Source organism: Coffea eugenioides, chromosome 11 (assembly GCF_003713205.1).
Source record: "Coffea eugenioides isolate CCC68of chromosome 11, Ceug_1.0, whole genome shotgun sequence".
Lineage (NCBI taxonomy): Eukaryota > Viridiplantae > Streptophyta > Magnoliopsida > Gentianales > Rubiaceae > Coffea > Coffea eugenioides.
In genome coordinates this window covers 25,587,968-25,653,054 of record NC_040045.1, presented here as the reverse complement: position 1 = coordinate 25,653,054, position 65,087 = coordinate 25,587,968, and the positions used below count along the sequence as shown (strand labels likewise).

The following is a 65,087-nucleotide window of genomic DNA, read 5'->3' as shown; positions in this document are numbered from 1 at the left end:
TTTATCCGTGATTGTGTAGCATTATGATGTAGTAGTAATACAAAAGAAATGCCATGTAAATAATGATATTTTTTTTCAAATAAACAAAGTGGTTTACGAATATTCCTATCTAGCGAGCAAAAGGGTAGTTAGGATATTTAAAAATCTTGCTATACAAACAACAAAAGTAAGGTAGGTTAGTGATATTTTAAGAACTTTAGGGGTGTCAGGCGAAATGAAGAGAAACCTCAGGAGAGGTTTACAATATTGACTTATTGAATACACTTATTTATGCCAATTATACTCTTCATACTAATTATACTTTTAAACTAAATTACTATCTACGCATATTTTAAAACTTCAAATTTAATTGCTATTAGCGAAATTATATTGATTTTTTTTTATACGAGTAGTATTTTTTATCTTGGATACTACTTTAATTAGAATTTAGTTTAAAGACATTTACTGGAATTTGGACGCATCCAGAGAGCATCGATCGATGTATCTTCATGCATAAATTGGAATAAATATGCAACTTAATTTTTTTAAAAATAACTTACTACTCTATATCCGAAATTTACTTTTTGGAGAGTAGGTTTAGTTCATACTATTTTTCATAGTATTTAAAAATATATAAGTACAAAAAATTTTAAATTATACCTATAATCTTGTATTATACGAGTATATTATGAGTACTTACTAACTAAGGTACTAAGTTTTAATTATTGATAAAACATCTTATCGTTATTTCAAATAAACTTCCTAATACTAGTTTGAAATAAGTTTTAAAGTAAAATAGTACATGTGTCCCATAAATCAGTAAATCTTGATTATTAATCAAATTTTCCATGTTATCAGTAATAATTACTATTTATGTATAAAAACTTACTATTACTTGAATTAACCTTGCTATTACTTGAAGTAAAATAGTACATGCATTTGCTTGCCTTTTGCTTTGGTTAATTACAAAATTAGACATAATTGTAGAAACCTCCTATAGGTTTTTGACATATTCACATAGCCTTCCCCAACATTTGCAAAACTATAAAAAACTTCAAAAACTCTAAGGTTTATATTACAAATTTAATTCCAACGAAGTTTACTAACATTAAAAAAATTACTTTACATGAGGGAGTGAAGTGAAAAAATGGGAGTATAATAATATCCCTTAATTGTTTATTCCATAAATATCCCTTATACATGTATGTGAGTTGAATTTGTTTAATAATAGAAATAATTTTTGGTGTAATGGGCCATTTTTTTGTGCAGTTGGAGTATATTTTGCCTGAATACCTAAATTATATGTGCGGTTGGCGGATTTACCTTTAATATAATAATAATAGTAATTCTATTACTATTATTATTTGCTAGCAAAGCACAACATTATTTCCCTTCCCTTCTACATTCTCTGTTCATGCAGCACTTCCCCTCGACATTTCTCTACTTTTCATTGATCTCTTATTCACCATGTTAAGCCAAATGGATATGTGATTTTATTAGTTTCAAATGGGTAGCTGAATAAAATCAATTAATTAGTGGCTATTAAATGGACAGATTTCGACTGCCTATTTATAATTAATTCAATTAGACGTAAATTCAAATTCATTAGTAACCAAATGAATTTGAATTCGTATACACAATAACTATATCAAAGTTTTTGCAAAGCCATATCTATCCAGTGTTTCCTATTCTTTAATTTTCATTTATTAAAAGTTTTGGAAACAAAATTGGTTTTCATTTATTAAAAGTTTTGGAAACAAAATTGGTTACAGTAAAACAAATTGTCAACTATTTATTAAGCACTAATGTGAAAGTATTTTCAAGTACCTTTGTTTGCTTGACATTTAAACTAATTTTTTATCATATTTTTTTATTATTACCACACCCATTCTGTGTGTCATAACCAATGCTCATAATAATTGAAGTTTTTGCACCAGAATACACTATGTCTAACGTTAATTGTTGGGGTTAAATGCAATAAAATCATGACTAACTATATACTTAATTGCAGTTCACCCCTTAAACTATAGTAATACACTTTTTCCTCCCTTGAATTATTGGCAAAAAAATTTTGGGGTTACAGAAAGGCATCCTCAATGTTCCGTAATTTTGGCCAATTAGGAACAATTGACGGGAAATGAAGAATTGATCGTTAGAACCAACGGTTTTACCTAACAAAAAATGGGTAAAACCGAATGGAGCCATTTTTAACGGAACAATTGCAATGGACGAAAAGCTCCATTCTTCTCCTTCTTCCCTCTGCCTTTCTGCAACCCCAAAATTTTTTTGCCAATCTCTGGAGTTTTAACGACCGTTATACAACATTCAAAACAAACAAATTTATTCTAAATTTTTATTTGGGATAATTTCATAAACCAAATCGCAGCCACTTTCTATAAAGTATCACTTTTTCATAAAAGACCAACTCTTTATGACTTTCCTCCATTATAAGAACAGAGTACCCATTTTTTCATAAATAAATTTATTTATAGGATAAAATAAAAATAAATTTATTTTTTAATAAAATACCAGTTCTTTATGGCTTTCCTCCATTATAAGAACAGAGTACCCATTTTCCCATAAACAAATTTATTTATCGGATAAAATAAAAATAAACCCGTTTTTCAATAAAACACCAGCTCTTTATGACTTTCCTCCAATATAAGAATAGAGTACCCATTTTTCCATAAATAAATTTATTTATCGGATAATATAAAAATAAATCCATTTTTTAATAAAAGACCAGCTCTTCATGGTTTTCCTCCATTTCTTATGACTTTCCTCCATTATAAGAACAGAGTACCCATTTTTCCATAAACAAATTTATTTATCGGATAAAATAAAAATAAACCCGTTTTTCAATAAAACACCAATTTTTTATGACTTTCTTCCATTATAAGAACAGAGTACCCATTTTTTCATAAACAAATTTATTTATCGGATAAAATAAAAATAAACCCGTTCTCCAATAAAACACCAGTTCTTTATGGCTTTCCTTCATTATAAGAACAGAGTACCATTTATGGGTAAAATCGTTTTCTAACGATCAATTCTTCATTTCCCGTCAATTGTCCTTAATTTGCCAAAATTACGGAACTTTGAGGATACAATGTGTTTGGGGTGAAACTTTGAGGATGAAATTGGACAACCACCCAAACTTTGAGGATGAAAAGTCCATTTTTTCCTATAAGATATTTAATCAAATGTTATTTCTTGTCTTAATTTTAGTTATGACTATGGTACATATTTATTAAATAGACATATCTTTATAATTAAAGTTAATATTTGATATTTTAGGATGCCATATATTTAAATAGATGAAAATTATTTTGAACATAACATATTAAAATAATTTTGTTTGTCAATCATTTTGGCCCCTCCCCCCCCAAGAAAAAGATCTTAGCTTGGTCACTGCCTAGGAGGAAATTAGGGCCTATTGCTAGCAAAAGATTGTAAAAATTTACCTTTATACCCCAATTATTTGGAAAAATCTAATGAACAAATTTTGCAAAAGAAACCTCGTTTCTTGCCAACAAATTAAGTAACTAATAAAATCACCTGTAATGTTACTTTAACATATTTAATTTATGTTAAATACAAATTCCACCCGTGTCCCTTTCGTAAAAATATAAGTGTAATACTTTTTCAATTTTAGTTACATACATTTGTGTATTTTACATAAATGTAATGATTCAGAGTAAAATGTCCATAAATAACTAGTATTTTATTGATGTAATGCAAAAAATCCATAAAGAGTTGGTATGCTATGGGCGCAATCTTTTTTACTTTCACATATTTAAAATTTGTTAAATACAAAATCTACCAGTTTGCCTTTCGTTAAAATATAAGTATAACACTTTTCAATTTTAGTTACAAACATTTATGTATTTTACATAAATATAATGATTCAGAGTAAAATGCCCATAAATAGCTAGTATTTTGTTGATGTAATGCAAAAAAACTCATAAAGAGCTGGTATGTTATGGGCAAAAACTTTTTTACTTTCACATATTTAAAATTTGTTAAATACAAAATTTACTAGTTTCCTTTTCGTAAAAATATTAGTGTAACACTTTTTCAATTTTAGTTACAAACATTTATGTATTTTACATAAATGTAATGATTCAGAGTAAAATACCCATAAATAGCTAGTATTTTGTTGATGTAATGTAAAAAAATCATAAAGAGCAGGTATGTTATGGGCAATATGTTTTTTACTTTCACAAAAATCAGTTTATATTAAATACAGGACACCCAGTTTCCCTTTCGTAAAAATATTAGTGTAACAGTTTTTCAATTTTAGTTACAAACATTTATGTAATGCCCATAAATGTAATGATTCAGAGTAAAATGCCCATAAATAGATAGTATTTTATTGATGTAATGCCCATAATCGGGAGAATCAATTGGAATCCACTGTTTCTCAGTTTTGGACGCTTTATTTAAAGTAGTGATATTTGTATTCAATTAAATGTGAAACAGGCAACAATCTGTCTTCCCATGAACCCAGTTTCCACATATGTTAATATTTTACTAATATAACAATTAAAATCAATTTCAATAATTCAAATTTAGTAGGTTAGATAAAAGTTGTTAGAAAAGTGAGAAACCAAAAGAAAAATAACTCAAATTTATTAAAAGTCCAAAAAGGATTCAGTACTTCAGCTCTAGAAGTCCTCCAAATGACTAGATATTATAATAGCTATAATCAAAATAGATTACATAATTAAAAAACTTAATATTTCAAACATTTATTTTCTTAAGTTTCACTTCTTAAAGGCCCTCAACTCGTTATTCAATAATGACCATATGTTGCTTCAAAGCCAAGCATGGCTGTGTTTAGTACCGCTTACGCTTCCTCTTCGGTATTTTATTCCTAAACCCATTATATTTATGTTAATTTCATGACCCCCCAATATATTTCCAGCTTTTACAGTACGCAACATTTCCAAACCGCCCGCGCCTGTTATAGGTCACCACTTGCTTTCGTAGAAATATTCCCTTCATCGTCCGTACATGTCAACTTGCAACGTGCCGACTTCTTTGTCATATTCTTTACCTCTCCACACGTGTCTTAGATTAGCTGAATACACTACAGAATTTACCTGGTTTTACTCTTACATGGCAAGGGGGGGGGGGGGAATTTATCTGACTCAGATATTGACAAACGTTAGTAGACTTTCACATCTTGGCTCTGGAAAGTCCGAAAACCTTGTAGGAATGCTATTAAACTGGATGTTTCTAGTGTGAAAGTGGGAATTTCTTCCCACCATGGGAACCACCACAATCACAACAACTCTGCCTGGGACCATTGTCAAAGGCTTATGGGTCCACATAGGTTCAGGCAACCGGTAGGCAACCGGTAGGCAACGGTAGGTGAATTACACAGGCGAGGAACGTGGGACTTTCTAAAGGACTTAACTGGACGTATGAATGAGAGAGGTAAATAGACAAATATTTAAATTTTAGGAAGTTAAAGTAATGCATTTTGCAGATGCAATTTAGTGAAGTATATGTATTTCATTGATATCTATAAGATTTAAACTTTAGTCAAATTTTGTAAGTTATGATCATGATGCCTTGTATTTATGGGAGTAAAGTCTCATAAATACAGTGTGCCACTTTGCAAATCCAATCCAGGACTCAAATTTAGGGTGTGACAATATTTAAGTTGGCGATTTGTTTGAGATCCTCAAGATTGTGATACACTGTTCCTCTAAAAGAACTGAGATTCATCAATTTGGATAAGTCTCTAGAATTGTAAGACCTGTTATCGAATGAGTCAAGTATCTCCAACTGCTTGCCCAACCCATCTACCAAAGCTTAGGGCTAGAGAAAGAGCTCAGGAGATGAAAGATATCTCAAATGTCCCAAGTTGGGTATTTTTCTGAAACATTGACTATTAGTTAAATCAAGTGGGAAGGCCGAAAGAGGAGGATGGTAGGGGATGTAGAAAGTGTTATTGATATGTAGAAGAGAGAGAGAGAGAGAGAGAGAGAGAGAAGCTTTAAACAAAATTTAAGCAAAATGAAAATGAGGAACGAAAGTCATTTGATACAAGAAAAAGGCACAAAAAAAAACTGATTTGATTTGATTTGTCTACATGCATGTAGCTGTTTATTGTCCTTTATTGAAAATTATTGATAGATTTCAAATTCAGTTCGAGTAAAAAGCTGTGAATTATAGAAGAAGGGATGGAATCAAGAAACCTGCATTGGGTAGTGGTAGAATTGCTCTTTTTTGGGAGAATGATGGATCTTAGTAGGAAAAGTAAATACTTTAGATTGGTTATGGTAATGTTTCTTAAAAAAGTAGAGAATAATGTGGTGGTGTCTAAATCATTGAAATTGGGAAAGTTTCCTTATTAATTTAACCTCTCTTCTTCAGAACACAAGAACATAGATGGCCTCCTCCAACTGCATTGGTGAATCTTGCACTGAATCTAGCTCTATGCCAACAGCTTGTGAGCGCAAGGAAAGTTTAAGCAGCTAAACAAAGTGAGACAAACCAAACCAACAGCTAAAAATAGTCACAGATTATCTCCTTGTTGGATCAAACACTAAAAGTGAAGGATCATATAACAAATTGGTATCTTTCCCTAATAGCTAAGTAAAGATGCTCGCAATACACACAAATACTAGCTACACAAGATGACCCAACAACTTGCAATCTTGTTGGCCCTTGTCATGCTGGTTTCAGATCATTTGGAGTCCCATAGCAGCTGCTATGTGCAAAGAAACTTATGAACTGAAACTGCAACATGCAAATGAAAGATGGTGCAAGACTTTAGTCAAGAGTTTTCAATACAGAAAATTGGTAATAGAGGCAAGTATTGTTTTCTTAAGAAACCTGAGGCTCAGAATTTCCTGCAACAAGCCTTAATAGTTTGACAAATGTTTCATGAGACAAAATTGCAATATACACCAAGCTTTAACAATATAGGAAACAAACTCAGTCATTCATCATAAGATTAGTTTGTATGTATAATAAGCTTTATTAAGAATACAATACTCTGCCTTTGTACCTTTTTTGGGACAATTAGCAAGAAAATTTTCATATAAATTTTAATTGTATAGACTAACATAGTGCCAGCTTTGCAGCCAAAAAAAAAAAAACCACAAAAATGAACAAACTTTAATTTCAAAACCTATAAGAGTGGACCAATATCACATATTTGTGAATTAAAAGACATCAAAGATTGAATTTTGAAACCAGAAATCTACAATTCCAGTTCAAATCACATTAAAGTTTTTTAAAAAAGTGTGAAAACACCACAATCATCCATGTTACAAATCAATTACTCCAAGTTTTTCAATTAATATCCTTCTATGGGTTAAAATTTCCATATAAATTAAAAATTGCAGGAAAAAAGAAAAGAGATTAAGTAAGTTTAATTACCTCACATTTGAATCAGATGAGATCAGGGAAAAAATCAGATATTCACTGTAGAATTTTCTTAAGACAAGACCCAGGTTTTGTTAAACAGCGTTGCTTGGACGAACAATTTCCACTTGATAAGTTGTACCAACAAATCTGCACAACGACACGAAAATGAAGAGAAATAACCACAAAATTGAGCTCAATCTAGTATTACAAATGTCCTTCAAAAAGCTGATACAAAAGTGAAAACTCTGAGAAAGACAAGAAAAAGATTAAGCTGAAGGACAATAGATAAATAGCCATAAAATTGAGCTAAATCTGCTATTAAGTCTTACAAAATTTCTTCATCTTTTGGAAGTAGATCTATTTTTTCATGAAACAGGGGAATGACAACAAAAGTGTGTTGTCATAGCCAAAAAATTCATGTTATGACAATATTTTAGTGATTTTTCTCATAACAAAAATATGTGTTCTATTAATGACAATAACACAAGCTGAACTTGATATGGATTCCTATTTGTAATTTAAAAAAAAAAAAGGACTATTGTTATTAAATTTAATTTATTTATGAAAAAATTAGATGTTGTCACGAGGTGTTGTAATTAAATTTGATATATATCAGATAATATTTAAGGCAAAAGAAGCTAGCTAAACAGCAAAACAAATCTGACTCCACGGCAGCTATACGGATTGCATGGTTTGTAATTTAAAAATAAAAAGGAAACAAGATGATAAACAAATATAAACAGGACAAGCAAATCAAACAAATGTATTTGAATTAAAGTAAATAGTATTTGATTGAATTAACACAAGCTCTGATTGTTGGTTTTGATATCAATAAAACTTGAAGGCAACACGATGATTCTTTATCACCAAATCCTAAACAGATTTTAAGTTTAATCCAAGATATTTGATTAAATAAAGACGGTAATCTAAAACAATTACATGGGAAGCACAAATAGTTTAAATAGTTATAAGGCATTTTTTTATGAGTACATGATATGACGGTAACACATACTGATCTATTAATTTTAATTTATGAGAGAGTATGCCAACCCACTTCCAAAGACGAGGAAATAAGGAAAATATTTTGATTTCACCTTACAATATGGAAGGTAATGCTTTCAAATATAAACTTACTTCCTCATCACCAAATTCCTTAATCCGCCACGAAACAGGAATTACATTAGATGATGTTTCAGATAAACAAAAATAAATATTTGGAAGATGAAACTAAAAAGAATCTCATAGAGCAAGTACTATGATCCCGTTTCTTCTGAAGAGGAAAAAAAGATTAAAAAAAACTCAATAGTCATTAAAAAGACAAAAGAAAATATTGAATGATGTTGGTGAAGCTTATCAAAATTGAGATTGGAACTAGATGCTAAAAAAAAGGGAATTCCAAGAACCGTAAATTGAATATTAACAAGAGAAAAATTGGAGGAGAAAAAAGTAAAAGGAGAAAAAGAGTACCTATGGATTTTAACTGAAGGCACGTGGCTTATTTTATCATAATCTTCTCCTTGTTGACAACCACTCTCTATCCTAACTCTATTGTTGAATAGTTCAGGCATTTCCACTAGAGATACCTCCTCTAGGGTGGTCAAACATCTCAACCCATCTGGAATCATTTCCAATACTTTACACTCCCGTATCCGTAAACTTGAGAGCTCAGGCATGGCCCCTTCTTCCACTTTCCACTGCTTTAAGTTACCCAAACCATGAAGCTCGAGACATTTTAGTTTGGGAAATCCCATTGAGTGGCAGATCATTTCTTGGCCCAGAAAAGAATTATGCCCAAGCTTCAGTATTCTTAAGTTAGGAAGCTCCTCGAGTGTTGCCATTGGGTCTTCCTCAATATCAGTACCAAACAGCTTTAATTGAGTAAGTCCTGCAAGGTCAGGAAACATGTGGGATTGGTAATCCGGTAACTTCTTGCATAAACTATTCCCGATCTCTAATTCATGAATATTTCTACTAAACAACACCCTTGAAAGAACATCCAAACCCCTGTTGCTGCCAAAATCAAAGTCAACGATTCTAAGTGAGCTAATGCGTATGCAGTCCAAGTTTGATATAGGATTGATGATGTGTTTCAGGTCCTCAAGATTTTTACGCACTATTGCTTTCAAAGCTCTGAGATTCGATAATTTGCATACATCTTTAGGATAGCAAATTTTGTTATCGAATGATTCAAGTATCTCCAGCTGCTTGCTTAACCGCAGCTTAGGGTGAGCGTCCCACCACCTCCAGTCTGGAAGATAAAGATATCTCAAATGTTCCAATTTCCATAGCACGTTTGGTATTCTACAAGAACGAGAACTACCAGATAAATCGAGAGTTTCCAAGTACTTTAAATTGCCCAAGGAATATGGCAAGTTTATATTCTGACCTCTCAATCTCAAACATCTCAAATGGATAAGGTTACCGACATACCCCAGAGGTGATTTGAGATAACAACTTTGGGAGGCCATATGGAAGGATAAAATTGCCAAAACTCTAAGCATCTTCAAATTCTTGACTTGGGACATTATTCTCACCCCTGGATTAGAATATTCCCATTTGGCTACCAACGAATCACACAAGAATGAGCGAAGATGCTTAGTTTGTTCTTTCGGTGGAAAGTTGTATTTAGAGATATCTCTTGGAAGCAAATGAAGGACTAAACTATACTGTGCTTCAATTGCAGGAGGAGAATCTCGTGAAGTACTTCGATCGACCAACTTATACAAATTCTCCTCTTTTGCCTTGGCTAAGCATAGATCTCTCATAAGATCATGAAACCGACATGACTTTAGCCTTGTCACCGCACACTTCCCCTCCTCATGTTTTTTAATTTCAACCATGCATCTGTTTGCTAACTCTTCCAAGTAACGCTCTGCAACATCCATTATTGTTTCTTTCTCCCTTCTATCATTCTCAAATATCATACCTTCTCCTATCCACATCTGATATAAACTCTCTGCTCCAATGTCGGAATCTTCCCTGAATTTACCCAAGTAAAGGAAGCATGGTTTTAGTTGCCAAGGGAGGTCATAGTAACTGTAAGCTAAAACCTTGGGCACCTCTCCTTCTTTTCCAATTTTTTCTCCCTTATCCAGATAAGATTTGATATTCTCATGCACTTCATTCCATTCCTTGAAAGTTCTAGTTCTACGAATTCCACCTAGAACTACCACGGCCAATGGAAGACCCCCACAGTTATTCAACATTTCCTTCCCCAACTCTTTCATCTTGTCCAAATCTTCACAACCTGTGTGGCATTAAACAAAACTAAGTTAATATCAACAACGACGCATCCATCATTCATTTCTCATACAATCCTTGGTTCAATCATAGTAGATCTTCCATAATGTGAAATAAGCATCATGGCTATCATTCAACAACTATACAAAAACCTTAACGGACTTTTAACTGAACAAGTCTTCCAACCCAAAAACTTTGACCTATCAATAGTCTTGGAAAAAGGCTATCCCAAGAGACATTTTTTTTTTCAAATCTATTAGATTGTATGAATTTTTTTTTAAAAAAAAGAAGATAAAGTTGTTCAATTAAATGGTAACAATGCAAAAGAAATTATGTTTCCATTGTAGTATTTCAATTATTATTATTATTATTATTATATCCACCGCCTTTTTAAATAAAATGAATTTAATGTGAATAAAGGGGAAAATTTGACCTTCACCACTGCTCTCCCTAATTTTCTTTCGTAGCAACTCCCAACTTTGGTCCTCGGTCAAAAAACGCAGTTCATGGCGATAACCATTTGGACCAACATGTTCTGCCACGTCTCTAATACGAGTTGTCAGCAAAATTTTGGTTCCATGCTCCGAAACTAGGATTGCATCTTTTAGGCTATCCCAAACATCTGTTGACCAGATGTCGTCGAGGACTATCAAACATCTCCTAGCTCCCAAGTGCTCTCGAAGCAGCTTTGCTAGTTCATCTTGTTCGCTCTTCATTATCTGTTTTCTGTTTTCAGGAGTAAGCTTGAGTAGAATGCCTTGCAAGAGATCTTTTGTTTGCCATTGTTGTGACACACAAATCCACGCAAAACCTTTAATACACTGCTTCAATTTTTCATGGTGATATACCTTTCTAGCAAGAGTGGTTTTGCCTATACCTCCCATGCCGACAATCGAAGCCACTCTTATTTTGCGCCCTGTACTTTCACCCTCTTTCAGCAAATGTTCAACCAGCTTCTCAACATCATTACGCAGTCCAACCACATCCTCCTCAGCCACAAAGGAGTAAGTGTGCCTTAATTGTTTCTGCCTGGATGGAGCACTCGACTCTCCTTCCTCCGTTCTGGCAATTAAATTTACAAACCGGCCAAAAATTTTGGTGCGATTAGAGATCCTAGTTCTGAGACTTTGAATCTCTAAGCCCAAAGCATGAATGGTATAACATTCTCTGGCAATACAAGCAGTCCTCTTTAGAGCACGTGTAAAGCCTCTGTTGCTTGAAATTGAAACCCTCAAAGCATAATCTTCAACCAAATCACTTGCTTCATAAGCGACCGCTCTAAATTCCGGAAGCCACTGTTGTATAGTGTCCCTTGCAGCCTGTTTCTTATCTGCATATCTTAAGAACATTTGTATCCATTTGAGATCGTCACGAAGGAGTGTAACTTGCTCGCGAACACCTCGTAGAAACTTTACTTCTTCAATAAGCAATTTACCTATATTTTCTATTGCAGAGGATAGGATTGAGGACAGGATGTCTTCGGGCATTTTGGACGAGATTGATGTATATTTTCTGTAATGGATGGAATTTACTAGCACAAAATGATGGTTTCACTCTTACTACCACAAGGGTGTTGTTAAGAGTGTTTTCTAATTCCCCCTCTACAAACGGAAACTGATTTATGTGAAGACAAGGACATGTTATCTATTTTTGCTTTATTTTATTCCTTCTCAGACAACTTTTGCTTTTTTAATTCCACCTCTACAAAAAAATTCCCCGTCTACGAGAAGGGAACAAACAAAAGAAAAATTCTTTGGCTTTGCATATAAACGGCTTCAAATCATCTGTCCCTAAAGTAGTCTGTCCCCTCTGTCCTTTATTTGTACAGTTGTCACGTGTTTCTAATCTTTTGTTAACCCAAATTCAAATAAAATTACAAGTTTATTCAAAATCATTTAAAACAGATAATTCAAAACTTTTTTTTTATTTTCTTTCTAACAAAAAAGAGTCTTGTAAAACAAATCAATAGATTATGTATGATCAACAAGACTCTTTTTTGTTAGAAAGAAAATAAAAAGTTTGAGTTATCTGTTTTAATTGATTTTGAGTAAACTTGTAATTTTATTTGAGTTTGGGTTAACAAAAGGTTAGAGACACGAGGCAGCTGTACAAATAAGGGACAGAGGGGACAGAGACTACTTTGGGGACAGAGGATTTGAAACCCATATAAACAACTTTTACTTTATTCTATTCCCCCTCCGCAATAAGCTAGGTAACAAACAAGAGAAAAATTCTTTGGCTTTGCGTATGAACAACTTTTGGTATATTCTATTCCACCTCCACAATAAGGGAACAAACAAAAGAAAAATTCTTTGGCTTTGCATATAAACATCATCTTGCATTATTGCTAGTCCAATGCAAAAATAAAAAAAGCCAAATTAAAACTAAAATTTACAATCAATTCTAGCTCTTTGTATATCTTCAAAATTGTAAAATATTTAACAATTAACAGCTAAAAAGTTTCACGATAATATATGAAAATTACAAGAACAATATTGCTAAATGATGCGAGAGAAAATTGAAAGATTATTTTGTGAGATATTATTGTTGAGAAATATATCAAATGAAGGGAAAGAAAAGAATTTAAAAAATAAAAAATGTGGTCTTTTTCTTATCCAGTTTATACTTTACTTTCATAATCGCTGTGTTTTGTAAAGTTAATTATAATACATAAAGACCCTAACTGTTTTTTTTCCGATTAGTCCACCTAAATTGGGTCTTAGATTTTAATCCATCGTCTGATCCGAATCCAGCTGTTGTTAGGCACATGCTCCCCAGCTCAAGCTCCTTGCCAAGTTCAAGTTTTTTAGAAAGGATAGTTCATGTCCAAGTAAAATTTAAAAGTTCGTTTGGATTGCAATTTTTCTTCAAAAAATTTTTACATTTTCTATGGCTATATTTTTCAACCACTTTTTTACTCTCATATATATCAAATCGTTATAATATAATTTTTTACAAAAACTTCAAAAAATAGTAATTCAAACATGCTCATTCGCTTGAAGGACACTACTTGGCCAATGGTTTCACAGCCGTCGAAGTTAATTTCTATATGGATTCTTGTGGCACTCATGAAAATAATTTGATCCCTAAGCAACTTTTTTTTTGGTTATTATTTATTGATTAATCATTAAGGTCCAATGCATTCTCTTTTTGGCAACATCAATTAAGGTCGCTTGACTTTCATATAGTCGTCATTGTATTTTGGTTATTCATTTTTTCCCATTTCAAATTGGTAATCAAACTACCATAACATCGCGCCTATTCCACCTAACTTAATCTATGGGTAAATGGTTTTGTCAATTGATGGTCTCACATTTAAATAAAAGGATATTTACTTCAGTTACTTTAACCTTAATAGTTTCATAAAATCATTAAAGTAATTATCTATTTAAGGCTTATTTTTCAGCTAAATAATTTTCATATTTGAAAGCTAAAATAATTAACTGAAAAATGATCCCTGGCACAAATAATTTTCCTTCCTCTGAACTTTTTTTTAGACAGCTTGTTGGAAAAAGTTGCACCTGATAAATGTGATTCCATGACATTGTAAGAACTTTTACAGAGCTTAGCGGTGAAGTTTTTCGGAGTTTACGAATGGAAGTATCTCTTCCTTCCTTGGTCTTTAGAAAAGAGGCTTGATAGTTTGTCCTATTGGCTCCTTTTTTTTTTTTTTTTGCTTTAACAAAAATTAAAGGAACATATAATGATCAGAGTAATACCCAACTAAATAATAATATAAACAAATTTACAAATAATGGAAGAAGAAATAAAAAATTCAAGTTGCTCAACTCAGGATCTCTTGCACTCACAGTTTTAAACTCTAATTGCTAAATCAAAGCCTCATGGCATAGTGGCCAAGATAATGACTAATTATGTAGCTTTGCAGTGAAGGACCAAAAGTATTAAAGTAATTTGTCTTGCTTTAAAATCAAATCCGAAGTAGGATGAAGTTTTATAACAATGATATCTATTCAAAAACGTTTTCAGACCAAAACACGAGAATATAGCAATAACAACTAACTAAGTTTTTTTTTTTTTTCAAAATAATACTCTTTTCCAAAACTATTCCCAAAGTGATTCAATTCCAAAATTTATCTTCAATGATACTTTTTGGAGTCTATTTTCCAAATAATCTTGTTTTGCAAAATATACCCAAACTGATCTAATTTCAAATTTTATTGCTTTTCTAATTTTTTATTTGCCATGGTGGAAAAAATAAAGCAGACTCTACTTTTTTTTTCTAATCTTTTATTTGCCAAGGTGAAGAAAATATACTATACCAATTTGATATATATGAGATTAAAAAAATGATGATAGAAATTTGTTCAGAAAAAAATATAAAAAAATTTCGTTAGAAAACTGCAATCCAAACAACGTCTTAATAACTTTGAACAAAAGGGAAGCCATGTTAAATAAAGAAAGAAGTGCTTGTTCCAAGTGTTAAAATCAAACAAGACAATGAGAGGTTGTGTGCAGTAGTAGTGTTTTGATTATATCAACTCACTTTTATGCACAGAATTTGGCAAAGATTTCCAGGTGCATTGCTGTACGTTTTGCACAGTTAGTTGAATTAATTTCTGAAATAATGTTATAATATGATGCGAACTCGATTCTCCAAGGATCGCTTGAGAAGAAACAAATTGCATAGGCAGCAGAAGGATTTACCTTAATCAGGTTATCGACAAATTAAATGGATTCTAAACAATCAAGAACCACTCGAGATTGATTAGAAAGGTATAATGGCGCTATAATTCAACGTGGTTTTGAATTAATAAGCCAAACTTGAACAAAGGAGGCATAACTCATTTTGTATCAATGGACGTTTCCTAAGGAACAAGAAAGAGAAAAACTCTCAATTTTTATTCATTTTATAATTGCCTTACAATGGAATAGAGAAGGTCTATTCATACCTAAAAGCAAAACCACTAAGACTAATCCAATTTGGATAAGAATTTAGTCCTTATTTCCTTAACTACTTTTGAATGGCTTAAATAGCTCACATAACTGATTTATGTGAAGATTTCTAATTCCCCCTCTACCAATGCAAACTGATTTATGTGAAGATAAGGACGTGTTATCTACTTTTGCTTTTTCTTTTTTCTTTTTTTTTTATTCCTCCTCTACCAACGGAAACTGCTTTATCTTAAGAGAAGGAGATGCTATCTAGGGGTGGGCAAAATTATCCGCTAACCTGAAAACCCGTCATATCCGATCCGATCTGATCCGAAAATTAGGGTATTCGATTTTTATTATTTGATCGGGTCAAAAGAGGGTCAGGTATCCGCTAAGATGTGGGGCGGGTTAGGGTCACATAATTAAAACCCCGCGGGTACCCGATCCGCCCCGTATATATATATATATATATTTTTTTTTTTTTTTATACACACACTATAAAATAATAAGTTAGAACTAAATAAGTAATTTTATTGAACAAATTGCATTACAAATATGAGAGACTATAGTTTTTTACAAGATTCATTTGTAAAGGCCATGATCTTATATTTTATAGAAAAAAGTTTAATTAATGTGGAACATATATATTAAAAATTGTGCTACTTATTTCAAACTTTTATTGATTTTGAATTCTTTTAATTTTTTTCTTTATCTTATATTCTCTTCATATGCTTGTTTCTTGGTGAGAAACTTTTTTTAGAAAAAAAATTATTAAATATTAGATGAATGTGTAAAATATAAAATTAAATTGGTATAAATTATTTTTTTTAAAAAAATTAAATGATAAACGAGGCGGGGCGGGTACCCGCTGATCCGACCCTATCTCAGCGGGTACCCTATAAAGGGTACCCGCTGATATGCGGGGCGGGTAAGGGTCAGAAAATGGCTGACCCGCAAGGTACGGGTCGGGTCAGCCAAATGGTGAATGGGGCGGGTACCCGACCCGTGCCCACCCCTAAATTGCTATCCGTATAGAGAGTTAACTTTTGCTTTTTTAAAAATCTTTAAGAGAAGGAGATGCTATCCGCGTAGAGAGACAACTTTTGCTTTTTTTGATTCCAACTCTACAAAAAAATTCTCCCTCTACAAAAGGGAACAAGCAAAAGAAAAATTCTTTGGCTTTGCATATGAACAACTTTTGCTTTATTCTATTTCCCCTCTGCAAGAAGGGAACAAACAAAAGAAAAATTCTTTAGCTTTGCGTATAAACATCATCTTGCATTATGGCTAGTCCAATGCAAAAATTTTTAAAAAAAGTCAAATTAAAACTAAAATCTACAATCAATTCTAGCTCTTTGTATATCTTAAAAATTGTAAAATATTTAACAATTAACAGCTAAAAAGTTTCACGATAACAGATGAAAATTATAAGAACGGTATTGTTTGCGAGAGAAAATTGAAAGATTATTTTGTGAGATATCTTTGTTGTGAAGTATATCGAATGAAGGGAAAGAAAAGAATTAAAATAAAAAACAGGCCCTTTGCCAAGTACAAGTTTCCTAGAAAGGATAGTTCATGTCTAAGTAAAATTTAAAGTTCATTTGTATTGCAATTTTTATCAAAAAAATTTGTACGTTTCCTATGAATCTATTTTTTAATCACCTTTTTACCCTCATATATTTCAAATCATTACAATATAATTTTTTACAAAAACTTCAAAAAAAATAGTAATTCAAACATGCTTATTCGCCTGAAAGACATTAGGCCAATGGTTCCACAAACATCAAAGTTAATTTCTATATGGATTCTTGAGGCACTCATGAAAGTAATTTGATCCGTGAGCAAATGTTTTTTTGGTTATTATTTATTGATTAATCATTAATGTCCAATGCGTTCTCTTTTTGGCAACGTGTCGCTTGACTTTCATATACTCGTCATTGTATTTTGGTTATTCATTTTTTTTCCCATTTCAAATTGGTAATCAAACAACCATAACATCGCGCCTATTCCATCTAATTTAATCCATGGGTAAATGGTTTTGTCAACCGATGGTCTCACATTTAAATAAAGGATATTTATTTTAGTTACTTTAACCTTAATAGTTTCATAAAATCATTAAAGTAAGGGTAAAAAAAAAACCCTTGTGGTAAATCTAATATACAGAAAAACCCTCTGTGATTTCAAAACGTACAAAATGATATCTCATGTTTTAAACTAAATTATAAAGGTGATAGAATCCATTAAAATTAACAGAAATGACTTATTGGAACCTAAAAATAAATTTTTTATACCTAATTTTTAACAAATATACCTATTCTACCCCTTAATCCACAATTCTCTTTGTCTAGATAATGAAAGAACTGATTTTATTGAGCTGCCTTTTACTTAGTTATATTAGGACATTTTTGTCATTTCGTCCGTCTCCGTTAATTTTAATGGATTCCGTCATCTTTATAATTTAGTTCAAAACATAAGATGTCGTGTTGTACGTTTTGAAATTACGAGGGACTTTTTTGTATACTAAATTTACCACAGGGGTCTTTTTTATTTTTTACCCTTAAAGTAATTATCTACTTAAGGCTTATTTTTTAGCTAAATAAATTTTTCATATTTGTAAGCTAAAATAATTAACTGAAAAAATGATACCCAGCACAAATAATTTTCCTTCCGCAACCTCTTTTTTTAGACAGCTTGTTGGAAAAAGTTGCAACTGATAAGTGTGATTTCATGACAGTTGTAGGAAGTTTTACAGAGTTTAGCGGTGAAGTTTGTCGGAGTGTACCAATAGAAGCATTTCTTCTTCCTTGCTTGGTCTTTAGAAAAGAAGCTTGATAGTTTGTGCTATTGGCTTTTTTCCTTTTTTTGCTTTAACAAAAATTAAAGGAACATATAATGATCAGAGTAATACACAACTAAATAATAATATGAATAAATTTACAAATAATGGAATAAGAAATCAAAAATTCAAATATAATGACACTTCAACCCAGGATGTCTTGCACTCACAGTTTTAAACGCTAATAGCTAAATCAAAGGCTCATGGCATAGTGGTTTATTTGACAAACTATAAACACCAAACTTAGCACATTATTGTTCCTCACAAACCAAGGCCGTCATTACCTTCTATCCCTTTACCTATGTTTCACAATTTTTTTTCATGTTCTCCTTTGGTTGGATTTAACTATTCAAAAAATTTGAGATTTTTCTCGTAAGAAAAAATTTATTAAGCAAATCTTCATAAGAAACAATTTAACTTTTACCACACCCAAACCAAGCTTTGTATTCAGCTAAATCCCCAAACCTAATATCCCTCAAATCTCACTTCTCCATTATTGCAATCATCTGGAGTATATCATAATTTACAATAAAAAAGTGTAATAATCACATTAGTAATTATGTGATAATAACTTATGCATTTTACCAAGTACTAGTACTTCAGCTAGAAGCATAACCAATTGAGAATGGAAAGGTGGAAGAGAATGTTTGTTTGAGTTACAATAACCCCAAAAAAAGGTGAGAGGTGTTCAAAAGTGAAGGACAAGAAATATTCAAGAGTAATGAGCAGATGAAAAAACTTGTAGTGGGATAAAGTTAGAAAGCACAGATGTTAGACAACAAGGTAATAAATTAGAAAAAGGTAGAGGAAATGTTGTGTCAACATGTCCTTGTAATTACAAACTTTTGAAATATAATTTATATTTTTGTTCACCTGCTGCAAGTCTGCAACTCACTAGTATTAAATTGAGGAATAGTTTTGAGAAAGTATTACATCGGGAAATAATTTTTGTAATTATATTATTTTGGAAATTAACTCTGAAGTATGAAACCCACTTATCAAACACCCCTAAATGCCACCTTAATGTGAATGTAGTAATTGTGCAGACATTTTGGCTAAATTCAATCAATTTTGAACTAAGTATCAAGATGCGGCAAGGAAATTTTAGTATTTAAATTATGATTAATCTTTCTTACATACAATATATACACTGTCAACGTTGAATGAATGATAATTATGTGAAATTTAAATTTAAAATTTGATTTTTACACATATATCATAGATTCAACGGTGATGATATATACACTATCAGCATGCATAAAAACTATACCATACGTATAAGAAGTGATTGCGAAAGAACAAGAGGCTTAGACACAAAATATCATAGCTCTGTCAATGTCATAGTTTGCAAAAGTTGTCTCAACCCCATTTTGTGGACTTGGGGCGGGCACTGTTCTGCTCTCTTACCATCGCATGTGATATTTGTTTTTTTTTTTTAATATACTATTTGATATACAAAATCGGAGGAGGGGCAGCCTGAAGATTTATGAACAAAATTTAACAAAAAAAAATATGGTTTAAATTATATTTTGTACATCATTTTTTACACCATGTGTGAATCTTATAAAATTTTATTCTATAGTTACACATTATTAAAAATGAATTACATCATATGTATACAAAGTTATATTTTATGCATTTTGCATAAAATTGGTCCAAACGGTTTTCTAACGAACTGTTTCGACCCTTGTCCTACAAAATCATATTAATTAAAAAATTAGTTTTATATAAATAGAATATTTCATGTACAATCTACTGCAATGGTCCTAAATACTATAACAAATACAAGTTATCCCGTCCACCAGCCTGTTTTACCATAAATTCATGCGATGCTTTTGGTGCAATTCCTACACTGTTTGCCATATCATTCTCTATTACATGAGCTTCATGTATTCTCCTATGTGCTCTGAACAAATGCGTTTTGTGAGGACTACAAAGATAATGATTATGTTCTGGTATAAACTCAATGACACGATATTTTTCACTTTTGCTGCAACTAATTTTCATTTTTGCCAAGCAACCGAATCTTTTTTCAGGACGATGGATTTTTACATTGACATCTCTTTTATCTGCCCCTCGTTTGCCTTCGGCACTACAACAAAATGTCCTATCAATTATTTTACCATTTTTGTCTTTATGCAATTTGCTTTTTCTAGTGCCGAACCCAACCTTCTTAGCATATGCTAAGTAAAATTGACCAGCTGCTTCTTCACTGTCAAATTCCATACCTACCTGAGGGATTTCTTCTTTAGGGATAGAGGGATGAATTGAATTGATATCAGTCTCTTTGTTTGAACTGATGCACCAATAAGCTCAATGTCTGTATCTTCATTGATTGTTTGAGAGCTGTGATGATGTTGAGTGTCATCTATAAATTCCAATTTACGACAAGGTGGGAACTTGCTCTCAAGGGAATCATCACCCTCCATGATCTACAATTTTAAAAGATTTTAATAGTTAACTTTACCATTTCGTATCAGTGCTTGTTTTTTTTTTTTTTGCAAAATTAATTTTTAACTCATTACAAGAATTTTTCACAAAAAAATAGTAAAAAGACAAAAGTAAACAATTGTTCAATATCTTCGACGTAATTAAATACAAATAGACCTGCTTAAATATCGAATGACATTTATCAAAAATAAAAGCTTTTAACTATAATGTTTATCACTGAAAAAGTTTACTTCAATCACTTTGACTACTAAAGGCTTTACGGCATTACTGAAAGGGGATTGTACTAGTTTATTACTGAAAGGGGCTTTACGGCATTACTAAAGGCTTTACTTCAATTAGATACTAGTTTATGAACTATATTGACTTCACAGTGTATACAGATACTTATATAAACAATGATGTTGAGAGGGGATTGTACAATATTGTTCCCATCGCATACAAGTTCCAATGAATACAGGTAATTTCAAATATGACAAGACAAATATATTGTAAAATTGGCATACATGATCTATTGATTTGTTTTACACTGGATAAAGATGATTGAATCTTGCTACTTGATCCTTTGAGCATTTTTGCTGCAAGATTAAAGATATAATGAGTGAATCAAAATACTTGTTAGGGTTTAAGAAAAAGATGATTTGGGGTAAAAAATAAAGAAGAGTTTTAGTTAATTTTTATGTTTATGATCAACAAGATTCTTTTTTGTTAAAAAGAAAATAAAAAATAATTTTGAGTTATCTGTTTTAATTGATTTTGAGTAAACCTGTCAATCAACTATTATTGGTTTGTTTGAATTTGGGTTAACAAAACTTGTAAATCGATTATTATCGGTTTTATTTGAGTTTGAGTTAACAAATGGCTAGAGACACATGGCAGCTGTACAAGAAAGGGACAGAGGGACAGGGAATATTTTGGGGACAGAGGATCTGATGGTTTCAAATCCACTGTCCCCAAAGTAGTCTCCAGCACAAACAAACTCCCGTTCTCTTCTCTCAAGGTCAGTTTTCTCTCGCTCTCATTTCAGAAAATCGTGTACTTTAATTCTTAATTTTACCTGGTTCGATGCATTTATACTTGTGTATGCATTCCAAGTTGGAAAAGTATTGACTGAGCATCCATTTTGCCATTGATGGGGTTGGATGGAGTTGGCGGTGGTTCATCTACGAATGGTTGGTGTATTCCGCAACCCTGCTGGGGGAAGGGAAGTTACGATGTGTGTAGTTTAGGGAGCTATTGGTAATTGAAATCAATGGTGGGGTGGCTTGTAGGGATCATGGGAGGAGGGATGGTCAGGGGCCTGAGTGATTATTAGAGAAATTGCAGGTGGGCAGCTCGTGGCGGAGGAGATTTTTCCCTTTAAATTGATGTCGTCAAGATTACTTGCTGGACTATTGACTATATTTGTTGTTTCAGTTTCTATATTGTTTCGTGTAATTGAACACGGAGCAATTGTTGAGGCCCCGGTCCAGGAAAGGGCGGGGTGTGACGGGAATTTTTAGCACCACGAATGCTGTGAGGTGCACCTTTATTCCTTTTTAGCACTTCTTATTTAATAGGCCTCACTGTACAGAAATGTTCGCGTTTCTTGTGTGGATTTTATGTTTTCAATCTAAGTGCAGCAAGGTTTGCTTATTAAGTGTTTGATGTTTTTGTTTGCAGAATGGAGTTTCTACGATCTATTAAGTGTTCGTGTAGTTGAAAATTTGATGGATATGATTTTGGAAGATGGATTGTTGCATTTCTGTAATTATTTGTGGGGACTGCATGCATAGTTTTTTTTTTATTGTCTTGTTAGTTCATTGAATCTTGATCCCACCTTAGGTGAAGATCTGCTATTTCCTATTGATGTTATGGATGTCAAATTAATTCATTTGCAGAAAATTGGATTATAGTTTTAGTTTGTCATGTTTTGTGATCTTTATCCCTTAGCTGAGAACATTTTAAGGTATGATGTTTGTGTAGGGCAATTGTATAATAAAGAGCAGCTAATCTATTCTACATTACTCCATAAAATAACTTAGGCATACTGGAAACCACAGTCTGGCATCATATGGAGTATGCTACTGTGTCAAATTTGTGCAAAAGAATTGATTCAAAATGTCTTTATTTCAGTTCTAAATACTACTAACTTCTGTTATGGGGCTCCATATGGCAAACAATAGGCACTAGGGTGTGGGACTTCAGCTGGCCACACGTGCCGCTAGATTTCATATGGTTAACCAACGAAAATCAGCGGGAACAGGTGCCGCTATATTTCAAACTGACAACTTCACTTCATGATCACGGTTACCAGCAAAGCTTCAACCTCGATTCATGTAGTATAGACTCTCAATGGCAATCTTGAAAGCAAACCGAGGAGCATAATATATGGGCTCAAATCCTGTCTACAAAAGAAGTGTGTTGCCTTGTGTTCCATCACTGACAAACCAAAATAGAGGTCCAATGGTCATATTCCAAATGATAGTCATAGTAAAACAACATAAAAAACATAATTCAGAGGAAGAATAGGTGGAGAGAAAAGTCCATTGTGTAGTTCAGGTGATGTCATGGTGGGAAAGTAGAATGGCGGCTGAGGTAGTTGTTAATGTAGATGGGATTTTGTTTGGGATGCCCTTACCGACTATGAGCAGCTTGCTGATTTCATTCCCAATCTTGTGGGTATGTAAACTCATACACACTTTTTTTCCCCTTCCAATTGATGGCAAACTTTGAGTAATTTTAAGCTTTTGGTAATGCTGCTACTGGACTTGCATTTCTATGGTTCTTTTTTTATTTCTTGGTTAAGGATGCTACAATCTCTTCACTAGCATAATTTGCTATCCTTAGAGGAGAAGTGAAAAAGAATGTACTCTGCAGCAGCAGTTCACAATTACAAAGAGCTCGGTTGGCTTGTAATTGAAGAATAACTGGAAATTAGGCTTGTTTCTATTGTTCTAGAAAAGGTGTGATTCACAAAAACTTAAATGCTTTAGAATGCAGAAATACACAATATAAAGTTAATGATAGTACTTCACTTTTTCGTCTCAGAATATTGGGATATGAATAAGGGACTATTTGTATGCACAGCATTTCGTTTTGAAATCTTTTGCCTCTAGAGGATTAAGATGATTCTGACTTAGTAGTACAAGTCACCAGCAATGGACCATTTAATGTAGTAATGGAACGTCATGCTATATCAGGAAAAAAAATGGTAGACAGCTACCTTGTTCATTATATTCCCTGAAAATCTTTCCAGAATTTATTTGGAATTTTGTGGAAGCATAAGTTTAAAGGGCCCCAATCAATCCTAGCATGTGTTTGTCTCATATGTCCGGATGATTTATGGCATTGCTCATATTACAAATGTCCTTTTAAGCTCTAATGGTTTCGTTGGACTGTGGTTGTTCAAGAGTCTATCAATGGAGATATAGTGTAATTAGAGTTTACTTCCTTCGACAATATTGCACTAAAAAACTTCACTGGATGAAATTGCTTTGCAGGAATTAGATATGCATTATGATAATGCTTTAGAATTGTCTCTTGTTGCCCTTAAATGTTCCATTGCCTTGAGCATTAGAAGCTTCCTCTGGTTCTTGTCATATAATAAAAAATTGCAATCCTTTTGCTCTTTCAACCTCTGTTAATATGTACCTTTATACTCCATCAACATTTTCTATGGGTCATATTCAATTTGATTATTATTTTCTGTAATATCACCTTCAGCCTCTTGGGAAATGATGGATATTTTAATGTTCAATCACTTTATGGTATGCTTCATGTGCTACTAGTTTCCTGTAAATGTGATTGTATTAATTAATTGATTCTTTTTATTCATAACCATTTGTCAGCAGGAGAATTCCTTGTCCACATCCTGGATGTATTTGGTTGGAGCAGAAAGGCTTGCAACGAGCTGTTTATTGGCACGTAGAAGCTTGGGTTGTGTTGGATCTCCAAGAGTTTCAAAATTCAGTAAGCATGTTGAACTACGCGATGGCATCCATTTTAGATGTCCAGTTAAAGATACCAAAATTTGTATTAAGCAACAGATGGGAACTAACTTTGAAAACCATCTCCAATCATAGATTTGCCTTATGTTACTCAATATGCCATAACTGTATTTTTTCAGTCTACTATATGAGCTGCAATTTGCTTTTGCATCTGTTACATTGAAACTTTCTCCAAGTGAAGAATGTTTAAGTATTGAACTTTGATAAAGATATGAGTAGGGTAAAGGTGACTATACAAGGTTTGACCGTGGGACCCTGAGGGATCTTGAAAAATATTTTGACCATTCAAGGAGCTCCATGATATTAGTTATGATGCATAAGATTTTAGAGCTGTCCTATCCTTCTATATTCCATCATTTTATTACTGATATTATGCAGGAGAAATTCTAATAACAAAAGAGCTCCTATCATATCCATCTTCCTTTCCTATTATTTTCATTTCCTGACGAGCAATGCTTCTAAGAAACTCAATTCGTTTGCACCTTCCCTTAGTTGAGAAGTTAACAGGAAGGCAAGGCAGAACTGGTATTTCCACTACTTTTAAGGACAAACAAGACTTTTCCAAGAATTTATCTGCTTGTCCTTTCTGGTAGAGTAGGTAACTGTAATTAGGCATACTTGTGTGATAACTTTATCTCAGTTTTTAACTATATGCAACTGACTTTTATTTAGGCAAATGATTGTGAACTCCAGTTTTTCATGGTTGATGGTGATTTCAAGAAGTTTGAAGGAAAATGATCTGTCAAATCTGGTAAAAGGTAAATTTTGTGGTAACATATTTTGCACCTCCTTCCTGGTGATTGTGTTTCTAAGGATGATTACAGACTCAAAGTATCATTTGGTTCTTAACATTTTTGGCAATCCATGCTGTATTTGCATCTAATTGGCAAACATGTACCTCAAACTGTGCTAAATAATTGATTAATGAACCCTAGCTGAGGGACGCCAATGACTATTCTCATATTCACTCCAACAAAATGGTGCAAAAGATTGAAACTGAATGAAGGAGCATAAAGTCATACGAACTTCATGAAGGCAAGGATTATCTGGCCCCCCAACAACAAAAAAAAAAAACTTTGTAATATATTTAACATCAAGGTGGTCATTGCAAAAATTATTAAAATAATATCATAATGATGAATGAATCCCATGGTACTCTTGCATAAAAGTGCAGCATCTTCTTTTGGAGTCTTTATTCAATGAAAATGATATTGTTTACCTTTACATAGCATTGATAAGCTTCTTTAAATGCCACCTTGACATGGACAAACATGCCCTGAAATTTTGGTCATCCTCTACATCTTGCTTGCGATGTAATCATATTTACTTCCTTTCTTGCTTCCTTTTTACAGTTGCAAGATGATGGTGGCTTGATCCAGAATAAGTGCTCTTTGATGCAAATCTTCTACTTTTACCATGAATGTTGCGTAACAAACCATTGACATCACATAATACTGTTTGCAGCATTAACAATTTGAACTTCATGACTGATCTGGATGATCACATCTAATAATTGTTTTAACTTTACGCACTTCTGTTGTTGTTGTCATGTATCTTGAACTTGCATCTTAATCTTCTTATGCAGAGACAAATATATCATATTTACGAGTCATTTATTTTATTTTATCTTATTTTTTCATTACAACTCCATCTTTTACCATTATAAGAAACTGATAAATAAAATAATTACCACAAGCACTGGCCTTTATTTCAATATGAGAGATGATTCCTTTATCACAAGATATCCAGATTGTCTGCTAATCATAGAAAGAAGAGCAAATTATCTGGATGGCCACCAAACTTTTTAGAATCGTTGAGTTTTGACTATTGAACTATTAAAAGTCTGGTTTTGGCCATTGAACTATCTAAAGTTTAGATTTGGGGCATTCCGTTAGATTTCATCGTTAAACATGACAGATCTGAGTGCTTGCATGATTCACAAGACAAGAAAAGGGCATAGTTAACGATTAAATCTAACGAAATGACCCGAAATCTAAACTTTAGATAGTTCAGTGGCCAAAACTCAACGATTCCAAAAGTTCAGTGGCCATCCGGATAATTTGCTCTAGAAAGAATGGCAAAATTCTTTCTTTGCTCTTCAATTATGCTACAGTTGGGTCACACAGTTGTATGAGGTCCTGTTTTGGATGGCTTGGTTTATGTATGATACTGCAATGGTAAATCATCAAGGGCTTTTTCACTTAGTATAGGCAAAATGTAACTAATAAAATCACTTCGTCACTAGTCAGAATAGGCAAACAACTGATACAATTACAACTAAATAGTTTATTTAGATAAGCTTTAAGCAAATGATGTCTAAAGGTGATCAGCTTCTCTTTCAGTCACACAAATGATGCAGACAATATTTTTTTTCCTTTGGTTTATAATATCCTCTTTGTGGACTTGGCAGGTCCTCAATGACTACTTTGAGTTATGACCTAAATGTCACACATCAACATTCAATTTTCCTGCAATTTTCTTGGAGAGAATCATCAGTTTAGATCTTCCAGTGAATCTTCAAGCCTTGGGTAGCAAAGCTGAAAGTAGTTTCAAGAACAGCCAGAATTCATTGACCGATGAAGCTCCTCCAGTTACAACATTAGCAGACTCCCTTACTTCCACAAGTTCAGATGTCAGTGGTGTTACGCCTGACAAGAGTGATTTTTCCACTGGAGAATTAAAAGAAATTAGTCAAGGCTACCTTGAGCCCCTTATCTCCAGCAACAAGTGAGTTAACAGTAACTGGGCAGTATTTGTTAAAAGTATGCAAGCTTTATAAGCCATGTATGGTAGATGAAGTTCATCTCCGTAGATTTGATGGACTTTTGGTAACTGATGACTCTTCAGGAAACCTTGCATTTACCTGTGAAAGCCATGTCTGAGAAAGCTGTCTAACCCATCATTTGGTCTTCTTGTGAAAGAAAATGGAGGTGTTCACCGTTGTGTTATTGCTAGCATCACTGTAAAAGCTCCAGTGTGTGAAGTTTGGAATATTTTGGCCGAGTATGGGAGATTCCCTGAGTAGGTAACATAAGCTTTCAGTGGTGACCTCTGAATCCTGGAGAATAATAGGTAAACTAATATGTTTTGTGCATGTCCTTTTCAGTAACCTGAAATCATTGTCCATGTTTTAATTGATCTTGAACCATACAATAACTGGATCATCATGTGATAAGTGACATTTTCTCTGTAAATAGAGTGCTATTCATTCCCGGACAAATTGAATTTATTGAAAGCTTCAGTTTTGCAATACAAAAAAGAATACTAAGCAATAAGAAGAAAATATGCTAAACCTCACAGGAGTAGAAATTTAGGCACTAGAAACTGCCGTCTTGAAAGAAATTAAACTATCTTCATTGCACGGTCTCTAGATTCAAAATCTCTTGGTCCTCTCTTTCCACCCCATATTAGAACAAAAGTCAACACAGGATCATTGTTGGGAAGAGTATGATAGTTTATAGTTTTAAGCACAGACTACAGAATTTGGCAACCTTGAGAAAATTGTTAGCTTAAAAAGTTCTAATTAGCAAGAGAAAACGAGATCTTCTGAATACTCTGCATGGTCTAGGTATTTTTACATATATGAGTCTAGAAGGATATGGTTTCACTTGGTATGTTATTTAGCTTAATGATATCTAAAAGGGAGAATAAAACTGATTGCAGTATCTCTTTCTTATTCTCATCCTTGATTTTATTCTTTTGAGATTAAGGAATCATGAAAGCTTTGCTATCTATTATAATCACTAAAACAAACTGAAACAGTTCACATCTACAAGGAGTCTAAGGTTGTAGGCTTTCAAATAAAGAGGTTGGATCCATTGAGTATGATAAGGTCTGCAAAGAGGTTGGATCATTCTGAGTTAGAGCCCCAATGCTTTTTTAGCTGGAACCATGGTGCTTAGCCCATGCAAATGATTATTCTGTGTTTAATTATAAAACAACGGCCCCTGTTGCTTTTGAACCCCCTGTTGTTTTTGAACACTTACCTCATTTAACTATCAAACTAGAGTGGAAAAATAAAGAAATTCATGCAACTGTGCATGTGGGGAGAAAGAGAGACAGGGAGAGAGAGTGACAATAGTAGTAGTAATGGAATGAAGATTGGCATATTACAGGATAATAAAAAGAGAGGAAATTTTTATATGTTTCCTCTGAAAGACATCTTCTATGTACACACTGTACATAAGAAAGGTTTTATATTTTGGATCCAACATCAACAAAACTTTCTCTTTATTTCCTTTTAACTGGTGCAGGATGGTTCCGAACTTAGCTATCAGCAAGATTCTGTCACGCGAGTACAATAAAGTTCGCAATCTTCAGGTAAAAACTTCTGTTTTCGCACTAACAATTAATGGTGAGATATCAAAAAGTAAAGTAATTGTGTCCATGTTTGTCTCATATGTACAAATCTTATTGCTGGATGCAAGGGTTTACTATATATGGTACTTCATGCGCATGTTGTACTTTACTCGTGTGAAGTACTTGAACAAGATAGTAGCTTTGATCAGGTTGAAGGCGATTTTGATTCATTCAGAGGGAAATACAATTTAGTGTGTAAGGATTACAGAATCGAAATTAAAGGGTTAGAATTCTAGACCTTAACATACTTGCAACAGTGTGCTTGACTTCTCTATTGGAATCTGTGTGCTGGATTAATGTCTAATTCTACAGATAAGTTGATTGCAAAAGAGTTGGGGAATGGACCCATCATTCGTGCCCAGCAGAAAAGCTTTTGAGCAAGCAGGTGCAAAAAATACATTTCATCTTGATTTCTTGTCATTTCAGTGATAAAATTTTATGCTTTACTTATAACCAGGAAAAGACTCAACTTTTGCACTAGCTGGTCTAGCTTGTTCTTATGCATAAAAAAGTTTGACAAACTCTTATTTGTAATCCTTTTATACACACGAAATGAAGTGTAGATATGCTAGAGTGATCCTGATGTGGAACACCATCAGAGCATGTAAATGTCTAAATAGTTCTTCATGAAGTTTCACGTCTTCTTTCACTTAAGGTAAGGCATCCTAGCAGACAGGCAAGCTTAGCAAGCTTAGCCTTATATTTCGCAAAACACTCAGAAGTGGCTGACAAAAGTGAAGGAATTTGACATAAATTGGGTGGAATGATGTCTGTATCTGCGGTTCTTGATAAATATGTATTCGCTATAAATTAATCAAAAATTTCAGTGGTAAGGAAGAGTAAGATTAGTTACAGACCATGTTTCAATATAATCAGAACATTGTTTTGCATTTTGTGGCCATTAAAAAGAAGTATTTGACTTTTTTTTAAAAAAAATTCTCAACGATCATAAGGTCATTCCTTAGAAACCTGTCCAATGCTTTCAACCAAATCTTCTATGCCAACTGGTGTTCCAAGTGATGGTGTTTTCAAGAAATCAATTTCCGTCATCTATAATGAATAATGGTGTCTGAGAATTCATTATGGATAAAAAATAAATGATACAAAATTTTTGGTGTCTACACAACCTATGTAGCATTAAACAAAACTAATTTAATATCAATGCATCTATCATTCATTTCTCATATAATCCTTGATTCAATCATAGTAGATCTTCCATAATGAGAAATAAGCATTGTGGTTATCATTCAACAACAATACAAAATCCTTGACCGACTATTAACCGAGCAAGTATCCCAACCCAAACGCTTGAGACCTATCAATGGTCTAGGAAAAAGACTATCCTAAGAGATATGTTGCTTTTTTCTTTTTAATCCACTGGATGGTATAAATCTTAAAAAAAAAAAAAGGATCAAGTTGTTTAAGTAAACGGTAACAATGCAAAAGGAATTATGTTTCCATTATGGTATTTCAGTAGTTACATATATATATATATATATATATTGCTTTAATGAATGACGGAACTACGGTCCAACACGGCGGCCCAATTATGGAGCGGGCCTTTTACATGAAATGAATTTAATGTGAATAAAGGGGAAAAAATAAAAATGTTACTTTGACCACTGCTCTCCCACAATGATTTCTTTCGTAGTAACTCTAACTTCCCACTTTCTTTCTCGATCTGACAACTCAGTAGAAAGTGATAACCATTTGGACCAACATATGCTGCCACGTCACTATTACGAGTTTGTTAGCAAAATTTTGGTACCATGCTCCGAAACTGAGATTGCATCTTTTAGGTTATCCCAAGCATCTGTTAACCAAATGTCGTCGAGGACTATCAAACATCTCCTAGCTTGCAAGTGCAGTTGAAGAAGCCTTTCTAGTCCATCTTGTTTGCTCGTCATAATCAGATTTCTTTGTTCAGGAATAAGCTTGAGTAGAATGTCTTGCAAGAGATCGTTTGGTTGCCATTGTTGTGACACACAAACCCAAGTTAAACCTTCAAAATAATGCTTCTTTCTTTATTTAATATGGCTTCCCTTTTGTTTAAAGTCATTAGATGTTGTTTGGAATGTAATTTTCTAACGAAAAATTTTTATGTGTTTATTGAACACATTTTTAAATCACTTTTTTACGTTATATATATCAAATCGGTATAGTATATTTTTTTATAAAAACTCTTAAAAATAATAATCCAAACGGAGCAACTTTTGATTGGTTGGGGATCAAACTATGCACTTTTGAGGTCCTTAAACCCAAAAGCACACATGATTTAATGGATGTTCATGATATAAGTATATAACATGGCTCTAACACACCATACTATATAAGAGTTGATCTTTCAAGGCCTTTAAGCCCAAACGTTTCATATGATTTGTATAGTCCTTGTCTATTAATCTAATATTTTTCCGCAACATAAATGTAAGGTTAAATCACATTTTACCCTACCGTGGTCTAATGCTTTTTGACAAAACTCTCCTATGATTTTAAAAGTTACGTATAACTCTCTCATAGTTTAAGCTAAATTGTCAAAATAACGGAATTTACAATCCATAACGAAGTTAACTAAAATATAAAAAGTACCCTACATAAAACTGAAAATTACTAACAATAGGGGGGTTATATATATATTTTTTGAAAACTATAGTTGGGTTATGTGAAAAAGTATTAAATTATAGGGGGTAAAGTGTATTTTATCCTAAATGTTACTGGAGCTGTAGGCCATGGTAAAACCTGGTTCATGTGTTGAATAATGCGTTTTTAAGTACAAAATTAGGGCATTCCTATGAAAGAAAATGATTATATTAAACAGGGCTGGAAATTTTGTTTTATACAATCCAGTTATGTTTCTCTTTCTTTTTATTTCCATCATCCTTGATGCCCAGGTATTCGGCCAAGAAATTCAGCAGAATATTTGTCTTGGCCAGTCGTTTGATGAATGGGAAGGGGAAGAAAAGCACAATATGGCAATCTATTATGCTACCACAACAATTGCAGCAACTACAGCAAAGTGACACAAATTTTGTTAAAAATTATACCACACAAGATGCAGCAAAAGGAATTCCATTGTCAATGTCACCTTAGTTTAGTGATTAAAGTTGAGATTCCAGGAATTAAATGTTCCAAATTCAAATCTTCTGCCCTTGCCCCTCCAACGTCCCGCTTCTTAAGTCCAATCTCTCCCTTATTGTGAAAAAATTTCCATTGAAACCCAACAATCCTACAAATTATAATAATCGTTATAACATTAGCTTTAATTAAGTAACAGGAGGGTGGATTGTCCTGAATGTGAGCGTTAATCAACTACTTCAGGATCCCAATCCATCACAACATCTCTATGTATTGCTGGTGGATCCTCTTTCAATAGCTTTCCCTTTGTGCAAGACAAGTATGAACATTAAGTTTATGGCAACAGGAGGGTGGATTGTCCTGAATGTGAGCGTTCATCAACTACTTCAGGATCCCAATCCATCACAACATCTCTCTGTGTTGCAGGTGGATCCTCTTCAATAGCTTTCTATTTGTGCAAAACAAGTATGAATATTAAGTTTATATTAAGAGTCATGACTAAAAAGCCCAAAGGAAAAAAAAGAAAAGAAAAAGACCAAAAAAAAGAAGAACAAAGTAAGATTTAAAAAGGAACGTAATACGCATACAAATATGTTTCTTTTGCCCAAATTAGGTAGTCTCACAATATTCAAGAATAGATTTGGAAGAATAGATAGCCAGGAACAAGGGACAATGTAAGCGAGAATGGAATCAAAGTGCATATGCACTTGGCAAATATGTCACGTATATGTTGTACTAAGAATTAAACTGAACAGCCTTGATGGAATTAACATGTGCTCTGAGCGTTGGCTTTACTATGAGTGAGTAAATATTGGAGCTTAGACCAACATATTGGAATCAATTCCTGATTCATAGGGATGGCAATGTAAAATAATTATAATTGCATGGGAAACACTAATAGTTTAAACAATTGATATGTATTGTTTACTCCCAATAACATTGGTCATTAGTACAATCAACGTTAACACATAAATTTTTTTTTCCATCGATTTAGTCCCTAACTTTTATTTATGACCAATTTAATACATGAATTTAATTTTCGAGTCCAATTAAGGCCTTCTACAGCGGCGTCATTATCTAAAAGCAATTAGGCTCCTAATTTAACATCAAACAAGGGCATTTTGGAAACTTTGACTTATCTCCTCTCCACTACCAAGTACCAACCTCCGCCACCAACCACTCACCTCCTCCTCTTTCTCTTATTCTTCTCTTTCCCTCCACCTTTGAGTTTACATTGTAATTGAGAAAGTAGAAGAGGAAATCTGCAACAAAGCTCTTAACTTTTTTATTTTGAAAACAAATGGAATTTTCTTATATATTCGGGTCAAATGCATCAAAGAGAACAAATTCAGCTCTGAGAGAGAGAGAGAGTCACTCACGTACAAATCATCTTCGCATGAAATTTCAAAGAGTTTATAGTTATTCACTTGCCGGCACCTTCTTGTTGTCTTGCTTCTGCTGAAACCTCTATAGCAGGCAAGCAATGAAAGACTAAGATGGAACAACCCCACAATCACAGGCCAGTCAGCTAGGAAAGATGGCCAACAAAAGCAGCAGCAGCAGCAGCTTGTAGTCAAGATGTCGGGTTGGGCCCAATACAAACTGCTATGCAAGGCGATCGCCACTCACTTGAACCGTGCGCCCACTTGATGTTAGATGAAAGTACTTGATCTCCTCAGACATCACATCTTTGGTCGGTAGATGGGAAAGGAGGTGATTGAGGAAATTAGTTGACAGAGAAAGGAAAGGAAGGAAGGGGAGGCGGTGGCAGCGGCGGCAAGGAGGAGTGAGGTAGAGGAAAGATTAAGAAGTTAATTAAAAATTTTTAAAAATTCCTTCAAAAAGTTTTAAATTTAAAAATACTCCAAATACTAATAATTTTTTTAAATTTACTCAGTTTGATTACAATTCATACCTGAAGTTTCCAAAATGTTCTTATTTGATGTTAAATTAAGAGTCAAATTGCTTTTAGATGATGGCGCCATCATAGAAGGCCTTAATTATACTCGAAAATTAAGTTCATGTATTAAATTGGCCAGAAATAAAAGTTAGTGACTAAATCGACGGAAAAAAAAATTTAGGAACGAAAATGGCCATTTTCCCCAACTTTTGTAGTTGTTTAGTGGCGAGATATTCTGGTAACTTTTGCATCTGAAGACAAAATTGCAAGGGAAGCTTGACGAGCTTTATTTCTACTATTGGAATAAATATTTCTTCAACGTTAACTCTTAAGGTGTCCGCTGCAACTTTTGTAGTTGCTTAGTGGTGAGGTATTCTCGTAATTTTTGCATTTGAAGACAAGATTGCAAGAGGAGTTTGAGGAGCTTTATTTCTACCATTGGAATAAACATTTTTTTTTTCAAACTGAACTCATACTTTTACTTGTTTTTATCATGATTTGTTTCAAGAAGAACATGTGCTTTCATCCTAATCCACTATAAGTACCTAAGTTTGTTTTGTTCTAGGATTGAGATGAACTTGTTTGATTTTTGACCGTGGATTGATTGTGATTGTTTGTTGCTATATCATGTACTTGTTAGTTCATGTATTCCATGTTTTTTATGTTTGTAGTTATTTGATAACCAATTACAAACTATCTATCCTATTGTTTGTTTAGTTAGAGTTGGCTAACAATAATAGATCAAAATTCTTTGAGCTCTGAATCTTAGATTCATGAAAGTAGAAATGCATTTAGGTGGATTTAACTTGTGTAATTTCGTTATCTTCATAAACTTATGCTTAACTGTTCAACCACGAAAGCAAGTGAAGACTAGATATATATATACTTGTCATTAGCGAAAGCAATATTCAAATGTCTTAGGAAATTATATCCTTGGCAAGACAAGAGTAATAATTTCAATCAACCAAATCACATCCTATTTATGAGCATTTAAGTGAGTAAAAAACCTGGAACTATCTTCTTATTGTTTCTTACTTGTCACATCATTAGTTGTAGCTTTTACTAGTTCATTGTTGTAGTTGCACTTTACTTTAATTTGAGATTGTTTAGACAATAGACTAAGTGATAAGCCTTAGTAATTGTTATTGTTACTTGTGGATCGCCCATAATTTACACTATACTGATTTAATGACCTATATACTTGCAATTGGGGATAATTGAAAGCTTTAATTTGAACATATAGTCCAACGTCATATTTTTAGTTGGCGATTTGTTTGAGATCCTCAAGATTGTGATATACCGTTCCTCTGAAAGACCTGAGAATCATCAATTTGGATAAGTCTCTACTCTCTAGGATTGTAAGACCTATTATTGAATGAGTCGAGTATCTCCAACAGCTTGCCAATCCATCGAACCGCATCTTAGGGTATTTTTCCAAAACATTGTCAGTTAAACCAAGAGAGGAGGGCGAAAGGGGAGGATGGTGGCGGATGTAGAAAGTGTTATTGATATGTAGCCGAGAGAGAGAGAGAGAGAGAGATAGGCTTTAAATAAAAAAAAGGTGCTAGAAAGATTTAAATAAAAAAAAGAGGAAAAAGATTTAAGTTCAAAGAAAAATCCTAACTGCATAGGAAGTTCGAAGAAATAAGCAAAATTTAATCAAAATGAAAAACAAGGAACGAAAGTCATTTGTTGATACAAGAAAGAAGCACAAAAAAAAACTGATTTGATTTGATTTGTCTACATGCATGTAGTTGTTTATTATCCTTTATTGAAAGGTATTGATAGATTTCAAATTCAATACGAGTAAAAGCTGTGAATTGCATAAAAAGGGATGGAATCAAGAAACTTGCATAGGGTTGTGGTTGCTCTTTTTTGGGAGAATGATGGATATTATTAGGAAAAGTTTAGATTGGTTATGGTAATGTTTCTTAAAATACTAGAGAACAATGTAGCAGTGTCTAAATCATGGAAATTCAATTTTCGAACACAATTAGTTTTCCGTTTGGCCAACCCAACGATGTTTCTTAGTTTGGTATTGTACTTATTTAGATGATCATCTGATTTTTAATTAAGGTTCATTGGTGAATCTTGCACTGAATCTAGCTCTATGCCAACAGCTTGTACGCACAAGAAAAGTTTGAGCAGCTAAACAAAGTGAGACTAACCAAACCAAAAGCTAAAAATAATGACACATTATCTCCTTGTTGGGTCAAACACTAAAAGTGAAGGATCATATAACAGATTGGTATCTTTCCCTAATAGCTAAGTAAAGATGCTCGCAATACATACAAATGCTAGCTACACAAGAAGACCTAACCAACTTGCAATCTTGTTGGCCCATAACGGTCATGCTGGTTTCAGATCATTTGGAGTCCCATAGCAGCTGCTATGTGCAAAGAAACTTGCGACACAGAAACTGCAACATGCAAATGAAAGATGGTGCAAGACTTTAGGCAAGAGTTTTCAATACAGAAAATTGGTAATAGAGGCAAGTATTGTTTTCTTAAGAAACCTGAGGCTCAGAATTTCCTGCAACAAACCTTAATAGTTTAAAAAATGTTTCAGAGTTTTAGTTAACTTTCTTTCGTGTCTAACCATGTAGAATGAAACTAGAAGAAGGACTTAATCAGTCATCATAAGATAAAATTGCAATATACCAAGCTTTAACAATATAGGAAACAAACTCAGTCATTCATCATAAGATTAATTTGTATGTATAATAAGCTTTATTAAGAATACAAAACTCTGCCTTTGTACCTTTTCTGGGACAATTAGCAGAGAAAATTTTCATATAAATGTTAATTGTACAGACTAAGATAGTGGCAGCTTTAACACCAAAAAAAAAAAATCACAAAAATGAACGAACTTTAATTTTAGAACCTAGAAGAGTGGACGAAAATCACAAATTTGCGAATCAAAAGACCAGAATTCTATAATTCCACTTCAAATCACATTAAATTTAGGGAAAAAATGTGAAAACACTGTAAGCATCCATGTTACAAATCAATTACTCCAAGTTTTTCAAATAATATCCCTCTATCCGTTAAAAATTGCAGGAAAAAAGAAAAGAGATTAAGTAAGTTTAATTACCTCACATTTGAATCGGATGAGATCAGGGAAAGCCAGGAGATTCGGTGTAGAATTTTTTCCTTAAGACCCAGGGCTTCGTTAAACAGGATTGCTTGGACAAACAGTTTCTACTTCAAAAACTATTCTTCCGCCAATCCATCTGCATAACGACACGAAAATGAAGAGAAATAACCACAAAATTGAGCTCAATCTACTACTACAAATTTCCTTCAAAAAGCTGATACAAAAGTGAAAACTCTGAGAAAGACAAGAAAAAGATTAAGCAGAAGGACAATAGATAAATAGCCATAAAATTGAGCTAAATCTACTATTAAATCTTACAAAATTTCTTCACCTTTTGGAAGTGGATCTATTTTTTCATGAAACAGGGGAATGGCAACAAAAGTGTGTTGTCATAGCCAAAAAATTCATGTTATGACAATATTTTAGTGATTTTTCTCATAACAAAAATATGTGTTCTATTAATGACAATAACACAAGTCCTCACCAAAAAATTAATAAGCACTATTGTCATTAAATTTAATTTATTTATGACAAAATTAGATGTTGTCACAAGGTGTTGTCATTTAAATTTGATATATATCAGATAATATTTAAGACAAAAGCAGCTAAACAGCGAAACAAATCTGACTCCACAACAAATATATGGATTGCATGGTTTGTAATTTAAAAATAAAAAAGGAAACAAGATGATAAACAAATATAACAGGACAAGCAAATCAAACAAATGTGAAGTCTGCCAACTAAACTTATAAATTTATAACCAATTAAAAATTGTCTTGCATCTCAAAAAAAAAAAATTTTTCCGCCAACATTTTGTCCTTCCAATCCTCGGCAGGCACCACTTGCACGGGAAACAATTCTGCGTAACTGAGAATGGAGCCATGTCATTTTGTACGACGAATTAAAGTAAATGGTCTTGATTGACTTAACACAAGCTCTGATTGTTGATTTTGATATCAATAAGACTTGAAGGCAACATGATGCTTCTTTGTCACCAAATGCTAAACAAAATTTAATTTTAATCCAAGATATTAGATTAAATAGGGATGGTAATCTAAAACAATTACAAGGGAAGCACAAATAATTTAAAGAGTTATTAGGCATTTTTTACGCCATGTAACATTTTTTGTTGATGAGTACATTATATGACGGTAACACATTCTAATCCATTAAATTTAATTTATGAGAGATTATGTCAATCCATTTTCAAACACGAGAAAATAAGCAAAATATTTTGATTTCACTTTACAATATGGAAGGCAATGCTTTGAAATATAAACTTACTTCCTCATCACCAAATTCCTTAATCAGTCATGGCATAGGAATTACATTAGATGATGTCTTAGATAAACAAAAATAAATATTTGGAAGATAAAACTAAAAAGAATCTCACAGAGCAAGTACTATGATCCCGTTTCTTCCGGGGTGAGATTCTCAAAATTGAGATTGGAACTCGATGCCAAGGAAAAGGGAATTCCAAGAACCGTAAATTGAAAATTAAAAGAGAAAAATTGGAGGAAAAAGTAAAAGGAGAAAAAGAGTACCTGCGGAGCTTAACTGAAGGTACATTGCTTATTTTATCATAATCAACTCCTTGCTGACCATTCTCCATCCTAATTCTATTGTTGAATTTTTCAGGCATTCTCGCAAGAGATACATCTTTTAGAGTGGTTAAACATCTCAGCCCATCTGGAATCATTTCCAATTGTTCACACTCGTCAATCCCTAAAGTTAAAAGCTTAGGCATGGCCCCATCATCCACTTTCCACAGCTTCAAGTTACCCAAACCATTAAGCTCGAGATGTTTTAGTTGGGGAAATCCCATTGAGCGGCAAATCATTTCTTGGCCCAGAAAAGAATTTCTCCCAAGCACCAGTCTTCTTAGGCCAGGAAGCTTCTCGAGAGTTCCCATTGGGTCTTCCTCAATTTTAGTACCAGACAGCCTTAATCGAGTAAGTCCTGCAGGATCAGGAAACATATGGGATTGGTAATCCGGTAACTTCTTGCATAAACTACCGTAGATCACTATTTCATGAATATTCCTACTAAACAACACCCTTGAAAGAACATCCAAACCCCTGCTGTTGTCATTCGAATTGTTGGAGTTGATTCGTCCAAATTACAACCATTGATCATAAGTGAACTAGTGCGTATGCAGTCCATGTTTGATATATGATTGATGATGTGTGCCCAGTCCTTCAAATTGCTATGCACTACTGCTGTGAAAGCTCTGAGATTCGACAATTTGCATACATCTTTAGGATAGCAAATTTTGCTATCGAATGATTCAAGTATCTCCAACTGCTTGCTCAACTGCAGCTTGGGCTGACAGCCCCACGTCCTTAGAAGATAAAGATATCTCAAACGTTCCAACTTCCGTAGGATGTTTGGTATTCTACAATGAAAACTATCAGATAAATCGAGAGTTTCCAAGTACTTTAAATTGCCCAAGGAATGTGGTAAATTTATATGATGACACCGCCTCAATCTCAAACATCGCAAATGGATAAGATTACCGACATATCGTAGAGGTGATTTGAAATAACACCTTTGGGAGGCCATATTGGAGGACAAAATTGCCAAAACTCTAAGCATCTTCAAATTCTTGACTTGGGACATTATTCTCACCCCTGAAAAACATTCCCATTGGCCTACCGACGGATCACACAAGAATGTGCGAAGATGCTTAGTTTGATCTTTTGGCAGAAAGTTGTATTTAGAAATATCCTCTGGAAGCAAATGAAGGACTAAACCATACTGTGCTTCAAATGCGGGAGGAGAATCTCGTGAAGTACTTTGATCGACCAACTTATACAAATTCTCCTCTTTTGCCTTGGCTAAACATAGATCTCTCATAAGATCATGAAGCCGACATGACTCCAACCTTGTTACCGCATGCTTCCCGTCCTCATGTACTTTAATCTCAACCATGCATCTTTTTGCTAGTTCTTCCAAGTAACGCTCTGCAACATCCACCATTGTTTCTTGCTCCCTTCTATCATTCTCAAATATCATACCTTCTCCTATCCACATCTGATATAAACTCGCTACTTCAATGTCAGAATCTTCCTTGAATTTACCCAAGTAAAGAAAGCATGGTTTTAGTTGCCAAGGGAGGTCATAGTAACTGTAAGCTAAAACCTTTGGAACCTCTCCTTCTTTTCCAATTTTTTCTCCCCTATCCAGATAGGATTTGATATTCACATGCACTTCATTCCATTCCTTGAGGGTTCTTTTAGTTCTAAGAATTCCACCTAGAACCACCACGGCCAATGGAAGACCTCCACAGTATTTCAACATTTTCTTCCCTAACTCTTCCATCTTGTCCAAATCTTCATAACTTGTGTAGCATTTAAACAAAACTAAGTTAATATCAACTATGACGCATCTATCATTCATAAGCATCATGTTATCATTAAACTACTATACGAAAATTTTGACAGTCTGTTAACCGATAAGTCTTCCAATCCAAAGACTTGAGACCTATCAATAGTCTTGGAAAAAGGCTATCCTAAGAATGGTTCAAAGACTCGTCCGAGTCCAAGACTAATTATCATCGGAATGGGCTTTCTGTTCTGAGATAGGTCTGCTATCCAGCTATTCATAGGAGACGCATGAACCGCCAGTGACTCATTCAGACTCTGTCGATTCAGACTCATGGTTCAAAGTCGTGGACGCGGTCACGGTCGCGGCCTGGAACGTTCCACATCGGTTTCGGCATATCGGTCGCGGTCTCGGTGAGACGCAAATTATAAAGTATTTAATATTCTAAAAATTATTAATAATATAAAAAAAGTATGCTAAACAAAAATAATAAAAAATAGCAAAAGAAATGGCCGAGTCAATCCGTCACGGTGTAACTCGGCCAATTTCTCGTCTTGACTCGGGATAACTCGGAGTGACTCGGTGTGACTCGGCCGAGTCAATCCGTCGCGGTGACGTCTCGGCCGATTTCTCGGCGAGTCAAGTATCTCGGTATCGTTTCATCACGATATCGTATCGATAGGGGCCAAGACGGTGACGACTCGGCCGAGTCGTCTCGGTCTCGGCCGAGACTTCGAACCATGTTCAGACTAAGTTGACTTGGAGACTCAAAAAATTGCCACAACCATCCGAGTCACTCTGCTTCAACTCGGATCCAAGGACACAACAAGCTTTCTGGTATTCTAAAATCCATGAAGAGGCTACAATAATCAGAAAATAACACGTCAAGAACATTGAAAATCCAAAGACACTAATTAAGAAAATGCAATAACAGAGATATAAAGAAAAAATAAAATGCATGAGATAGGTAAATAAAGAAACCGGGGAGAAGAAAGTTGAGAAGAAAAAGAAACCAAGAAAGTTTGGACTTGGGAAGAAGGAATAGGATTATGGCTGTGGTGGAGCATGAAACCAAGAAGAATGGGAGGAGAGCTCTCAGAAGTCGGGGAGCAAGACCCATTGAAACTTTGACTTTGACATATCTATCCTTTATTGCCAGTGAGTGGTCATAGTTATTGTGATTATCAAACGTACCCCCGTTCTTTTTGGTAAGAATTTTTTTTTCTATTATTTCCAACTTAAAATTTTATTTCCCTAAAATACTTAAAAGTTCTCAAGCTTCTTTGGTTCTTACTAAAAACTCATAGGTAATTCCATGTTTCTTATTTATTTAGCCATTTCACTTTGAAATCCAAAACTTCTTAAATATTGTGTTCTATCTTTAAATGTTTAAAATTCCTTATGAGCTCTTCTAACAGTTTTGGATAGACATACATATCAATATGTAGCATGCTAAAAATATATTTACCCAATATTTATTTTGATTTGAAACACATAATGGTCAGTGAAACATCAATTTAAAATCTTATAGTTAGCAATAAGGGTGGAAAATAGAAAAATACAAACACATAATCTTTACTTCTTATTTTTTTATACATGTATTTTATCGCAAATTTAAAACATTCTTTTGTTTAGAAAGAATAGAGAATGAATTGTAAGAAGAATTACACATTTATTAAATATTAAATATGCATTACACGATTCTACTGTGCTCAATGTGAAACGGTGACGGCTGCAACCATTCCTTTGAACCATGATACTAAGAGACATGTTTGTTATTTTTTTTAACTACTGGATTGTATGAATCTGAAGTTTTTTTTTAAAAAAAAAAGATCAAGTTTTTTAAGTAAATGTTAGTTATGTTTGCATTGTAGTATTTCAATTGTATATCCGCGGCATTTTACATAAAATGAATTTATTGTGAATAAAGGAGAAAAATTTTGCCTTTACCACTTCTCTCCCTCAATGATAGCAACTCCGATTTCATGCGCAGCAACTCCCAACTTTCTTCATCGGTCAAACAACGCAGTTTATGTTGATAACCATTTGGAGCAACATATGCTGCCACGTGTTCATTACGAGTTGTAAGCAAAATTTTGGATCCATGCTCCGAAACTGGGATTGCGTCTTTTAGGCAATCCCAAGCTTCCAAATGTCATCGAGGACAATCAAACATCTCCTAGCTCGCAAGTGCTGTTGAAGCAGCCTTGCTAGCTCATCTTGTTTGCTCTTCATTATCTGTTTTCTGTTTTCAGGAGTAAGCTTGAGTAGAATGCCTTGCAAGAGATCGTTTGGTTGCCATTGTTGTGACACACAAACCCACCCAAGCACAACCTTTAAAATAATGCTTCAATCTTTCATGGTGATATACCTTTCTAGCAAGAGTGGTTTTGCCTATGCCTCCCATGCCGAAAATCGAAGCCACACTTATTTTGTTCTCTGTTTCACCCTGATTCAGCAAATATTTGACTAGCACCTGAATATCATTAGGCAGTTCAACCACATCCTCCTCAGCCACAAAGGAGTAAGTGTGCCTTAATTGTTGCTGGCTGGATTGAGCACTCGACTCTCCTTCCTCCGTTCTGGTCATTAAATTTGCATACCAGCCAAAATTTTTGACGAGATTAGAGATCCTAGTTCTGAGACTTTGAATCTTTAAACCCAAATCATGAATGGTATAACCTTCTCTGGCGATGCAAGCAGTCCTCTTTAGAGTATGTGTAAAGCCTCTGTTGCTTGAAATTGAAGCCCTCAAAGCATAATCTTCAACCAAATCACTTGCTTCATAAGCGACCGCTCTAAATTCCGGGAGGCACTGTTGTATAGTGTCCCTTGCAGTCTGTTTCGTATCTGCATATCTTAAGAACATTTGTATCCATCTGAGATCATCATGAAGGAGTCTGACTTGCTCGCCAACGCCTTGTAGAAACTTTCCTTCTTCAATAACCAATTTACTTATATTCTGCACTGCAGAGGATAGGATTGAGGATAGGCTTTCTGCCATTTTGGATGCGATTATGGTTTGACTCTGCAATGGATGGAATCCACTAGCAAAAGATGATGGTTTTACTCTTACATAGATAGCAAAGGGAGCAATTTATCTTCACTCAGATATTGACAAATATTAGAAGACCTTCACATATCTTGACGCTGAAGTGTGGAAACTTTTACTTTGTATGCTATTGAATTTCTCCGGGAACAAAGCCTTTTGAAATTGGGATAATTTCACAAACCTCCCCTGAGATTTTTGATAATTATAGATAGCTCTCCTCAAATTGTAAAAATTATATATACTTCCCCTACTTTTACTGTTTAGTAACAATATAAGTCTAGTAAGATAGATTTTCTTACAAAAATTCTAAAATATCCTTTTGTACAGAACTAGGAAAGCAAAATATAGTATTCTCAATCATTTTCTTCTACACTTTGCACAAATCAACAAGTTTAATCTAAGACAATCATCCAAGGATAAGTTCTAAAATTAAATAGCCATGCCAAAAAAAAAAAACACACACACACACACAAAAACCCCATTGACAACCAATTTTTATATCCAAAATTAAATATCAATGCTTAAATATATTTTGAATACAAGCTAATCTGATCTAGAATCACCATTACAACTATTCTATGGCCTTAAAAATACTATTATCTCAAAAGTAAATAATAAATTCTATCTCCACAATAAAATTATAATAAAAAATTTCTAATCCAATGAAAAAAATTCTTATGTAATTATTGACATTTTATGAAATCTTTTCTTGATGACAAACAAAATATGATAAATTCCATATTTTTAGTTTTTTCTATTTCAATTATCAATTTTATTATTTATTTCTCTATCACTACGAGTCTCTTGATTTTCTTTTAGTTTGACACATAATCTGTTCCCTCTATTTATTTTGTAATTTCAATTTGCTAATATCCACAAAACTAAAAAAATAATAAAAAGACATTATATTAACTAAAAAAGAAAAGAGCGAAAATAGACATGAGATAGAAAAATAGATTTTTTTTTTGGGTTTTGTAAATTATTGTCTTAAATTTAAAATTGTTTACCAAGTGGAGTGCATGATAGGCATTTTACTATGTAAAGGGCGGTAAGTGTAAAATTTTAAATTTGAGGGGAGTCGAGTGAAATTTTCGGATACCTCGAGGGAGGTTTTTAAAATTATCCCTTTGAAATTTCCACGGGTGCATTATTATTCTTGGGCCCCACACACGGTGCTGACCAACTCGTTCCGTCCCCGTCCCCACGCAATGCATTATTAGATTATTACCGTGCATTTTCACGGTGCACCAGACCAGACCACAACAAAATAAATCGAAGTGGTACGGCGCTGGCCTGCCAGAGCAGAATAAATTTGGTTCGGTTAACGAGCATTATTGCTAGAAAAAATAAAAAAAAATCAGATTAAAACTAAAATGTATAATCAAATATGTGTTCGTATACTTTTTATGATTTGATGTATATAACATAAAAAAATTTATTAAAATTATGATTGTGATATAAATAAATAATTTGATCCATATATCCAAACACACTAGCAAGAGAGAAAATTGAAAGATTATTTTGTGAAATACTAGTACGGTGAAATATATCAAATAAATGGGAAGAAAAGAATTAGAAAATAAAAACTGAGGTCATTTTTGTCATCCTATTAAAAAATTGAGTTTTGTAAAGTTGCCACCCTTAGTTATTATTTAGGGTTAATCACATTTTATTCCCTTAAAGAATACTTCATTTTTCAGTTTACCCCCTAACTTTTAATTTTGTCCACTTAACCCCTTTTAGGACAAAATTGCCCTTGCATTATTTTAACTTTTCATTTACCTTGTTTTCCTTTCTTTTATTTCTTTTTCTCTTTCTTCTTTATTCAATTCTTCCTCTTTCCCACAAAAATTTTCACCTTAATGATTAAAATTAAAAAAGAGGAATTGCAGAAATCTATCTTCTTCTTAAATGATTAAAAAAAAAATATTCAAATCACTTTCCTAAAATACAATTTTTTTAGCCTTTCAATTCTTTTAATTTTGGGTTTTCCTCTTTCCTTTCTAGTTTCTCATTTTATTCTCAAGAAAATATCATAAGATGAGATTGTTTTCCTTTCTTTTATTTCTTTTTCTCTTTCTTCTCTCTTTCATCCTTCCCAATAGAAATTCCATTTCAACGAAAATTTTTGTTTTGAGTTTGTAATTGCATATTTCTGGGTGAATATTTACAAGGTATCAAAAACTAATTTTGATTTTTTGCATGATGCCACGTGTCACAAATTTCAATTGATGATTATTAATCAGGTTACAATTTCATCTTAAGATATTTTCTTGGTGATTAACCCTATTATTTATTGCTTAATCATTAATGTCCAACGCGTTATCTTTTTGGCCATGTAAATTAAGGACGCTCGACTTTCATATAGTGGTCATCATATAGTGGTCATTATATATTGGTCATCGAAGGACCAAAGGATTAAAATAATTTATCTTGCTTCAAAATCAAATCCAAAGTTGGATGATGTTTTATGACAACATGATATCGACTCAAAAATGTTTTCAGACAAAGCCACGATCAACAATGACTATCAGCTCTATAGTGGGAGGGGATACGAATCACACGATACTGTTCACACCATACAATTACCATCAGCTCCACAATAGAAGAAAGGGACACAATACCTACTGCGTGGTGATGACAGGACACAATACCTACTCAAAAATTGAAAGATTATTTTGTGAAATACTATTGTCATGAAATGTATCATATGAAGGGAAAGAAAAGAATTAGAAAATAAAAAATGAAATCATTTTCTCATCCTATTTATACTTTACTTGCGTGGTCGTTGTGTTTTGTAAAGTTAATCATGTACATGAAGACCCTAATCATGGCTGGGATTTTACTCCATCATTTGATCCCCAAGCCTGCTGTTGTTAGATGCATATTCCCTGGCTCGAAGAGTCCTTGCCAAGCCCAAGTTTCTCCAGAAAGGATACTTCGAGTCCAAGTAAAATTAATGTTCGTTTGGGAGTTCAATACCAATATTCGTTAGAATTACTATTTTTCTGGAGTTTTTTAAGAAAAATATATTATAGCAATTTAATGTATATGAGGTAAAAAAGTATTTAAAAAAAATATGTTTATAAAAAATGTATAAAGTTTGATTATCCTTCAACTTCGTCAATCACTTCAAGAAAAAGTTTATTTGCCTGAAAGACACTCTAGCGATGACTCCATAGCTGTCAGAGTTAATTTCTGTATGTATTCTAGGGGCACTCACAAAACTAATTTGAACCTTGAGCAATATTTTTTTTTTGTTATTATTCATTGTTTAATCATGAATGTCCAATGTGTTCTCTTTTTGCCAACGTGAATTAAGGTTGCTTGACATTCATATACTCGCCATTATACTTTGGTCATTGATTTTTTTTTTTTTTAATTTCAAATTGGTAATCAGACTACCGTAACATCCCACCCATTCCATCTAATTTAATCCATTCGTAAATGGTTTTGTCAATCGATGATCTCATGTTTAAAAAAAGTTTAGTTACTTTTACCTTAATAGTTTAGTAACATCATTAAATTAATTATCTAATTAAGGCTTATTTTTCAGCAAAATAAAATTTTCATATTTGTAAGCTAAAATAATTAACTTAAAAAATGATCCCCACCAGGAATAATTTTCCTTTCCCACAACATTTTTTTTTTGCAACTTTTGTTTTAGACAGCCTGTTGGAAAAAGCTACAACTGATAAGTGTGACTCCATGACATTTGTAAAAAGTTTTTCGGAGTTCAGCCTTGCTTTGCAGTTTGCCGGCGAATCAGGCTAACGCTTAAGCTATTAATTAATTTCTATCCCTTTATCTACCAAAAAATAAAAAAGTGAATGAGGGAGTAGGAGAGCGCACAGGGAACAATAGGAGCATTTCTTCTTTCCTTGGTCCGATCCTTTAAAAGGGCCCAAGCCCAATGAACAGTGCCGCGTCGTCCCCCAGGTGTTCTGCTGGCAAGATTGTGATCCCCTGCCAAGTCTAGAGGCAATTTGGTCTTGTTGTGTTGTTTGTATTTTTGTTTCTTTAGTTAGTGGTTCGGGTCCTATATCTCTCCCAACAACAGTTTATTCCCGTTTTGTCATGTCATGTGTTTTGAAAAATTCAAAAAATATGATGATGGCTAAGGATGAGTGTGCATATTTTTGTGGCAGGCAAAGAAAGTGAGGGTCCAATTTATTTTTTGTTATTTGTTTCTCTACAGTAGTTTATAAATTAATAATATAAATATGGTCTGAGACAATTTTGTATTAATATAAACATGGTCAAATAAAAGATTCTAGAATAAATATAGACATGGTCTGGTGAAAAATTCTAAACTAAAATTTGCTCCAAATTTGTTTCCATCTTTGTTTTCCCTCTTTTTCTTCTTTACTCAAATTTAGTTTAATGTTTGAATGGCTATGATGTGATGAAAAAAAATGGCAACATGAATCCTGCTTCAAAATTCCTATTACATTCCTCGCTTTTCTCCTTCCCTTCTTTATTTAAATTTAATTTATTGTTTGACCAACCACAATGTCACCATAAAATCCCAGCACGAATTTTGTTCCAAATTTATAAATTTTATTCCACATATTGCAATTGATATTAAAAGAAAAATAAAGGATCTCTTGATTAGACACTTATTTAATGCTTTCTAGACAAATCTAATATTATTGTTTGTGTACATTATTTATTTATTACTTAATTTTAATATAATAATAATAATAATATATTTTGTATTGGATATGGTAAGCTCCAATTGAATGGCTAATTACTCAGAATATTGGCAAAAAAAAAAAAAAAAAAACGAAAGAATGGGGATCTGACAACCCCATGTACAAATCTATTGCTGCCGAGCTGGAAAACCAAATAATAATAAAAAAATTGGAAAGACACAGCCCGGCAGCTGTTGAAATTTTTTTTTTTTAAAAAAATAATGTCCAGAATATGAAAAACATACATCTTAGCTGACAATTGAATAATTTTTTTTTTTAAAAAATACTGGTTTTACATGGCAAAATCAAGTTGGAGAAAAAATGATGAATAGATACATCTTAGCGTCCAAAGATCAACTTAATAATACATGACAACTTTATTCCAGAATATGAAAAACATACAAGATAATTACAATACTGAAAAATACTTAAGTTTAGGAAGATAAATAAAATTAAAACAACTTGGCTTCGAGTTTAAATCTGGCGAATTGTCCTTCTTTTAACATGTGGTACGTCTTAGTTTTGGAGATGAACTCTAAATGTTCTTTCTTTGGTTAGTTTTTGGTTGGCGAACCATATGTCATGCAGTGATTATACACAAAATTGCAGATTGGAGATTCGCGTTTTGTGCCCATTGACTGCTAGTCTAAGAGTAATTTTATCTTGGTCCAGATTAATTACTTGCCATGTTTAGATCTTTGGCCAATTAAAAAGCTCTATAAATAAAATTATGGAGTTCTAAACTCACTAATTTTATATTAAATACAACTTGAATAAGAATGTGGAGCCTTTATTTGTTCAATTAGTGACATTGATTAGTCAAACGCCAACTACTGACTCAAAAAAAAAAAAAAAAAGGAAAAAAGGCCTACTACTGACTTGCTTTGTAGTTGCTGATATTTCTTGCCAATTAACTGTTCGATTTCGTATACCCGTAACCTTGTCAACTTAGACTGGCCGTAAAAATTACTTTTTTTGTTTAACCACCTACTATCACATTTACTTCTACCTCTATTCTTATACTTAATCACTACTGTTGAATAATATATTGGTATATTTTATTTGGATAAATATCAATTTTCTATGCATTTTAAAAAAAAAATAAAATCTTATACATAATAATTTTAACGATTAACTTTCAAAAATTTGAGAAATGCATCTTATTGTAAATTGCATGACATTTTTTGTTTCAAAATGGATTTTTTTTAATGGTTTAACATAACATAACAATAATTTATTTAACAAATCTGTCTTCATCGATTTTTTGAAAAATTTTTTAACTAAAAAAATCGTCGGACTTAGTATTGTCATGTTTGGTATTAACACATGGAACAGCTACTTTTTTCTTTATTTAGCATGCTTCCCTTTTGTTCAAAATTATTAGACATTATTTGGATTGTTGTTTTCTAACGAAAAATTTTTATGTTTTTTCTGAATATATTTTCCAATTACTTTTCTACTTCATATACATCAAACCGCAATAGTGTATATATATATATATATATATATATATATATATATATATATATTTCATAAAAACTTCTAAAAATAACAATCCAAATGCGACAACTTTGATTGGTTGAGATCAAACTACAAAGTACTTTTGAGGCCCTTAAACACAAAAGTGGCACATGATTTAATAGGTCTTTCAGGCATGCTAAACTGAGTTTTAAAATATGAGAGCATTTTGGAGTGATCATAATGATTAATGGACGTCATAAGCTATTCATAAGAAAAGAATTTGCAATACAACTCTGACAAGACTCTTTTATCTTGGTATTAAAAATTTGATTGGCAACTATAGGTGTAAGATGAATGTTCACATAATTAACCCAAGAAATGACATCGGTATTGGATTCACCTTGGTGAATATTGGCATAAAATTGATGGACCATTCTAGAGTAAATGATGCAAGGAAAGTGTAGTAGATGAGCCCATTTTTTAAAAGCAAATTAATCAATGATTCAATAAAGCTTGTATTGCCTAAAATCAGAAATACTAATGGTGTTTTGGTGGATGAAGCCCTTTTGGATAACAAGAGAATACGTCTCCTCAGCCGATTTGTCAATGAATTTGGACAATTGTTATGGCTGTGGATTGGTTGGGGTCGTTCGTGCAGCACTCCTTTGATCCTTGATGACATTTTGCCACGTTGGAGTTTGAGTGGAAGAAGCTCTTCATCCTGTCCCTTGTTCGGTGGCTGAAGAACTCCTAGGTCTAACCATGATACTTAATGCAGATGTAACTAGATGCAAATGGCCTGTAACTACCTCTGTTGAGTTGGGAGAGAGGAATTAATAGAGCTAAGACTCACGAAATTGAATCTAGGAGGAGTTTTGAGAATTTGGTAATTTAGGGCAATCCTCCAATTTTCAACAGGGTGTTGTTTCGAAATGAAATTTTCTTGAAAATTGAGGTTTTGATAGGCAGACTTGATTTGTGAGAGAAATTTGAAGCGATTTTGAGCTTTGATGGATGAATTGGAGAGAAGATAGGAGTTAAGTGTTTTGCTTTGTCCATCCGAAACTTGGAGTATAAATAAAGAAATAAGTGTCCAAAAAGTTTATAACCAACATTTATTGAGTGTTGGATGTCCGACTGAAGTAAATTCGCCCGACACCTCCATCCGATCATATGGCAGACGTCCGTTCTTAAGTACCGAACGTCCTATACATGTCGATGCAGAGAATTTCAAGAAGTTCTTTCCAAAACACCCAATTTTGATCTTAAAAACACAAATTCTTTCCAAGGGCCATGTTTTTGTTAAAATATCTGCTATTTGATCTTTTAGACAAATATAATTTATACAAACTTCTCCTTTTTGAACCACATCATGAGTGAAATGATACCTAATATCTATATGCTTAGTTCTAGAATGTTGAATGGGATTTCTAGTTAAATTACTAGCACTAGTATTATCACAAAACATAAGAACACACTCAAATTTTAAACAAAAATCAAGTAAAGTACGTTTCATCCACAATAATTGAGCATAACATGCACCGACCATAATATATTCAAGCTCCACCACAGACAAAGAAATACTACCTTTTTTTTTTACTAAACCAAAAAACCAAACAATCACCAAGAAAATGACATGTACCACTAGTACTTTTTCTATCTATTCTACATCCAGCAAAATCAGCATTCAAAAAATCAACCAAAGCAAAATTCTTAGATTTAGAATACCACAAACCATAATTCAAAGTGTCTTTCAAGTATCTAAAAATATTTTTAATAGTAATTAAATGAGACTATTTAAGGTGTGATTGAAATCTAGCATACAAATAAACGGCAAACATAATATCCAACTTACTTGCGATTAAATAAAATAAACTATCAATCATATCTCTATAGGAATTTCTATTTACTTTTGTACCTTCTTCATCCTTATCAAACTTGATCGAAGTGCATATTGGAGTTCCCACTTGTCTTGAATCTTTCATGCCAAACCTCTTGAGTAATTCTTTCATATACTTGATTTGGTTGATGAAAGTCCATTCTTGAATTTGATGAATTTGTAATCTAAGGAAGAAATTCATCTTCCCCATCATGCTCATCTCAAATTCCTTTTACATAATGTTGGAATACTCCTTGCACAAATACTTAATAGTGGCATCAAAGATAATGTCATCCACGTAAATTTAAACATTAGAAGATCATTTTTGCAATATTGTGTAAAAAAATGGTATCTACATCTCCTCTTTTAAAGCCATTTTCAATCAAAAAATCTTTCATACCAAGCTCTTCAAACTTGCTTCAAACCATATAAAGCCTTTGAAAGTTAAAAAACGTGATTTGGAGACTTTTCATTTTCAAAATTGAGGGATTGATCAACAAACACATCTTGATCAATAAAACCATTTAAAAAAGAACTTTTAATAGCCATTTGAAACAATTTAAAATCTTTAAAGCAAGCATAAGTAGAAACATTGTAATTGATTCCAATTTAGTTATGTGAGTAAATATTTCATCAAAATTAATTTTCTCTTCTTGAGTATAATGACGAGCGCAGGGTATACATACAACAATTAGTTCATCCACAGTCAAGTTTTACATTTATAAATCTTAAATACCCCACATGCGATTTTTCTGCAAGTACATAAATCGTGAACTAGTATAGGGTATTAAGGGTCGATCCCACGGAGAAGATTTTCAATTACCGTTGGTTTTCGAATTTCTTTATTATATAGACTACCATAAATGTAAAAGTTAAAATAAAACTAGAAAACTCATAGAGGTATGGAATTCCTTACTACTCTTGCAAATGAGATTACTGGTTAAGTGAATGCTATTATCTTGGTTAGTTATGGCGTAATTTCCTTATGTATGTGAAACCTACTTCTATAGTGAATTAACTATACTTGTAATTAAGTCATACCTACTCTTGTGGTTGTGAATTAACTACAAGCTCATTTCTTCTATGGAATTATATGAAACAAGTCACTAAAACCACAAAAGTGCTCCTTTACTCTCATGAGTAAACTCCCTAGGTTTATCACTTCCTTGAACTAATGTTAAATTTCAATTCTTATTGCAAACTTAACACCTTAAGATTATCACAATTAATGGTCAGTTAATCATGATTAGAAAAGCAAAAGTGATAAATAACTTGTTCAAAACAATGTTATCAAATAATCAAGTAAACATCACTAACAAGATATAGGAAGTTCATTCATAATTCTAGACATATACTTTAACTAAACATGATAAAAACACAAATCCAAATTTGTATTATAGATAAACATAAACTCAAATACAAAAGAGAAAGTGATAGGAGAGAAGTCACCTTTGTCACATGAGCTCCATCTCTCCATCTTTACTCCTCCAATATTCATTCAAATTTAACTACAAATACAAGAAGGATAACTATACTAACTACTCTATACTATCCTAACTAATGAACTAAGAAAATTCTAGTGAAAACTATATTTTTTGAGGAGTTTCTCTAGCCTTCCAAAGTTCTCAAAATGGTCTACAAAGGCTATAATTTATAGAGAATTCAAGAGTCATATGAGTTGTTTCTAGTTGTCATTTTTGACTCTTAAAACTCCTAAAGATTGCTTCTTAAAATTTCCATGCACCATCTGATCAATTTTAGCAGGAATCTCTGCAAAAAAAAAAGTGGTCAAAAAGGTCGTGTGAAAAGAGCACAAGTTGCATAGCAAGTTGCAATCAAAATCCACTAAAATGCGGGTAGAAAACGCGGCCTATGCCCATATTTTGACCCCTCGTTTTACTCTTTTGCAGGTTTGTATTTTCTAAGCAGAATTTATCCTTACTCTGTTTTTGGTCCAAATTCCATGCATATTTGCTCGATATTAGAGACTGAACTAGCTCTTGTGTAAAATATAAAATATGAGCTAACTTTCCAATGCATCAAGAATCATTCAATTTGGAGGTCTGTGGACCAATAAATGACCAAAATACCCTCAATTGGGCAGAGCTCTGTTTTAGTTTTTGACAAAAGAGTTTCATTTCTATATTTCAACTTTTTGGCTAGGAAAATGATTGAATTGGACTTCAATGTCTCATACCAAATGTAGATCTGCCTCTTAGCTTCAAATTGGTATAAAAATCACCTCAATCTAATATGTTTAGCTCAAGATATAGCCAAAATACCAGAAGATGTCAAAACTGGAAAACTTGCTTCTTGTATACTAAGTTGCATTTCATTTCTTGTTGTAACGATCCCACATCGGCTAGGGAGGAGAGTCCTGGTCGCTTTATAACCTGTTGTGGGTGTCCCCCCACCTGATCGAGGCCTTTTGGAAGGGTACTGGGCTTCTTGACTTGCGGGTTTGGGCTCTTCATGTGTTGTGGGTTATAACCCCACCTCCAAGAACAAAACCCACGACCTTCTGGGTGGCTAACTGTGGGACAATATTGATCAAAGGTGTTAGAGTTGGTATCAGAGCCGACTCCTGACCCTAGTCTACCAGCGAGGACGCTGGGTCCCCTAAGGGGGGTGGATTGTAACGATCCTACATCGGCTAGGAAGGAGAGTCCTGACTGCTTTAAAACTTGTTGTGGGTGTCCCCCACCTGACCGAGGCCTTTCGGAGGAGTGCTGGGCTTCTTAACCTGCGGGTTTGGACTCTTCACTTGTTGTGGGCTATAACTCCACTTCCAGAAACAAAACCCACAACCTTCTGGGTGGCAAACTGTGGGACAATATTGGTCAGGGATGTTAGACTTGTACTTTATATTCTCTTTATATCACTTTAAATCATTATAAATCATCTAATTCTCTTCTCAATTCATGCCATTCGATTATTGAATCATGAAACTTACAAAACATGAATCGTTTATTATAAAAATCCATAAAAATGTAATTTTTACACTTTAAACTATAAAATGCATATTTTCTTTTTTTTTTTTCCTTTTTTTTTATTTTTAGAAAAATTTTTGACAGAGTTTCCCCTTACAAATGGACAAAACCCCTGCCAACAAACCCAATTTCAAATAAATTAAAACTCCCGACTAAACCATCCCATAGGTTAGCCTAATTTTCTTCTCCTGATGGACAGGATGCCTAACCTATCTACGTGAATTTCCTTGCGCGCCAATCTTGGAATTGTACTAAAATTATCATAAATGCTGATATCATGGTTACTGGCAGAAGCACCCATATTTGCCAGTCTATCCGCCACCTTGTTAGCTTCTCTGTAGCAATAAGCAAAGCGCGCCGCATCCTCAACCATGCCCCAAATCTGTTCGACCTCCTTTCGTACCATCCACGGGCACTGGAGCCGTCTTTGAAGAATCCCAACCAGGACTAATGAATCAACTTGTATACTTACATTGGTAAATCCCTTTTGATTGCATAATCGGAGACCCGTTAACAAGGCCAATGCTTCTGCCCGCAAACTAGAAGTTTTCCCAAAGTAAGCTGAGAAAGCCAATAATGGAGACCCAGATGAATCACGTAGTATTCCCCCACCACCACTCACTCCTGAACTGCCCTTAGAGCATTCATCTGTATTCAACGTTAACATTCCAACCTCCTTCACCCTCCACCCCACTAGCTGAAAACCATAACAAGTTGGCGGTTGAGATGTCTACTCGTATAACTGAGGAAACGTTTGCACACCAAGCCTCTGGTTAAACTGAAATTGTACCACCGCTTTCACATCTAACAAAATTTCATGACAAATCCTCGCAACTCGCATCTGAATCCCTTCATAGTATGCTTTATTCCGAGTCTTCCAGATATGTCAGCATATAAAACTTGGGAGAATTGAGTAAAGGAGCCGTCTTTTCTCAGACCTAGGTGAAGACATCCACCAAACCGTTATCCATGCTCGTAGTGATGAGCCTACTTGTGTTATCCCACACATCCTACCAAAATAATTCCAGACTCCCTTTGCAACCTGACTGTCCGAGAAAACATGCTCCAATGTCTCATTCTATCCCTCTTGGCAGCACAAACATTTTGATGCCAATTGGACTCCTAGCCTCCATAAGACATTTGCTAACGGCAATTTTCCCAATAGCAATTTCATCATAAAGAAAGATATTTTTAATGGAATCCGAGGATGCCATACCTGAGAATGAATCATAGAGTAATTACGAGTTTGACGAACCTCCTGAAGGGCCGATGCCAAAGTGAACCTTCCCGATGCTATAAAATGCATATTTTCACTAGAAACTTAGTTAATTAGTTATAAAACTAAAGAAAACACACCAAAACTAACTAATATAGCACACTTAAAACACGCAAAATATCTACTTATCATATAACATTTAGCAACTAATCTAGCCTTATTTCTCACAATCTCACCTTATCATTTAATTTATCTCTAAAAATCCATTTTGTTTCAATTATCAGATGACCTAAAGGCCTTTCTACTAACATCCAAACATTCTTTCTTTCAAATTGATTCAATTCTTCTTGTATGGCTAGAATCCAATTTTCATCCTTTAAAGGTTCATTTACATTCTTAGGCTCAAATTGAGAAATCAAAGCAAGATTATCAAGTAAAGTTCTAGTAGAGGTGCGAGTTTTTACCTTCTCAAATGGATCACTAATAATAAGCTCTTTAGGATGATTTTGTACAAATTTTCAAACTTTTGGGAGTTCCTTAGGAGATTCACCATCTTTCTTCTCTTCTTCTTCCATACTTTAAGAAGTGTTCTCTTTTGGTGGATTTTTCTTCATTTTAGATGGTCAAATTTTCAAAGCCATTTTGCAAACTTATATCATCATCTTCACGAGTATTCTTTGTGACAACATCATTAGATTTATCAAATGCATCATAAATGCCTTCTTCAATCACAGGAGTTTTGTTGAAAATAAGTCTTAAAAATACTCTATTCATAATATAACATGCCATATTAACCGCTTCGACCCAAAAATATTTTGATAAAGCATATTTAGTAATCATGGTTCTAGCAGTTTTTTGAAGAGTTCTATTTTTTCTTATACCAATACCATTTTGCTGGGGACTATAACGGTTAAAAGCTCATGTGCAATACCATCATGATCACAAAAATTCAGAAAACTACATTATTTAAATTTTGACCCACTGTTACTCACAATGCTCATATTCAATAAATTTTGAACTTTGGCAAATAAAGAAACAAAGTTTTTGAAAACACCATCTTTATGAACAAAAAAGTGCACCCAAGTATATATAAAATAATTATCAATAATTATAAAATCATACCTTTTGTCACCTAAACTTGCAATTTGAGGTGGTCCAAATAAATCCAAATGTAAAAGTTCCAAAAGTCTAGAAGTAGTAACACAATTTGTTGGTTTAAAAGAGATCTTTGTTTGTTTTCAAATTGACAAATATCGCAAATCTTATCTTTTTCAAATTTGATTTTTGGCAAACCTCTAACAAGCTCTTTTTTGGAAATCTCATTTAACAAGTCCATGTTAAAATGACAAAGTGGCCTATGTCACAACTAAGGATCATCATTTGATACTTTGAGACGTTTGATTTTGGAATTCTCAGTATTTTCAAGATAAATTATATAAATATCATTGTATCTTTTTTTTTTTGAAAATGACATTGAGATCTTTGTCACATAATTCTTGAAAGTAGTATCAAGAACTAAATTTCATACTTCTTAAACAACACATAGAAATCTCTATCACATAATTGATTAACACTTCCAATTTATCAACTAGAAGCACATTTTGAATGAAAGTTTCACCATTTTTATCATTGTCATCTATACCAATGGTTTTGGTCTTCTTATTATCTCCAAAAGTGACATTTCACCACTTGTTTGCTTTAACTTAATGAATTATAAAGCATCTCCGGTCGTGTGTTTTGAACACCCACTAATATGTACCATTTTGATTCTTTAGTGGTGTTCTTCATACACACTACACAAAAAATTAAGAAATAAAATTTGATATCCTTTTATCATTGGATCCATAAGAGTTAGTATAAGATCTAACAATCCACATAGTTTTCATGTCTTTTCTCATATTCTTTCCAACATAACATTCATTTTTCATGTGACCTACTTGACAACAAAAGTTACACAGCATTTGCATCTTTTACATGAGTAGTCTTAATAAATCTTGTTTCTCCCTTCTTAAGAATAACAAAGAAATTGGTTCAAAGTAAACTTTTCTTTTCTTTTGTAAAAAATTTTTGTTTTTTGTTTTGAAGAAAATTATTCAAGTTATCTATTCTTTTTCTTAACAAATGCTGCTCTTCTCTTATCTTTTCATAATACCTTGATCTTTCATCCAATTTTTTTCAAATCACTTTGAGTGCAAACAATATCAACTTTAAGCTTTTAAATCATCATTTTCCTTTTTCAATCTTTTGTTTTCTTGAAAAAAATTGAATTTTCCTTTGTTTGAAAAAATAATTTTGTGTTGTTGTTGCTACTCTTGCTTTCGCTTTTCAATTCATTGTTTTCATGGTGCAGCCAAGGGAAGCTTTGGCTGATTAATGTAGCTTTGCAGTGAAGGGCCAAAAGAATTATAGCAACTCATTTGCTCGAAAAACAAATTGAAAGTTGGATCAAGCTGTTACAAAAGACAGTTGTATTTCTACTTACAAACATTGTCAAAACTCTACATGAGAATAAGCAAAAAGAACTATTGCTAAAATGTAGCAGTGCACAAAAGCGAGCTCATATAACAAAAGAACTACCAACTCAATTAGATAAATGGAGGATCCACTAGGAAGTCATGAAGAATGCATCAAGTGCTTGAGCAAGATTACTCCACACAGCCCCTCTTTGCCTTGTTTGATTTAACACGCATAATGATAGATAGATAACTGTATATTTTATTTATAAATATCTATCTTAAGAAGCAAAATATTGTGTTGATTGATGAAATCTACTCATATTTTGTGTTTGATGATATTTATAGGAATTTGGAGAAAAAAAGAGTTTAAAAGGGAATTTTCCAAAAGGCTATACATTATAAAGCATGAGCGCGTCTACAGAAGCTATGAAGTCAAAAATTTAGGAGATGCTGTCTCGATTCTTTGCCTAATAAAAATTGAAGTTAGTTCCTTATTTTCAGTAATTAGAGATGGACTTTGAATCTTTATTAGTATAATCTTTTATTTCGTATTGATAGACCAATTAGTCTTATTTTATCTTATTAGGAAGTAGTATTATTATAGTAGGATTCCAAAAATAAAAGCATAGACATTTCCTTGCCTGTTAAATTCAATAAAGAGGAGAGTAGAGACCCTTGGAGGAGGACTTTTTTTGAGCAGCTCTCTCATACTCTTTCTTGTTAACTCTACTTTTCCATTTTATAATATTCTTCTCTTGTTACTTGCTTTTCTAGTTGAAGGGTAATTGAAATTTTGGTTCTGTAACAACTGCGAGACCTAATTTAATTTTATTGTTTCATCAATTTATAAGTGGTTATATATTCTCTACTCATTCTTGAGATGATTATTTTGCATGATTAAATAACTTGCCACGCTACTTTCTATTTTATGGCATTCTTCTTTTGTTACTTGCTTTTCTAGTTGAAGGATAATTGAAATTTTGGTTCTGTATCAACTATGAGATCTAATTTAGGTTTATTGTTTCATATATGCATAAGTATGTATATATTCTCTGCTCATTCTCAAGATGATTATTTTGCATGATTAGATAACTCGCCACTATTTGTTAGTTAGAATTGGTACCTTCTGTAATAACTAATGCTGTTGATAAATTAAATTTTAAGAGCTTATTTAGAGTAGGTCAATCAGCAACTTCAGCACTATTCTTACTCATATTCCTACTCTGACATATCTAAAGGAGGGCCCAATTGAGCTAAGGAGAATCAATGGGAACTGAACTACCATCAAATCAGATGGGTACACTATGTACTCATTTGAATTCGAAGAAACTCATATTAGTGGCAAGTGATGAAAGGTAAGAATCAAACTTGTCACCTCCTACCCCACAAAAACACTTAAGCTTTTTGTGATGACTAACAGCCAGGGGACTGTTGGTTGGGATTGTCTAATTAACAATGGAAGTAATCACATAGCCTATTGTGATTACTGAGACAGTAAGGAGAAGCAGGTTGTTAAAACTTGTAAACAACCACAACCAATTTATTTATGAGTAGATCATTTTATCCTTGCATCAATGATCAATTAAATGAACCAAAGCTGAAATTAATCCTTTGACTAGGAGTTTGCACATTATTAATTTATTTTTATCCGAGTTTTCATTATTCTTAAATTGTTTTAATTTAATTTCTCAAAATCCCATCATTTAGTTGTTGTTTTTGCAAAGAAATGAATTAGCCAATTTTTGCGGACGCATCCCTATTACTATTGCATTCAAAGGTAGATCTTCAGAGTTGGTATTTTATTTTCGGTGGTTTCTGTGCCCATCAAATAGTTACTTCTATATTTAATGAAGATCTTTCGACCAACTTTTGTCAATGTCACAACAATAACTCATGATTAGTTTGTCTTCAAAATATAGATTCCACATTATAAATGATATTTCTTTTTTCTAAGCTGGAAGAAGTTTGACTTTAGAGGGAATGCATTCACGTTTCATGCTACACTATGCCATATTATGTATTAATTGATTCTTTGAAGGCCCTAAATCTAAGAGCTTGACATGATTTGATAGGTCTATCAACCTAATATCAGGTCCACAACACCAACGTGGATGTAACCGGAGTTGCAGGCTAGAGTAAAACCTAATTTATGTAGTGAGTAATATGTTATATGTACAAATGATTACATGAAAAGGGCTGCAAATTTTGTCTTACAAGATTATTATTATTGTTGTTGTTGTTGTTAATAAATAGGGGAGGGATGGAATTTAATAAGAGAGGAGAGGGAATGAGGATTTGATTCTAAACTCTTTATTTTGTGAGATCCCAATCTTAGCCATTGAATAAGAACTCATCAGCAACGTTAAAAGACAAGACAGTTAATGCTTATCTTTTTTTTTTTTTTTTCATCATCCTTGATTTCCACGTCTTTGGTGAGGAGAAGTTTAGAGAAAATTGTGTCATCCGTAATTTGATGTGAGAGGAAGAAAAACACATTATGGTAATTCTTTTTTCTTACAAGACAGTTATGAAAGCAGTAAAATGTTAACTCAACAACATTATAACACAAAACCACACCAAAGAAAAGGGCTCAACCCAAATGTAGCAATCCTCCAAATAAAAATACTGGTTTAATTATAATTAGGCAACTAGAGGATCACTTGAAGCTGAGGGTTGATCATCTTCTCCATCCACTGCAAAACAAGTATGGATATATACTTTAGAAAAAAAAATTGGAGTAACAACAACTAAAAATGTCTTGAAAAAAAATTGAGAATAAGGAAAGAGTAAAATGAGACATTGATATGCATACAAACATGTCTAAGGGAATACTTAAGCGAGACTTAGGCAGGAGTATCCTATGTTTCTTCTGCCTATGTTATTACGTAGTCTCACAAAATTCAAGAATAGATAACCAAACTATACCACTTCGAATTATCAAAAAAAAAAAAGAGACTATACCACTCTGAAACACTGACTTTGTAGTTCAATGGGGGATTGGAGTAATCCTAACTCTACCTAGCTCTAGTCCACTTACTAGCTAGGAACTAGGGACAACTAGTTGTAGAGGGGCCTCACGCTTTGCATGAGGTAGCCCAGATATATATGTTTATCTGTGGTGCATATGCATGGTATACGTAGAACTGGTTACTATTGCAACAGGGATCTTATATTTACAGAAGTCACATTTGTACATAGGCTATATTCCCTTGTATTTACATTGATATTTGGGATATACGCTGCTAACAAGGCTATCTGTTCATTGAACAGCACCGCCTGTTCCTCCCACGGTATCGCTCTTCTAATGTTGATTTTCTTTTTTTTTTTTTTTGGCGGCATTTTTAACAACTTAGCATGTACTAAGTGCTAACCAAGTGCCAACGGGAACAAGTAATGGTTAACTATCATACAGAACAATCACTTCCAGAATAATATTGTTCAGAATCTTCAGATACAAATCGAAGTAAATAAGCAATAATATCATGCAACAAGTGGCCACAAATAAAGCATGGCATCATAAATGAAAACAAGCAGTCACCAACAGGCAAACAAACGACTGAAATAATCGTCTGCAAGAAATGTAGTTACTGCATTGGCTTTCTGTATCCACAAGTACAGTCATCAAGATATTGTGTATTTGCTAACCTATCATCCGTTGCCATAGTAAGCGGGAGAAGGCAAGATGACAGTCAAAATGGAAAGCCGCAACAATACATAAAGAGAATGTTAACAATGGAAATAATGGAGACGTTTATTTCAAAGCCTTGCAATAGAACTATCCATGCAGATAGTGTTTAGTGCATTATTTTTGCTAATTAGCTGAATCAGCAGATAACCGAAGCACAGGTATAACGTGTGGAAATTAACTATAAGATAGCCCTTTGCCATTAAGTAATAAGAACACAGAAACTTAGGGTGTAAATTACCTTTTAACACCCCCGATGATTTGGTGTTTTACCACATTACCCTTCTATGGTTTAAAAACACATATATAACCCTCTCATAATTTGGGTTAAAATATTACCGTTACTTTTTCCATTAAAACTTACCGTCAATAGTAAAAAGTCAAAGTCAAACTAATAAATTGACAAATTTATACATTCATTATTTCTTTTTTTCCTCCAAATATAAAAAGAAGAAATTGAAATAAAAATATAGATAAATAAGAATTAGAAAATATATTCATAGTAAAAAAAGATTTGGTATTTTTTGTTTCTTTTTTATTTGTTTTATATTTTGCTTCCGTATTTTTTATTTTTTATTTATTTATTTTGTATTTTCCTTACAATTTTTTTTTGTATTTTGAGAAAATTATGATTTTGTAGGCGAAAGTATATGTTTTTAAGATCATCTCTTCTCTTCTCAAAAAAAGAAAAAGAGAGAGAGAGAGAAAAAGAATAAAAGAATAAAAAAGTAGTGAAAGGGTGAATTTGTCAATTCATTAGTTTGATTTTGAATTTTTACTATTAATCATTAGTTTTAATGAAAAAACTAAAGGTAACACTTTAACCCAAATCATAAGAGGGTTATTTGTAGATTTTTAAGCTATAAGGGGGTCATGTGATAAAGTATCAACTTATTATAGGGGATAAAAAGTAATTTACCCAAACTTGGGTGATGTCAGTTATGCCAAATGCATCATTATTTGGTAACCCAAACAAAACTGCGTGCATGGGAATGGACTAAACTTGTGCAGTAAAGTAATAACAACAATCTAATTCTTTTGATTAAATTAGGTAGAGGCCAAACAAACCAAAATTTGAATAAGTAAAAGGGAAAACAAAGTCAAAGAACACAAATAAGACAACAAGGGAAGGTATTAAAAAAAATCAAGGAAGGACAAAATTGTTTGGTTCTGGGGATAGTAAGTAGACGACGTTCTCAATTAACCATGTCAAACATTGTTTGGTTAGAAAATAAAACCGGCGCTCAAAATAGTACAGAGAAGAGAACTATAATGGAAGTAAATTAACCAGCGCCCAATTGAAAAACAACTCAATAGCTACCCAAATAGCACTATAATATAACCCAACCAGATGCAGGGCATGGTACATTATTTGGTAAGGAAATGAAACCAACATCCATAAAAGTATAGAGCACAGCACTTCAAGCAAATTAAAAGCAGCTCAATAAGAGAACGTTAACAATGGAAACAACAGAGACATTTTTTGTTCAGTAAAATTTTTCAAATCCAAAGTTTGCATTATTTATGCTAACTAAGTGAATCGGTGGATAAGTGAAACAAAGGTATAATGTGTGAAAATGAACTATAAGTTAGCTTTTTAATATTAAGTACTAAGGACATGGCAATGTAGGTAATGCCACCTCAACAAACATGTCATGTCATTTTGTACTACAAATTAAAGTAAGTAGTCTTGACTGAATTAACACAAGCTTTTATTGTTGGTTTTGATATCAATAAGATTTGAAGGCAACATGATTCTTCTTTATCGCCAAATGCTAAACAGATTTTAAGTTTAATCCAAGATATTTGATTAAATAGGGATGGTAATCTAAAACAATTACATGGGAAGCACAAATAGTTTAAATAGTTAGTAGGCATTCTTTACGTCATGCAATATTTTTTGTAGATGACTACATTATATGACAGTAACACATACTAATCCATTAAATTTAATTTATGAGAGATTATGTCAACCCATTTCTAAAGATGAGGAAATAAGCAAAATCTTTTGATTTTACCCTACAGGATGGAACGCAATGCATTCAAATATGATCTAACTTCCTCTTCACCAAATTCGTAAACTGGTCATGAAAAAGAATTGCATTAGATGATGTTTTAGATACACAAAAATAAATATTTGGAAGATAAAACTAAAAAGAATCTCACAAAGCAAGTACTATGATCCTGTTTCTTCCGAAGAGGAAAAAAAAGTTATAACAAACACAATAATCTTTAAAAAGACAAAATAAAATGTTGAATGATATTGGTGAAGCTTATCAAAATTGAGATTGCTAACAAAAATGGAATTTCAAGAACCGTAAATTGAATATTAAAAAGAGAAAAATTGGAGAAGAAAAAAGTAAAAGGAGAAAAAGAGTACCTGAAGATATTAACCGAAGGCACATGGCTTATTTTATCATAATCTTCTCCTTGTTGACCATTCTCTCTCGTAACTCTGTTGTTGAATTCTGCAGGCATGCCCCAAAGAGATACCTTTTTTAGGGTGGTTACATATCTCAACCCATCTGGAATCATCTCCAACTCTTTACTTGCCGTAATGTCTAAAGTTGAAAGCTTGGGCATGGCTCCCTCATCCACTTTCCACTGCTTCAAGTTACCCAAACCATGAAGCTCGAGACGTTTTAGTTTGGAAAATCCCATCGAGTGGCAGATCATTTCTTGGCCCAGAAAAGAATATGGCCCAAGTTCCAGTTTTCTTAGGTTAGGAAGCTTCTCGAGTGTTCTCATTGGGTCTTCCTCACTATTAGTCAACTGCAGCTTTAATTCAGTGAGGTCAGGAAACATATGGGATTGGTAATCCGGTAACTTCTTGCAGAAACGATTCCTGATCTCTAATTCATGAATATTCCTACTAAACAACACCCTTGAAAGAACATCCAAACCCCTGTTGTTGTCATTCGAATTGTTGGAGTTGGTTCGGTCAAAATCACAGTCAACGATGTTAAGTGAGCAAATTTTGATTGCCAAGCAGTCCAATTCTGATATATGATTGATGGTGCGTGCCAAGTCCTCAAGATTTTTATGCACTATTGCTTTGAAAGCTCTGAGATTCGATAATTTGCATACTTCTTTAGGATAGCAAAACCTGTTATGGAATGATTCAAGAATCTC

General features: G+C 33.2%; 3 protein-coding genes and 1 pseudogene across 3 annotated transcripts; 1 reads left to right on the top strand and 3 right to left on the bottom strand.

The window, feature by feature from the left end:
- Window positions 1–7,426: 7,426 nt before the first annotated feature.
- Window positions 7,427–9,167, bottom strand: LOC113751131 (putative disease resistance protein At1g59780). The gene is made up of 2 exons (XM_027295003.1): window positions 8,833–9,167; window positions 7,427–7,512 (listed from the first exon to the last, which is right to left on the bottom strand). The coding sequence occupies exons 1-2, from the start codon at window positions 9,129–9,131 to the stop codon at window positions 7,458–7,460; spliced, it is 354 nt and encodes a 117-aa protein (XP_027150804.1). The 5' UTR covers window positions 9,132–9,167; the 3' UTR covers window positions 7,427–7,457.
- A 169-nt stretch (window positions 9,168–9,336) lies between these two features.
- Window positions 9,337–12,092, bottom strand: LOC113752129 (putative disease resistance protein At1g50180). The gene is made up of 3 exons (XM_027296263.1): window positions 11,039–12,092; window positions 9,480–10,612; window positions 9,337–9,375 (listed from the first exon to the last, which is right to left on the bottom strand). Exons 1-3 carry the CDS (start codon window positions 12,090–12,092, stop codon window positions 9,337–9,339), a joined length of 2,226 nt encoding a protein of 741 aa, XP_027152064.1.
- Window positions 12,093–21,654: 9,562 nt separating this feature from the next.
- LOC113752127 lies at window positions 21,655–29,688 on the top strand (annotated as a pseudogene).
- Window positions 29,689–37,404: 7,716 nt separating this feature from the next.
- LOC113752126 (probable disease resistance RPP8-like protein 2) lies at window positions 37,405–40,606 on the bottom strand. Its single transcript, XM_027296262.1, has 3 exons — window positions 39,715–40,606; window positions 38,743–39,157; window positions 37,405–37,432 (listed from the first exon to the last, which is right to left on the bottom strand). Exons 1-3 carry the CDS (start codon window positions 40,604–40,606, stop codon window positions 37,405–37,407), a joined length of 1,335 nt encoding a protein of 444 aa, XP_027152063.1.
- Window positions 40,607–65,087: the final 24,481 nt, after the last annotated feature.

What these genes read in the sequence shown, in the direction of transcription:
- LOC113752129 (XM_027296263.1), bottom strand. Translation starts at nt 12,092, where the DNA reads ATGCCCGAAGACATCCTGTCCTCAATCCTATCCTCTGCAATAGAAAAT. An exon ending in TAGGGAGAGCAGTGGTGAAG is followed by an intron (nt 10,613 to 11,038) that starts GTCAAATTTTCC and finishes AATGCCACACAG; the next exon opens with GTTGTGAAGATTTGGACAAG. An exon ending in TCAGAGCTTTGAAAGCAATA is followed by an intron (nt 9,376 to 9,479) that starts GTGCGTAAAAAT and finishes TGATTTTGGCAG; the next exon opens with CAACAGGGGTTTGGATGTTC.
- LOC113752126 (XM_027296262.1), bottom strand. Translation starts at nt 40,606, where the DNA reads ATGATGCTTATGAATGATAGATGCGTCATAGTTGATATTAACTTAGTT. An exon ending in ATCACCTCTACGATATGTCG is followed by an intron (nt 39,158 to 39,714) that starts GTAATCTTATCC and finishes CTGATCCTGCAG; the next exon opens with GACTTACTCGATTAAGGCTG. An exon ending in CCTTCAGTTAAGCTCCGCAG is followed by an intron (nt 37,433 to 38,742) that starts GTACTCTTTTTC and finishes TGTCTTTCTCAG; the next exon opens with AGTTTTCACTTTTGTATCAG.
- LOC113751131 (XM_027295003.1), bottom strand. Translation starts at nt 9,131, where the DNA reads ATGATCTGCCACTCAATGGGATTTCCCAAACTAAAATGTCTCGAGCTT. An exon ending in CCTTCAGTTAAAATCCATAG is followed by an intron (nt 7,513 to 8,832) that starts GTACTCTTTTTC and finishes GTCGTTGTGCAG; the next exon opens with ATTTGTTGGTACAACTTATC.